General features: G+C 37.5%; 2 protein-coding genes across 5 annotated transcripts; both read left to right on the top strand.

The window, feature by feature from the left end:
* The first annotated feature begins 15,398 nt into the window (after positions 1-15,398).
* Positions 15,399-19,759, top strand: LOC143272830 (leukocyte immunoglobulin-like receptor subfamily B member 4A). 3 transcript variants are annotated; one of them, XM_076569018.1, is made up of 6 exons: positions 15,437-15,517; positions 15,658-15,693; positions 15,893-16,177; positions 16,315-16,617; positions 17,631-17,666; positions 18,101-19,744. In XM_076569018.1, the coding sequence occupies exons 1-6, from the start codon at positions 15,484-15,486 to the stop codon at positions 18,244-18,246; spliced, it is 840 nt and encodes a 279-aa protein (XP_076425133.1). In that variant the 5' UTR covers positions 15,437-15,483; the 3' UTR covers positions 18,247-19,744. The 3 variants fall into 3 exon arrangements, with proteins under 3 accessions (XP_076425138.1, XP_076425132.1, XP_076425133.1); XM_076569023.1 differs by lacking the exon at positions 15,893-16,177 and having other exon boundaries at positions 15,399-15,517; positions 18,101-19,759; XM_076569017.1 differs by having other exon boundaries at positions 15,431-15,693.
* Positions 19,760-49,755: 29,996 nt separating this feature from the next.
* On the top strand, positions 49,756-53,740 carry LOC143272833 (leukocyte immunoglobulin-like receptor subfamily B member 4A). 2 transcript variants are annotated; one of them, XM_076569076.1, is made up of 6 exons: positions 49,767-49,840; positions 49,982-50,017; positions 50,217-50,501; positions 50,630-50,932; positions 51,942-51,977; positions 52,411-53,740. In XM_076569076.1, exons 1-6 carry the CDS (start codon positions 49,807-49,809, stop codon positions 52,554-52,556), a joined length of 840 nt encoding a protein of 279 aa, XP_076425191.1. In that variant the 5' UTR covers positions 49,767-49,806; the 3' UTR covers positions 52,557-53,740. The 2 variants fall into 2 exon arrangements, with proteins under 2 accessions (XP_076425182.1, XP_076425191.1); XM_076569067.1 differs by having other exon boundaries at positions 49,756-50,017.
* Positions 53,741-72,089: the final 18,349 nt, after the last annotated feature.

Below are 72,089 nucleotides of genomic sequence, written 5' to 3' on the forward strand. Positions count from 1 at the left end.
GACATCCAGCTAGGCAACAAACCCTGGGGATTAACCCCTGCACATCGAATCAGTCCTAAGGGGACAAGAGGAGCACAAGTGGCACATGCCTGGGACAAATGTTTGCATTGGGAAACTGGTAATTCTGGGAAAAGTTTATGCAAATTCTGTGGAGACAGATGGAATTGCTGTGAAGAGCCCTGGCTTGCTCTAGGTGATCCATACTGCCTGTTCATATGATGGTGTCTGTGACCTCATTTCCTCAAGCCAATATTGTGGGTAATTTGGGGTGAGATCTAATATGTGATAGGTACCAATGCTCAGTACCGTGATTTAGGACATCTTGTAAGAGCAACATGGTGCTGGCAATGGGGGTCAGTGAGTCTTTAAATCAATAAAATGCCAGCACATGAACTGCCTGTACAGTGTACTGGCTATCAGAAAAAATAATAATTGCTTGGTCTGGCACTCCACTAGAACCTTGAGGAGGGCCAATAGCTCACCCAGTTGAACAGAACCAGGGTTAAGGATAACATGTGTGACATTTTGGGAGCCAGGATGCTGGAGAGAATGCCATATCTGTTTTTATTGGAATCTGAAAAGGCCAGGGTGTCCTGAGGGATGGGAATGGAGGAGGGGACTACATGGGGCTGTATTGAAAGTGTGGAGAAAAGGTGGGGGGGTAAGGTAGTGGGAACTGTGGTTGGTATGTAAAATGAAACAGAAAATTTTAAATAAAAAAGATAGTGAGAAGAGAAAAAATAAAGTGATGAATCAAATATTGAAAAAAATGCCAGAGTCGTTATTTTTCAACATGGGCCTTTACATTCACCACTGACAAAAATAACACATATCAAACAATAAAAATAATTGGAAAAGACAGATTCTAGAGTGAACTAAGTGGGATGAAAATAATACCCCCAAACTCTATGTGGAACCTTCACTATCTTCAGGGATGATTACTAGATAAACCTAAGGACTGCTTTTGAAAAATTCACTCATTTTTTCTTTCAATGCAGTGATAATGGTGAGAAATAAAGAGGTGCAATATTGTTGGCATGACTTTGAATGGTTCCATGTCTTTAAAATATAGCATTTCAGTGTTTGTTATCTTAAAACACTTACAAACAAAACAATGTGACACACTAACATAAGCCAGACATGAAGTCTCTATGTGTCCATGAATTTCAGTGACGTTAGAACAGCTATTCTAAACCTGTGTTTCCCATTGAATTTTATACTTCCAAAAATATCATTTTTTAAACATATTCTACACTTGGCATTTGATTGTCACTGTGTGGATTTCACTCACAGTCATTGTCATGATTCCAAAATAAGTTCACATGTGTGGATTGCAGGAGTGATGCATAAATGATGTTTTCTTTGTCATCTGCCACTTCACTGTTTGTTGATGTTTAATAAAAAGGCAATTGTTTTGTACATGGTCTTAATCTGCCTGGATAAAACCATTAATTACAAATACTAACTTTTCCTCCAAATTTGCAAACATGGTTTCATTAAAAAGAATTTGACAAATATTTGGGAATCTCATACAGTGAATATTGGTCATATTCATATGTACTTACCATCTTTTCCACAATTGACCCTCATTCTTCATTCCTCCTGTTGTGGTAGAGCTTTAACACTTCCATTGTGAAGCTTTTCCTCTCAGAACTGAAACACTTGCAGTGGGCCTACCATATGGGCTCTTCTGGATCATGTGGTTAATTAATGTAAACTGGAATCTTATAAAAAAAAGGGCACGTGGTTTTAAGACATCATACTTGGAAGTTACAAAGTTTGATTAAACTTACTGATTGATTGCTGTGTCATATTAAAACTTCCATTTCCTTATGGTTATTTTAGCATGATCTTGGATATATCATGTGGGTCTCTTGCTAATTAGATATTATTCACCGGTATGACAATACTGACATGATTCCTTATTTCTTAAATTATAAGTGACAAGACTCAATGAATGTGGAATGGAAAGTGTGTGTACATCAAGCTAATGAAGTCCAGGAACTGAGTAAGAAGAGGTAGATAGCAGCAGTGCCACTGAAAGCCACAGGCAACATGTGAATGCTTCCCCCATATATTTGTATCTCTAAAAGCAAGTTGTGATGCATGAATCAGTGCAGAGATTATATCAGAGAAAGAGCAAATGTGGAATGTGGTAGGTGAGATGAAGAAAGGAAGATGAGAGCCTCAGACACCTGTATGAGGCCTCTGCTGTAGGTAATGCGGACATCAACATCAGTAAAAGACCAAACAGTTGCATCAGAAGCTTCCATAAGATGTGGGAATTGCTAGAAATTGTTTCCAGTTTTCCAAGAGACTACGGGATTCTTAACAATTTTGAGCTGAAATTACCACATATCAATCTCTATTAATATGAGCATCTTGAGGGACAGTTCTACTTGTATGATTTTGACACTATCACAACTACCCAGAAAATCTGAGTTGAAGACACCTCTGACCAAGAGCAATATGCTTTGGAGAATTAAAAAATGTGATTCACTCTCAGATACACATTAATTCATGTCTGGGAGCTCATCTTGAAAGCTCAACTGTAACCCTTCATTTCATTAACTTCTAGGCATGAAGATGAAATTCATTCTATATTTGGCTTCTGAATTTGTTTCTGTTTCCTTCTCTCAGGCTGTGTTTCTGGAATTAGATGTTCTCTTAGTCCTTTTGTGGAGAAGGGAAAAGAAGACATGAGAATTGAGTCTCTATACTTGATGCCCAGAGTACAAAGGAGCTGGGCATATAGGAGATGGCAGTCAATAGACTCAACATAACTATCCAAGGGCTGCTTCATCCTGGGCATTGTGTTTGTTTTGGTGCCTTCATTATCTATCCTTATCCCTTTAAAATAGTTACACTTTTGATTTGTTTCATTTTATAATCTAACAAAAATTATAATATTATGGTATACAAAGGGATATATATATAAAACAATATATAACAAGTATCATTGAAGTGGTTCCTTCCTTAGCATGTTGTCTGTTTCTATCCACTCTTCAAACAAATTTCCAGAAGCAAGGTTCTAGGAATATTGATTGATTCTTTTATAAATTTTGTTTTTTTGATTCATTTGAGGCCTTGCCATTTTATGTCAATATAAGAAGTTCAGTTATAATCCATGTTTTATGTCTTCATTAGCTAATAATATATTTCTTATTAATTTAAAAATACTATTATTTTTTATTAGGGTTTGTTAACTTCATGCAATACTACATCACATACAAATGAATATAAAAATTCATAGTCGGCCATGAACAGAAAAAGTCATCATGTTGTTAATTACAAATTGATAAAATATAAAACTATTCTTTCCTAATATTACTCCTTTGAGTTATATATATTACTGCCAACTTTACAAATCTGGAATTGTGGTGGTATTGTGTTCCCCAAAATATTGTGTACTCTAATAAATTTATCTGGGGTCAGAGAACAGACAGCCACTAGATACAAAGGCTAGAAAATGGTGGCACTCACACCTTTAATCCTAACATTCCAGAGATAGAAATCCCTCTGGATCTCTGTGAGTTCAAGGCCACATTGGAAATAGCCAAGCATGGTGACACACACCTTTAATCCCAGAAAGCCAGCCTTTAATCCCAGGGAGTGGTGGTAGCAAAAAGATATATAAGGCGTGAGGACCAGAAACTAGAAGCTTTTGGCTGGTTAAGCATTTGGCTGGTTAAGCATTCAGGCTTTTAAGCAGCAGTTCAGCTGAGAGCCATTGGGATGAAGACACAGAAGCTTCCAGTCTGAGGAAACAGGACCAGCTGAGGATCCGGCAAGGTGAGATAGCTGTGGCTTGTTCTGTCTCTCTGATCTACCAGCATGGACCCCAATAACTCGCCTCAGGTTTGATTTTATTAATAAGAACTTTTAAGATTCCTGCTACATGGAATCATTCCCTGCCTTCAGTGTGCAGGAAAACAAGGTCAGTTGCCCAGAAAATGTAAAAGAAGATATGAAATAAATTATCACATCGATTTTGTTTTCAATTGACTCTGAATTTCAATCACTGACATAACATAACTCATACTTTTCCTTCTTTATTGAGACAAGGAACAGAAAATGGGACTGAAGGTAAAGCAACTCTGTGAAGACTGAGGATGTCAAGGTGACAGTGTGCACCTTTGAGAGTTTCATGATGAGGCCTGAAATAGATTCTGTGTTAAAGAGCACTGACTGATTTTCCAGAAGATCCTAATTCAGTTGTCAGCATCGTGTCAGCCTTTAACTCCAGCTCCAGGGGATTCAACATTTCTGACTTCTCAGAGCACCTGTACACGTAGCACACACAAACACACACACACATAGGTGTGGTCATACCAACATCTTTAACAATAAAAGCTAGCTAGTAGAAATTAAGCTTCCAGATGACCCCTGCTCAATTTCTAAATGTTCTGCAACCCAAATATATAGTCTTCGAGGAAACTTGGCTTACTGCCAAGTTCTGGAGAGAAACCAGGAGCACTGGCACAGCCTGAAATGGTTAGGGGTCAACTAGACCCCACTGTCTAACAACTTGGACAAAGATAACCAATCCCTGACACTGGGCATTTTCTTCCATACCCTGCTGTCTCTACTAGGGGAATTATTAACCCAATCTAAGGGAACTCCAACCGCATATATACTCAGTATATATCCATGTATATATTCAAGGAGGATCCTTTAGTAGTAATTTTCCATATGAACATTTTGAAATGTATTTAAGGTTAGTTATCCCTCTGTCTATTCTGTGCTCTATCCTCTCCTCACATCAGTTGAAGAATATTATTTTAAGATGTGCTACATTTGTTTATGCTGTGGAACACTTGTTTAATGATGCAAAGATGTGTTACATTCTTTTATGTGTTATTTGGGTAATTCTGTGAAGTTGTTCTACTTTGCCTGACTAAAACACCTGGTTGGACTAATAAAGAACTGAATGGCCTTGCCGGGCGGTGGTGGCGCATGCCTGTAATCCCAGCACTTGGGAGGCAGAGCCAGGCAGATCTCTGTGAGTTTGAGGCCAGCCTGGGTTACCGAGTTAGTTCCAGGAAAAGGCGCAAAGCTACACAGGGAAACCCTGTCTCAAAAAAACAAAAAAAAAAAAAAAGAACTGAATGAATGGCCAATAGCAAGTCCAGAGAAAAGATAGGCTGGGACTGGCAGGCAGAAAGAATACATAGAAAGAGAAAGCTGGGAGAAGGGAGAAAGGAGCAAGAAAAGAAAGTGCCAGCCACTCAGCCACATAGCCAGCCAGGAGTAAAAGTGAAAATAAGATTACAGAATTAAGAAAAGGAAAAAGTCTAGAGGAAAAAGATAGATGGAATTATTTAAGTTAAGAAAAGTTGTCTAGCAATAAGCCCAGATACAACTGAGTATTTATAAGTAATAGTAAGTCTCTGTGTGGATTTATTTGGGAGCTAGTGGTGGGGCCACCAAAGAGCAAAGAGCCAATAGAGTGAAAACAACCAAAAACACACATCCACCCTGCCATTAAAACCTTCCTGTACCTTGATTGCTCTTTAATCCATATGGAAGGTTGTAACATTTGCAATCCTCTTAAGTCCTATTTTAATGACAACTGATTAATTTCCTGACATCTGTGGGTATATCAATGAAACACACACACACACACACACACACACACACACACACACACACACACACACACACCTGAAGGTTCAAGGATAACTCCTGAAATGAGATAAAACACATGGTGCTTCTACATCTGGGTCAAGATTAGTTCACTCAGAATCCGTGTTTCCAGAATTATCCATTTATTTGTAAGACATATCTTGTTACTCATTCTTCCATGATGGAACTAAAGGTGAAAGGAGCTGGTGATTTGGGGTCAGCATTGAGAATGAAGTACAAAGAATGTATTACTTGCATAATTTCTCCCGTTTGTATGCTGAAGTCTAATCATGCTTTCTGAAATTGATTGCCCAACTTCATTGCTGGGAGACATACCATATTGAGTATACCCATGTTTACACAGAGTGTGTTGTGAGCATGGATTTTGAAATTTAAGATTCCTCGTGTTATTGAAAGCTCTGGCCACCTTGTTCCATATTAGCTTAAAACAAGTATTTACTATGCTTCATTTAATGTTAATTATATGGTAGGATGAACTACAAAATTGATCACTTCTGGACACTCCATGACCACTGTGTCCATTATGTCTTCCAGGTAATATAGAGGCTAATGGAGAATGGTGATTGGTGGTAGTCTAACTATGGTTTTCTGAGCCCAACTTGGAGATATTCCTCTCTTCCAAGAATAATTAAAGTTGCAGTGTTTGGGGAAATTTAACTGGTGTGACATGAACATACCATGTAATACATCCCATAAGGCACCACTGACAGAAAAAATAAACAATACCATCCAAGTGTGGTGTGGCAAACTGTAGATGTAACCAATCATCTTATTAAAATAAGAAACACAGAGCCAATGTAAAACAGAAAGCCGAGAGGTCAGAGCTCAGAGATAAAATCTTACCTCCTGCAGTGCTCCTAGCTTCCCCGAGAGAGAGCTACTTCCTGTTTGTCTGTGTTTAAATAGTCTTTCTGTTCTGCCTTCTCATTGGTTGTAAAATGACTGCCTCATCACTGCCTGTAAGTACCGCCCTCCAGGTTTTAAAGGCATATGTCTCCAATACTGGCTGTATCCCTGAACACACAGAAATCTACCTAGCTCTTCTAACCACCACGCTCTTGCTATGGCTCTAATAGCTCTGACCCCAGGGCAATTTTATTTATTAACATAAAATTAAAATCACATTTCAGTACAAATAAAATATCACCCTATTTCCCCTTTTCTATTTTAATAAAAAGAAAAAAAGCAAAAGGTTATAACTAACAAAAGAAAAACTATATACAAAAGTACAATAACTATATACAATATATACAAGTAAAAATACCTAAACGATGTCTAGTCCATTTGTATTTGACAAATCAGAGAAAATAATTCCCTTATCTATCCTATTTTAGTAAGTCCAAAATGTATCTAATTCACTTTCTATCCTAATTAATCTTCAACTATAACTAACTAATCTTCAACTCCCTCAGAGACCCAAGAAGGAAATAATATTAGCTAACAAAAATAAAAACAGGAAGTGCACAAAAGCAACTTCCAAAAATTTTGTGAGTTGACAGAAACAGCCAGCTGCCTGGACAGTCACCTGAGGATTCTCCGCAGTGTTGGGGCATCATCTTCAGCCTATAGGCTTATCGTATCTGACAGACTCATTTGTGAAGTAGGTTGTACACAAGGTCAACAGTTCAACCTCACATTAGGTGAGAGCAGTCCATGTATCAGAAACACCTGAATTCCACTAGTGTCCTGTCATGATTCAGGATTTTAAATTCTGGAAATTGTTGATGGTTTTTTAATTCAGCTGTCCATTCTTCTTGGCTGTGTATATATGGCTTCATCTCAGCATCCCCTTCTTCTCCACATCCCTCTATTAAGTGCCAGTCTACTATTGAGAGGCATGAGCTTTCAGTTGCTGTTCCATTGCACAACAGAAGCCATCGGCCCACTGCCTGTTCAGCTGCCTTCAAAGAAAAAGGCACTGTACCCTTTCCGGATTGTGATGGCCACTTCAGAGATGGTGCCATATTGACCTGGCCTCAGAAGATGCCTTTTGATAAAGCCATAACCACACTTGTTTTGGCAGGAATCAGTAGTCCTTTGTTTCGTGTTCTGTTTGTCCATTTTTTCCTGTTGATTCGAGGATACTTTGTTGTCCAGTGGCTAATTTTTGCCACAATGAAAATTAACTCCATATGCAGTTTCTTCACTGCCCATATTTTCTCTGAAGTAGATTGGTACTGCTGGGAGCCAACATGTCTCAAAAAAGAAAAATTTCTAAGTTATTAAAACATTTTAAATGCCATATTCGGTAGATCTCTGAAGGGTTTGAAGATTACCTGTCTAAAATATATCTGCTCAATTTTTAAAACATATCTAATATGACTACAATTTCTATTGTAATGTCTAACTACTTTCATTTCTTTATATCCTAATAGTTGGTAATAATGTAAAGTATTTAAAACTAGTAATTGTCTTTTTCTTTTCTTTCTTTCTTTCTTTCTTTCTTTCTTTCTTTCTTTCTTTCTTTCTTCCTTCCTTCCTTCCTTTCTTTCTTTCTTTCTTTCTTTCTTTCTTTCTTTCTTTCTTTCTTTCTTTTTTTTAAACAAGAACCTTAAATCTAATCTCCTTTGCTTAGCCTTTTTCCTAACCCTTGACAACAACTTGTAACCTACCCCCCTAAATAATGAAAATTATCCCAGACCCAAAACCCATAAAAAAGACCAAAAAAAAAAACCACCCGCCCCACACCACCTCTTTGGGAATGTGGGCATCGTATTCTTAAAATTGCTTCCTGCTGGGTATGGGCGAAATTATCTTTATCCTGAAAGAAAAATTGAGGTTAATTGTCAAATTCTAGGAAAGGTAACTATATCCTTCATTATTATCCAGTCTGTGTATAATGCCAAAGTTCAGGGTTTATCTCAAGTCCTTATTCAAGTAGTCTTTGAGACTGGATCATCTCAGCTAGTCATCTCAAAATTGCTCTGAGCACCTTGTAGTTCAAAGCTGATCTGTATATGATGTTTGTCAGCTTAGTGATATTATTATTGTCCACGTGGAATTGTTGTTGTTGTGGGGCCCCATCTTCTTTCTGGAGACTTCAGTTGATGTTAGGCCTGGCCGTGATTTCCTGCAGAAAACTGATAAGAGACTTGAACACAAAGACATATATATGCAGCTAATTGAAACCTTTTTTTCTAGAATTAGTTAGTACTCTATATGACCATTCATATCTTAACAAAGTTTAAAATGTATATATATATATATATATATATATATATATATATATATATATATATTAATCTTGTAAATTTTGATATAAAATTTATACTTTAAGAAAAGTTTAAAGAATCAGAATAGAATCAAAGAGTTGAGATTAGTAATAGAATAGTCCCTTAATTAATTTGACTTTTGTCCTGTCCCACAGCAGAAAATGTCTCTTTTATTCTGGCATGATACAGGGAGTTTGTATTTTCCTTTTAACAACATGCTTGAGTTTAAAGAAGGAGAGAGCCATTCTCTAACTCCAAAGTCAGCTTTAAATTTTAATTGAACTGGGACTATTAGAAGACCAATAATGTTAATAAATCTTTAGAGAAAAGCAGAAACAAACATTTAATAAGACATAAAATTTTTTTGATAACATATACCCATACGCCGTTTCACTCTGTTTCCTGGGATAGATGATTTCTCACTTTTCTTCAGTTGTCTCATTTGTCTTGTGTTCTTCAGATTCCTTAACCATCATTCTACTAAAAGACAAAAACAAAAACCTTTCCCCAAGACTAATTTTGGGGATGTTCCTTTTTGGCAAGTTATTATCTGAATAAATGAAAAAGCATGTGTTACTGGTATAATTTAGTTTAAATTGGATGTTCATGCTGGTTGATGAACTATCATCTCCTCTAATTAAGAGGTTTCTCTTGTTCAAATCGAACCTTTATCAATTTTGATGGTACCCACAGCTTATCTTCTCCTGTAGAAACAAAAGCAAAACCTCATCCCCAACATAATACATACCCTGGTTTCCATTCTGAGGTCAGCACATCCTTAAAGTATATAGGCTGATTTAATTCTGTAGTTTTTTCTATTATCCAGTGTCTCTCTGCAGCTGTTGTTCCTTTCTCATTGGCATTCAGAAAATTCAAAGTTAATAGAGCATTATGCAGTCTATTACTGGGGGTTTTTGTTACTCCTTTCTGTTTATGTAGCATAACCTTTATAGTTCTGTTTGATCTTTCTATAACTGCTTGACCTGTAGGATTATGTGGTATACCTGTAATATGCTTTATTTTGTAATAAGCAAAAAACTGTTTCATTTTAACAGAGACATATGATGGAGCATTGTCAGTTTTGATTTGTGCAGGTATACCCATGATGGCCATAACTTCTAACAAATGAGTGATTACAGAATCAGCTTTTTCAGAACTCAAAGCAGTTGCCATTGAAATCCTGAATAAGTATCGATAGTGTGCTGTACATATTTCAATTTTCCAAATTCTGCAAAGTGAAACAAGTCCATCAGCCAGGTAATGGCGTTTGATTATAGAAGGAACATGTAGGACATTTCTTTACTGTTTCTTTGGCTTGTTACTAGGTTATGGAAAAATCCTTTTTTAAACCTTTACTATTGACATGATGTTTTTTATGAAATTCTGAGGCCTCCAGTACATTTCCTATCAATAATTTATCAATCTCATCATTGCTTTGTGCTAAAGGGCCTGGCAGACCAGTATGAGATCGGATGTGAGTTATATATAAAGGATGACTCCTTTTCCTGATTGTATCTTGTAATTGAATAAATAGTGAAGTTAATTCTGAAGCATCAGGGATAAATTCTGCAGTCTCAATTTTCCTTTCCAAATCAAGTCAGAGATTTTTTCCCCATAAGTTTTTAATTTTTTATTTGGTTTATTTGGTAAAAATATCCCTTCCAATATAATATCTTCCCTCTGCATTAATATTCCAGTAGGAGAATGCCTAGAAGGTAAAATAACCAAAATACAATCCAGCTTTGGATCAATACGATCCACGTGCCCTTCATGTACTTTCTTTTCTACCAAGGCCAATTCTTTCTCAGCTTCAGGTAATAATTCTCTTGGACTATTTAAGTCCTTGTCACCTTCTAAGGTTTTGAACAAATTAGTCAGTTCATCATTTTTTACCCCAACAATAGTTCATAGATGAGAAATATCTCCAAATAATCTTTGAAAGTCATTCAGAGTCTGTAGTCTATCTCTCCTAATTTGCACCTTTTGGGGTCTAATTTTTTGTAGCTCTATTTTATATCCTAAATAATTAATAGAATCTCCTCTTTGTATTTTTCAGGAGCAATTTGTAATCCCCAGCAAGGCAATTTTTTTTTTACTTCTTCAAACATTCTTTCTAAAGTATCTGCATTTGAGTCAGCTAGTAAAATATCATCCATATAATGATAAATTATAGATTTAGGAAATTTTTTACGTATCACTTCCAATGGCTGTTGTACAAAATATTGGCACAGAGTTGGGCTATTTAACATTCCCAGTGGGAGGACCCTCTATTGAAATCTTTTAACCGGTTGAGAATTATTATAAGTAGGCACTGTGAAAACAAATCTTTCTTTGTCTTTTTCTTGTAAGGGTATTGAAAAGAAAGTCTTTTAAATCAATAACTATGAGAGGCCATCCTTTTGGTAACAGAGTAGGCAAAGGAATTCCAGATTGTAGGGAGCCCATTGGCTGAATTACTTTGTTAATTGCTCTGAGGTCTGTTACCATTCTCCATTTACCAGATTTCTTTTTAATAACAAATACAGGAGAATTCCAAGGGCTGGTTGATTCTTCAATATGCAGAGCATTTAACTGTTCTTCTACCAGCTCTTCTAAAGCCTGGAGTTTCTCTGTTGTTAAAGGCCATTGCTGGACCCATACAGGCTTGTCTGTTAACCATTTTAAAGGTAGAGCTGTTGATATTTTTGGAAGATTATCAGTTGTTGTGCCCTGTTCTTGTATAATATGGATGGCTGGTGACCACTCAAAATAATGCCTTCTAATATTTCTCTCAGTAACATGTGCTAGTTTATGATTTGTTTCTGAGATTGGAGGGATGTTAATCTGAGTATTCCATTGTTGCAACAAGTCTCGACCCCACAGGTTCATAGCTATGTTAGCCACATATGGTTTTAATTTTCCTCTCTGTCCTTCTGGACCTATACATTCCAGCCATCTTGCACTCTGTTTCACCTGAGATAATGTCCCAATTCCTAACAGTTGAATGTTTACCTCCTGAAGAGGCCAAGCTGGATGCCATAATTCTGGTGCAATTATGGTAACGTCCGCACCTGTGTCTACCAGACCCGACAACAAAACACCATTTATTTTTATCGTTAATTTTGGTCTCTGTTCATTAATAGAAGTTTGCTAAAAATTTTTCTTTATGTTTTCTCCTGAATTTTCTATTCTCTCTGTTTCATCATCCTGACCAGCATGATTTATTCCAATAGTCATTTGGTTATTTAATCGCTCAGAGCAGGGATTTCCTCTACAGCTGCAGGAAAGGTTTAAACTGGTTTTGCTATGGGGGCCTGCATGAGGCCCCTCCGGGAGTTTCCCAAAAACTGAGGCAAAGGATTACCCTGTCTGTCCTTTGTTGATCTACATTTGTTGGTCCAGTGTTTTCCCTTACCACACCTTCTGCATACTCCAGAAGGAAGGGGCATTCTGTTGCCATTGTTCATTGAAGAAACATTGCTTCTAAGAATGACCTGTTTACAGTCCCTTTAAAAATGTCCTTGCTTTCCACACCCAAAACATCTAACACTCCTCAAACCTTTTGAAATTACTTCTCCTACCCATGTATCATCATGCTCATCAACCTCAACATTAATTGTTTCTCTAATCCAATCTTCCAAAGGTGCAGTTCTTGCCTTTAACGGCCTGATTATTCTTTTGCATGCTGCATTCGCATTCTCAAATGCCAAAGCTTCAATTATTGCCTTACTAGCTTCTGATTCTGAGACCATTCTGTGTACTGCTGAAGCCAGTCTTTCTAAAAAATCTGTGAAAGATTCTTTTGGGCCTTGCATAACCTTTGTGAATGACTCAGGTTTTTTTCCTGGTTCCTCAACTCTGTCCCATGCATTCAAGGCTGCCATTCGACATAAAATTAGGGTTTGAACATCATATAAACATTGTGTTTGTACTGAAGCATATTGGCCTTCTCCAATAAGCTGATCCTGACAAACTTGTATTCCTTTATCCCTCCATTGTTTTTCTACGTTTCTAGCTTCCTCCTTAAACCACGTTAGAAACTGAAGTCTCTGGCTGTGTTCCAGAACACCTTGTGCAAGGTCCCGCCAGTCCTGTGGTACAATCCTATTATATGTTGACCAAGAGTTTAACATTTGCTTTACATTTGGGGAATGCATGCCATAAGATACTATTGCCTCCTTAAACCTTTTAAAATCCATCAGTTCAATTGGAGCCCAAATATTTTGTGTAGCCATTTGATCAGGCATCTGCTGTACGGTTACAGGATAAATTAAGGGTGACTGTGTGAAAACAGGCTTTCTTTCTGTAACCTTATGATCCAGTTTTGAACCAACTTCACTGTTAATTTCTTCTGTCTGAATTTTTACAGGTTTCACAAGTTTTTCTAAAGCTATCATCCTGGCACTTAAATCGACTATCTTTTTAAATAGTAAAATGAGGATAAGCATGGTAATAAACTGCATAATTCGATCAACATTAATCTTCTCATATAGTTGTTCCATTGTCAGACTGCCTAAAATTTCAAACAAAACCCAATTTTCTTCCAATGTACACAAGAAACCCATTTTTTTTAAATGTGGAAAAAATTTGTCTTTTAAATAGTTTCCTTTATGACTTACCAAATCTGCGTAGAATAGTAGAAATCCAAGCGAATTTCAAAACAGCCACCTAGTGTCCTAGGTGTGAATCCAGAGAGAGAGAGAGAGAGAGAGAGAGAGAGAGAGAGAGAGAGAGACAGAGACAGAGACAGAGACAGAGACAGAGAGACAGAGAGAAAGCAAAAGCGAAAGTGAAAGTGAAAGCGTAGCCGGCTAAAGCTTAAATCCAGCCACTTGTTCCCTCTTGGGCCGAGTCAAGGCTTGGCTTTACAGGCAGGGGCCCTGTTTGGCAGGGCAGGCCTGAGTTGTTTGTAGCACTGGCTTTAAGCAAGCAGCTCACAGTCTGGCATGAGGCCAAGCAGACCTGGGCCGGGGCTAGGGAGCTGGCTGCTCCGGCTAGGGAGCCGGCCCCAAGCAGTTTTTAATGGATTCTTGTCACGTTGGGTGCCAGATGTTAGATGTAACCAATCGTCTTATTAAAATAAGAAACACAGAGCCAATGTAAAAGAGAAAGCCGAGAGGTCAGAGCTCAGAGATAAAATCTTACCTCCTGCAGTGCTCCTAGCTTCCCCGAGAGAGAGCTACTTCCTGTTTGTCTGTGTTTAAATAGTCTTTCTGTTCTGCCTTCTCATTGGTTGTAAACCCAACCACATGACTGCCTCATCACTGCCTGTAAGTACTGCCCTCCAGGTCTTAAAGGCATATGTCTCCAATACTGGCTGTATCCCTGAACACACAGAAATCTACCTAGCTCTTCTAACCACCACGCTCTTGCTATGGCTCTAATAGCTCTGACCCCAGGGCAACTTTATTTATTAACATAAAATTAAAATCACATTTCAGTACAAATAAAATATCACCATAGCACACCAATGAATATAATTGTGATTAATAAATCAAATCAAGTGTAAGAGGCTGCTTACATGCACTCAGGGAATTTTATGTAACTATACCATCAAACAAAAACTGCACCTCTTTCTCTCTTATCTCTCTTTTTTAGCCATGAATAATACCACTATGGGGTAAAGTATTGTGAAATCCTTCCAGCATTCATAATTAAATTTTTATATGCCCAGTCCTGTGAATAACATAGGTGGACATCAAAGCTACTGTATCTTAAATAGGGAAACCCCATCATTGTTTCATGTCATCCTCAGAGGACAATTTACCACATCACACAGGCATCCCCAGCTTTTGGTGATATTATGATGTCCCTGGGATAAAAGAAGCCAGTCAATAAAGTTCAAGTAGGAAATGGAAAAAGTCCTCTTCCAAGCTGAATAATAGAACCAAGGGTATCTACATTCTTATGCTCAGAACCTGAACTTATTACTGCTGGTACTAGACAGTACTTAAGTTAAGTATCTTGGAGGAGGACTTAAGCATGATGGTCTCAACAAAATAGTAACATCTTGATGATGCAAACAAGTACGCAAAAGGATCAGTTGCACAGAAAAAAGTAAGAAGAGGGAACAGAATTGGAAAATGCTGGTCTTGGCTGCAGTGTATCAGGATATTGTGACTAAAGATGTGGAAGACCATTGGAGCTTAGAGAGCAAAAAGAGCATAGTTTGACCTGAGCCCTGACATAAGAAATATTTGACTTGAGTCTCTGGACCCACCTTGAGATTATGGCCTCCCATTTTAATATCATAAATGAATCTTTTCTTGGAACAGTGTGATGATTTAGACCAACATCACTTTTGCATATTTTGGGATCTGCAGTTGTTTCTCTTTGTGATATGACATGCTGCAACATCAAAATGCTCATTCTCTGGCTTGAAAAAATGCAGGACAGATGGAAAGCTGTGAGGAATAGTGAAAGCCCCATTTTTTCTAAAGACTTTTCAGGCATTTAAGCACTTTACAAAACTCCTGCACTGGGGAACAAAGAGAAGTTCCCCTTCTGGTGAACTGGTAATAGTACTGATGTGGCAAACCCATGACAGGAAGGACCTGCCCTAGAGTGAAAAACCCTGTCTGATGTTTCTACAGAACATGTTCAGGCTGCCCCAGGAGCACAAGCAAGAAAAATACAAAGACCCACCATGGTCCCCATGCTCAGAATGCTGCTGTGCCTTGGTAAGATATGAAGAGGGAAATGGACACTCAAGTCTGTAAGGGACCCTACTCCAAGCCAGGTCTTATTGAATCTGGAAACTCCATGATATTGACCCTGTCTCTCAGACTGAAAAAATCTCTCAGAGTGAATTTTCTTTCAGAACTGAGTGTGGGACAGAAGACTGCAGTCCTGGCAGGTGAGTGTTTCCATCCATCCCAAGATTTTATCCTTCACTCTGGATACCAGACATTATTTTTCCTCTCCTCTTGGTCATCTCTTCACAATGTGGGATCTGTAAAGTTTATAGATAATGTTGTGATGCCCATTAGTGCCCTACTAAGACTTGGTGTCTGAGGGAGAATTGTACCAGGACTCAACCTTTGATTTCCTTGCAGGAACCCTCACAAAACCCAAAATCTGGGCTGAGCCACACTCTGTGATTGCCTCAAATGCACCTGTTACTATTTGGTGTCAGGGGTCCTGGGAGGCCAAGGAGTACCATTTGCTTAGAGAGGGAAGCACAGATCCTTGGGACAGACAATACCCTCTGGAAAGCTTGGACAAGGCTAAGTTCTACATCCAACACATGACAGTGGACTTTACAGGGATATATAAGTGTTACTATAAGAGCCCTGCTGGCTGGTCAGAGCACAGTGACACCCTGGAACTGGTGCTAACAGGTGAGTGAAGAGTCAGGGTTCCCAGCACAGGCTCTCCAGTCAGAAGGAGTTCAGCTCTCCAGGGTACTTTTCTCAGAGCCCAACCCTGCAGTACAATGTGGGTAGCTTAAATTCGTTTCACTTCCCTTGTATCCTAGGAGCCTATGATAAACCAAGCCTGTATGTCTGGCCCAGTCCTGCTGTGACCTCAGGAGAGACCATAACCATGCAGTGTAATTCATCACTGGGATTTGGTGGATTCATTCTGATCCAAGAAGGAAAGCACCACCTCCAATGGACCCTGGACTCACAGCAAAGTGCCAATAGGGAGTTTCAGGCTCATTTTGTTCTGGACCCTGTGACCACCATCCAGAATGGTACATTCAGATGTTATGGATATTTTAGGAACCAACCCCAGGTGTGGTCAAAATCAAGTGACTCCCTTCACCTCTTGGTCTCAGGTAAGAACCCCTGACACTACCTTTCTTAATGCAGAGTGTCACCCAGGGATCTGCTCTGAGAAGAGTTCTAGTTCTAGTCTAGAAGTAGAGTAAGGAAATTCTACAGTCCAAAAGACTTTCACACCTCATAGAGCAGCAGTCTTAAGCTCCCCATGATGCAACTGGTCCCCTCCATGACTCATTGGAATTTAGCAGAAGCAGGAGGGCTTGAGAACAGACAGTATATGAAGTGGTCAGACATTGTCTCTGTACTGCTTTGGTTTCTATTTTTGTGATACAACCCCATGATCTAAAGCAACATGTGGAAGAAAGGTTTTATTTCTTCTTATATTTTACAGTCCATCATGAAGAGATTTAGACATAGGCACTTAAGGCAGGAACTGAAGAAGAGGCCATAGTGGAGCATGGCTTACAGGTTTACTCTCCAGTGGTTTGCTCAGACTATTTTCTTATATCATCAAAGTCCAGCTACCCAGAGTTAGAACCACCCACATTGGGCTTAGATAGCCCACATCAACTATCAGGCAATCAATAAAATTCCTCCACAGACTTGTCTATAGGCCCATATGATGGAGGCATCTGTCCAATTTAAGTTGCCTCTTCCCAGATGACTTTAGCTTGTAGAGTTGGCAAAACCCAATGAGAACAGTCTCCAATGGCATCCTCAGTCCTTCATTCTCCTCTTGCTTATATTTCCTGAGATAAAGAGCACAGTCTCATGATAACAGCTGGTAAACAAAGGTCTGTGGTAAATATGGTGCACAGACTCAATCAGGAAGTTTTATTTCCTCAGAATCTCAATACTTTCCTGTATTCAATAATATGATTTGTTGAGGCTGGATGTACCTGAGCTGTGATCTTGACAGACAAACAAGAATCCAGAGGCACAAAATGTGGTCTGAAACAAAGTGATATCCAGTTGAAGTACTTAAAGTCCAGACTGAGGTAGAAACCAACAGGCTATAGTCAAGTGCTTGAAGTTCAAATCTCATCTCTCCATCTATTTCTGGCAGATTCCAAGGACCAGTCTCTCATCCACACTGAGAATGGTAAGTAGAGCTCTCATGGGAGGTAGGTACAGCAATGTGTGAGATCATAATGGGTTTGTAAAGCGTCCTGTGAAGTTGGGAAATTGGGGAAAGCTGACTTAATCCCCACCTAAAAGCAGCAGGAAATGTTTTTGCTGGATCTGCAAGGTGAGATGCCATGAGAATGACATGCATTTATAGTAAAATAAAAATTATTCAGCTCTCTTAAGCACTTTATATACTCTACACAAATTGTTTGATTCACTGGGGAAGCTAAGACCATTAGAACATGAAAAACATGACCATATGAGAATCAGGTGAGATGGAGAATTCTAGATGAAGAGAAAGACATAAAAGGTTTAGTTCTGTCAAGGAGAAGATGCAAGACTGGGTGCGCAATCATTTATTATCAGAAGACTTTGATTGGATCTGACAACTTTGACTTCTTTATGCAGAACCCACAGCCTCACAGCACGGAAGTCACACAGTTGAAAATCTCATCCGAATGATCATGGCTGCCTTGGTTCTAGTGACTCTAGTGATTCTGCTGTTAGTAGCTTGGCACAGGAAGAAAATGGAACAAGATACAACCAGAAGATAAACAAAAAAAGTTCACTAGGTTCCACACTTGAGCAGACCAAGGAAAATAAATCTGATTGTCTCATAGAAGAAAGGAAGAATTGTTAAGAAAACTGATGTACATTAAGAAACTTTACTCTTTGAGGGTCCAGGAAGCAAATGTGTTCTGGGTGTAGGGAATCCTGGGGATTTCATTCAAGAGCACTTTCTTGCTGAATTGTACACTTTTCTCCACATCTCATTGTGGAGAATTGCTTACTAGTTCCTCCATTCTTCTTATTTCCATGTACCATGGGCCCTCGCTTCCCTCACTTTCAAATAACATTTTCCTTTACATTGCCAGAGTCAATGTTGTTCGCATTCAGTTTTTTCCACCGCTGAGAATAAGAACACAGTTCAAACAACAAAAATAATTGGAAAAGCCAGATACCAAGATTGAATTGAGTGGGATGAAAATGATGCTCCAAACTCTGTCTGCCTCTCTCTCTCTCTCTCTCTCTCTCTCTCTCTCTCTCTCTCTCTCTCTCTCTCTCTCTCTGGAAAGTATTTTCATTGTTCACTACTAGAATGATCTGAGAATTCTTTAGGAAAACTTCATATTTGCCTTGAAAGAAATGATGATAGTGGGAGGAAATAAAGTGGAGGGATATTGTTGCCATGACTTGGAAATGGAGCATGTTACCACCCTTGTTATTTTCAAACACTGGTAAATAACAAACGTGGCACACTGACATTAGCCAGACCTCAAGGCTCTATATCTCCACAAAATTCAGGAAGTTAGAACACCTATCCAGATCAAATGAGTCAAATTACCTTTTACACTTCCACTCAAAATATTTTATTTAGCATGGAATTTGCTAAACTGCATTATGTATTACATTCACAATCACTGTCAAAATTCCAAGATAAGGTCACATGTGGGCAGTTCAAGAGTGACATTGAGTTGGTGTTTTCCTTGTAATTTTAAATCTCACTGTTGATTGATGTTTAATACAAAAGGAAATGTTTTGTATATGCCCTTAATCTACTAGGATGCAATCATTAATTATGAATATTAACCTTTCTTCTACATTTCAGTAGATGGTTTCTCATAAAAGATAATGTTATATTCTTTCTTTGACAATCTCATACAATGTATTTTGACCATATTCATATATCCTCTCACTCTGCATCGTCTATCCATTCAGACAGAACTTGTGAAAAAATAATGTTTGTCTGAAATGAAACTTTTATTCCTTTTTTAGCTTTTGTTTACTGTATTTTTGAAAACCTGTCTCTTTTTTTTACAAATATGCACACACTGTATTTACTTTACTTGTCTGACTGTGTTAGCTAAAATTTTAAGTGCTATGCTGTACATGATAGACAAAAGTTACAGGTTGCATTTTTTTCTCATCATCAGGGGACATTTTTTTTTAAAATTTGTCCATTAAATATGTTACCTGAAACTTATGTAAAATATGATCTCATTAAAAGTGTTTTGTGAGAATTTAGAGGAACGGCTATGTCATAATAAAAAATACTGCTTCTGTCATGGTCTCTGCATTTGTTCTTTTCTATAACACTGTTGTGATGTATGACATTGTTTTTTAATGTCAAACAGATGTTACAAAACCTTTCCACATATTCATGGGCCTTAATTCTGTTTACATATCACAGGCTCATATTGTATCACACATTGTGTGGGTATCATTGAGTTCTAATGAAAGATAACATCAAAATTCACCATGAGAAAATGTTTCATACTGCACAGGTGGACAAAACTCCACAGACACAGTTTCAGTAGGGAAATTATAAAACCAACTCTATGGATGTTATCTGTTGCTGGTGAGATATGATAAATATATGTTGTTGAGGAGGTTTGAATGTTTTTCACCATTTCATACATCGATATGATGCATTTGCTCATTGTTCCCCATTCTCCTATTTTGCACTCCACTCCTGCACCATTCAAAATCTTTTTCTCAAGAAGCCTCCCCTGACATGGTTTTGTTATGGTGTGTGGTCCATTGAGTTTAGTCAAAGCTACCTGACTGAGCACAGGAAGAAGGTTATTCGGTGGAGCATGGACAACTCATCAGTGGTACTGCATTGAAGAAAAGGACTGACTCTCTCACAATGGCCACTAGTAGCCAATGGTCTCTCTGGAGAAGTGCATTTTACATTAATTATATTTATTTATTTTCTTTGAGATGTAGACGTTTTTTTCATTCTTGTAAAAGGTTTTAAGGTGCTCAGCTGAAGTTTCTTATCTTAAGCAGACAGTGCACTGGAGGGAATTAGACTAGTTTTGTACAGAGTATGAGAAACAGCACTTTATTACATTTAGAGGTAAATTTTTGGATGTTTTGCAATTTTTTCTTGTGACTTTTTTGTAAGATCAAAACAATCTTTTGTTTTGTTTGCTTGGAATTTCACTTTATTTTAATGTGATTTTCCCCTCTTTTTTGGATTGATGTTTTCTTTTAATTTTTAATTTTTTTCATCTTACATTCTATTTCCAGTTTCTTCCCTATCCCCTTCTTCCACCCCCACATCCTCCCCTATACCACACCCCTTCCACTCCTCAGAGTGGGTAAGGCCTCCCATGGGCAGTCAACAAATTCTGGCATACCAAGTTGAGGCAGGGCCTAGCCCCACACACCTGCATCAAGGCTGAGCAAGGTATCACTCCATAGAGGATGGGCTCCAAAAAGTCAGTTCATGTACCTGGTAAAAGTCCTGGTTCCTCTGCCAGGAGCCCCACAAACAGAACAAGACTCACAATTGTCACCTAAATGCCCTTCAACCAAACAATGGATAAAGAAAATGTGGTACATTTACCCAATGGAGTATTATTTCTCAGTAAAAAATAAGGACACCATGAAATTTGCAGGCAAATGGGTAGAACTAGAAAAAAATCATCCTGAGTGAGCTTATCCAGACCCAGAAAGACAAGCATGCTATGTACTCACTTTTATGTGGATATTAGATGCAAAGCAAAGGATAACCAACATAAAATCCACAACCCTACAGAAGCCAGATAAAAAGGAGGACTATATGAGGGACACATATGGAGGGTCCCAGGAATGGGAAATAGTTAATATCTCCTGGGTAAACTGGGGTGGGAGGATGTAGAAGGGAGGGGAAGCAGGTGGAGAACATGAGGGATCAAATGGTCAAGTTAGGGAGGGACAGAGAGGGATAGCAATGAAAGAGATGTCTTGATAGAGAGGGCCATTATGGCCAAGGGAGAAACCTGGTGATAGGAAAATCCCCAGGATTTCACAGGGATTGCCCTGTAGACAAAATTCTAAATAGTCTTATTAAATAAGAAACACAGAGCCAAATAGAGTATTAAAAGCCCTAGAGATCAGAGCACTAATGAATAGCCTTTAGCTTACCACTCACTGCTATCCTTCCCCTGAGAGAGAACTTCTAATGTTTAGCTTGTCTTTTTATTGCCTTTCTTTTCTGCCTTCTCATTGAATCTAAACCCAACCACATGACTTCCTCGTCAATGCCTGTCTATACAGACCTCCAGGTCTCTATGGTTGGTACTGAGATTAAAGGCATGCGTCACAAAGCTGGCTGTGTCCTTGAACACAGAGACTCTGCCTGGGGTGTGATTGGATTAAGAACATGTACCACCACCCCCGGACTTCTGCTAAATGGCTTGCTTTTAGCTCTGATCTCTAGGCAACTTATTTATTAATATACAAATAAAATTACATTTTAGTACAAATAAAATATCACCATATTTCCCCAGCTAAGACTCCTAGGAACAGTGAAGGGGGTACTTGAACTGGCCTTCTTCTGTAATCAGATTATTGACTAACCTAATTGTTATCATAGAACCTATATCCAGTAACTGATGGCTTTCTCTTTTAAATTTTAAAATAAAGTATAAACATGTCATTTCTCCCTCCTTCTCCTCCTGACTGCACTTTCATTACCTCCAACCCCACTCTTCACCCCCAAATCCACAGCTCTCTTCATTATTCATTGTTGTTACACATACACATAAATTCACAAATTAATGGCTAAGACCCTCTGAGTCATTCATTTTTATTTCTTTATAACTTTCCATGCATGACCAAGTGGTGTTTTCACGTTTTGATATTTCATCTGATGCATGACAACCATTGCCATTTTTGCTTTGTGTGGAATATCCACTAATGTAAACTGTATTAGTTATTAAGCTCTCACATTGTCAAAGCTTGCTCATAGGCAAAAGAGAAAATAAAAGTGTTCATTCTAAGAGAATGAAGATATTTATCTAGTTTTGCTGTATGGGCAATATTGGATTCAGTTGTGTCCTAGATTCCTTTCCCCCATCTATCTCCTGACTACACTTCCAATATTCTGCATCCTCACTATTCAGTCACAAATCCACAGCCTTTTCTTAAACAATAATTGTTATTACATATACATATAAACCAACATGTTATATAAATACAACCTTCAGTGTCCATTCATTGGTCTCTCTGTGTATAGTTTCTAGAGATGACCACATGTTATTTTGCACATTTGATGTTTTGTTTAAATGCAGTACTTTCTTTGAGGTTTTTACTTTGAGTGGAATATCCTTCAATGTAAATTGTTTTAGTTGCTATGCGTGATATTTCCAAGGCTTATTTATAATCCAAAGAGAAAATACAACTGTTCATTCTAAGAGTATTGCATAAATCCTGATTGATCTTAATAAAAGCCAGGAGTCAGATATCAGGGTGAAAGCTGAAAGATCAGAAAAGCAGAGCAAGCCTCAGCCAACAACTCTTACCTCACTAACTCCTCAGTTGAAAAGAGCGCCTGTCTCCACAAATCCTCAGACTGAATGCTCCTGAGTCCTCAACCACAAGGGCCTGATTTCCTATCTCCTCCCATTTTATATGCCTTTCTTTACTCAGCCATATCACTTTCTGTCTCAGCCTCCCTAGTGCTGGGATTAATGGCATGTGTGCTTCCCAAATACTGGTAGCAAAGGCATGAGATCTCAAGTGCTAGGATTAAAGGTATGTGCCACCACTTCCTACCCCTGTTTCTCTTTTGACTGGATTAATCTCAAAGTCCACTGTGGCCTTGAACTCACAGAAATCCAGGTGGATCTCTGCCTTTGCTGCCCAAGTGCTAGAAGTAAAGATGTGTGCCACCACTGTGTGACTTCTATGGTTAATTTTGTGGTCATAGAAATTAATTATTTAATTAATTTAATAATTAATTATATTAATTCTGTCCTCTGATCTTCAGGGAAGCTTCACTTCCAAGATTACAAACTATTTCACCACATAAGAGAGAAAAGACATTTGTCTGGTTTGACAATCAGGACAGTCCTGAGTTCTACAGTGTATCAGTCAGGGTTTTCTACATTATCAGAATGTACAGAATGGATCTCTCTCTTTTTCTCTCTTTCTATATCCATATATATATATATATATATATATATATATATATATATATATATATAGAGAGAGAGAGAGAGAGAGAGATAGATATATAGGTATAGATAGATATATGATAGATAGATAGATAGATAGATAGATAGATAGATAGATAGATAGGACATAGAGTTATAAAGATATATGGATATGTAGGTAGATAGATATCTCTCTTTATCTATATCAATGTACAGATATAGCTATATAGAGAAATAATTTAATAGAATGGCTTACAGTGGTCAAGCTAATACAATGATTGTTGTTTATGAATGAAAATTTGTGGTTTGGCTTACAACCAATGAGAAGGCAGAACAGAAAGTCAATAAAAAGACAGACCTTTAATCCCAGCACTCTGGAGGTAGAGCCAGGAGGATCTCTGTGAGTTTGAGGCCAGCCTGGGCTACCAAGTAAGTTCCAGGAAAAGGCACAAAGCTACAAAGAGAAACGCTGTCTCTAACAACCAAAAAAATTAAAAATTAAAAAGACAAATACACAAGAAGTAGGTCTTTTTCAGAATGGAAAAACAATAGGGGTAGCGAAAGGTAAGAAAGGTGTTTAGTATCCGGTCTTAGCTACTGCTCTGATCTCTTTGGCTTTTAACTCTGAAAAAAACAACATTCCAAGAGTCCAGTTGTTATTCCATTCACAATGCTAGATGTCTCATCTTGTCTTCAGTATATGCCGGAATCCCAATGAATTAGACTCTAATGCCAGTGAAGGAGTGAACTTGCAGAGGAGAGCAAAGTAAGTGGGCGAAGAGAGATCAAACTTCCTTTTCTCATGTCCTTTACATAAACTTCCAGGAGAAGGTGTAGTCCAAATTAGAAGTAAATATTCCTACCTCAAAGGTCTTGATTAAAGGTTTATCTTTCCTTCTCAAAGATCCTGAGTACTAGAAGTTGGTCTTCCCTCTTTAAATTGTTCAATTAAGAAATAGTCCCTCACAAGTGATCACAGTCATTTGAGGTTTTGTTAATTTCAGAGTAGCTAAGTTGATAACCAAGGATATCATTGAGATTTGGTATTCTAATAACTGATCTATAGGTTCAACTGTTTGGGCTGGTAGCACAATCAAACATTCTCTCAACAATGTTTCAGGGTGAGGAGATGCCTTTTTGATCTATCCTCTATCTTTGATCCATTTCTCAGTTAAGGGCCCTTTTAATATCTGAAGATAAAAGTGTGAGCATTATAGCTTGGATGGAAAGGCATCCTGGAAGTCAGGAGCCAAAGAATACCACAAAGTCACCCATCACAAGACCTCATACAAGAGTTTTTTATTGGAGAAAACCAAGAGAGTGGCTTCCTCTGCTTGGCCAAGAAACAGCAGAGAACTGAGTAGAAGACAGAGTTTATATAGAGTGTCTTGGGGAGGGAGGTGGAACTTACTAGGTGAAGCTTTACAAGGTGCACATTGGTGGGATTTCAAGTCTAGAGCTCAGGCTTTGTACTCTCTGGGGCAAGGGTTAGATCCAGCCATCAGGAGAGTTAGAGTGTGTTGTGATGTGGCAGTTGGAGGTCCTCAGGGGAGGGGCCTGGCCACTTATGTGCCTCAAAAGGTCTTTTAGTATGTAATTGTCTTGGCCTACTAGATGCCAGCAGAAAGAGACAGATTGATAAGACAGATAAGAGAATGATAGAGAAACATGAATGCCATGGTCAATCCTGAACAGAAAGAAAAGCTGCTCAAAGTTGAACCCAGTCCTTTTCTAATTCTAACCAATCCTAATAAAGCCAAGAACTCATGCAAAGAATTGCTCTCTCTCTCTCCTCTCTCTCTCTCTCTCTCTCTCTCTCATAAAGTCACCTTGGAACAAGTATCCATGTGTAATACAGATAGATAAAACAGTAATAAAATAGACATATTACAAAAGCAGTGCCTCTGTTCACTCCAACTTTGAGTGTAATACCCCAACACCTCCCCATCCTTCTTCCTACTGCCATACCACAAATTCACATGGTGTTTCTTGGTGTACTCATGTGGCTACTGCACAAAGTCTTCTCAATCACATTGTTAATTTTCACAGCATCTTTTAATATCCAGTGAAATTGTTTTCAGGAATCATGTAAAAATAAGATGTCAAGACTGGATATTACATAGTTGTATTAAACTATCTGAGTTTTTGCTGTGTCATATTACACTCTCCATTTCATTATAAATTATTTGATCTTGGTCTTGGATATATCCTGTGAGCCTCTTGTTAATTAGATATAAGACAGAATAGTGAAAGGCTTCCCATAAAGACTAGAAGCTTTATCACCTGCTAACTAAACATGGGTCAAAGAAGCCTGTCCAGAGGAATGCATACATAGTATGAACTCAACCCACCAATTGTCACACAAAAATTTCTGCTTGTCTTACTCTTATTTAAATTCTGATAATAGCAGAGCAAACAAGCTAGAGGAATACCATTAATCCTAGCACTTGGAAAGCAGAGGGAGGTCTGAGATCAATAGGAGCTTGGTCTACTGAGTGAGTTCCAAGAAAGCTAGGGCTACAAAGAGAAATCTTGTCTCAAGAAAAGAAAGTTTATGTTCTGTCTGCCTTAGTCTTATTAACTTCTGAAGGTAGCTGAGCTAACAAGTTAGAGTTAAAACATGAGCAGCTTACCTGTGAAGACAATCTTGTCCGAGAAGAGGGAAGGAAGAGAGGTAGGAGCAAAGGCCAGAAGTGGAGATGGTTAGAACTAATATAGGAGGAAATGTATGAGAATTTTTTGAAGGCCAAGAAAATAAGAAAGCATTATTGTAGTGATTACTTCTCTGTGTGTCATCTGTTTCTGTCTACTGTGCAAAGAATTTTGCAGAAGCCATGTTCTAAAATGACATGGTTATTTGTAGTGAAATGTATTTTGTTTATTTTTTTTTGAGGCATTACCATCTGTCTGCCAATATAACAGGTTCAATTTAACCGTGCTTTAGGTTTTCATTGTTTACTACTGTGTTTCTTTGTTTCTCAAAGCAGGGTTTTTCTGTGTAACCCTGGCTATCCTGGAAGTAACTCTGTAGATGAGGCTGGCCTTGAGCTCAGAGAGACCTGTCAGCCTCTGCCTCCCGAGTGCTGAGATTAAAGGTGTGTGTCACCATGGCCTTGCTCATATTGTATTTCTTATTATTTACATTCTACTATGTTATTTGTTAGGGTCCTTATTGGCTTCATTAACTTCATGTAATCTTTATAATATATATATATATATATATATATATATATATATATATATATATATATATATATATGTGTGTGTGTGTGTGTGTGTGTGTACGTATATATGTGTAAAAAAGGTCATAGTTGGCCGTTGACAACAAGTCACCATATGTTAATTACCATTTTATGAAAATATAAAATCTTCCTAATATTTTTATTCTTAATTAAATATGTAAATATGAAATATATTGAGATAGGTAGATAGATAGATCGATAGATGATAGATAAACAGACAGACGATTCTACATTCTGAGAATCATTTTCTGCATTCTGTATGCAGGAAAATGAAGCCTGTAGCCCAGACAATGTAAAATAAGACTTGAAATAAATTATCACTTCTATTTTTTTCATCTAAGTCTGTTTTTCAAACACTGACATCTTGAAAATCATTCTTTCCCTTTTCAATTGAATTGGAACAGAAAATGGGTCTGAAGGTAAAGCTGTTATGTGAAAGAAAGGCAAGTCAAGATGAAAATCAGTGCGTTAGAGAGTTGGGTGCTGAGGCTGGAAAAAGTTTCTTGTTAAAGAGCACCAAGTAATCTTATAGAATATCCCAGTTTTGATATCAGCATCCATTCAGCTTTTAATCCTAGGTCTCTCTCTCTCTCTCTCTCTCTCTCTCTCTCTCTCTCTCTCTCTCTCTCTCTCTCCCTCTCCCTCTCCCTCTCCCTCTCCCTCTCCCTCTCCCTCTCCCTCTCCCTCTCCCTCTCCTCTCCCTCTCCCTCTCCCTCTCCCTCTCTCCTTCTCCCTCTCCCTCCCCCTCTCCCTCTCCCCCCTTCTCTCTCTTACACACATACAAACACACAGACACACATGAGAGAAAGAGAGGGAAGAGTGCCTGCTATATATAAAATAATATATAATATTCTTAATATTTTTCTTAATAATATTAATAATTCTAAATAAACAAATATGTATAAACACAGGATATGTGTTCTTAAGGAAGTATCATGAATTAGGAATTAGTAAGTTATTGAAAATAACCTATTTCTGATAGAGTTCAGTTATCCAAGTCCACTGCTTTTAAACACAGAAAACTTTTTGGTCAGGAAGAAGATAGTCATAAGAAAAATTCTCAGCCAGTCTTTGGACTTAAATCACATGAATATAAATCCAATGATAAAGCAAAAATGAAGTTTGAAGGGAGATTGGCTGGGTAAGGTTCAGGAGGTATTGCAGGAAAAGCTGTGGTAGAGATGATCAGTATGAATTTTGTATATGTATAAAACTCTCAAAGAATAAATAGAAAATCTCATTATAAAACTAATGACCAAAAGTTATATATGTGCAATTATGTGCTACCCAAATACTTCTGATAGACACTCACACTGTAGTGAAATAAGCTGTTAGATGAGCTTTTTATTTGTTCTTCATCTTAATATGTCTGTTCTCTTGAGTTTAAATATACATGAAGGATAGTCTTTCATAGTATGCCAATAAACTTCCCTTTGGGATTAAATAAATAGGTATTAAAGTACACATGAAAAGTAACAATAAATATATACTTAGGAAATCACTGAAGAGAAGGGTTGAGCACAGAGAAATGCATTAATAATGAATTGAACCACCACTGAGATTTTGACATTCAACATGACATTGAACTAGAATACATAGAGCAAAGCAACACTATCCCCAGGCTAGATTCACACTCTACAGATCTAAACAGAATTATCCATAGAAGAATCCCAAATGACAGAAAGACATTTAAGGGTTTGCTCAACATCCATAGTTCCCAGGGAAATGCAAATCAAAAGGACTCTGAGATACCATCTTAAACCTGTCAGAATAGTTAAATCAAAAACACTGATGGCAGCTTATGTTGGAGAAGATATGGAGCAAGGGGAACACTCCTCCACTATTGGTCAGAGTGCAAACTTGTATAGCCACAGGACCCACAGATGACTAGGGCAGGTGACACCTTTTCTCCCCTATAATGGCTCTACCACATTTTAATATAATGAAAGTTAGCCAGTAGAGATAAAGTTTCCTGATGAGTTCTGCTCAATTTCTCTGTGCTCTATAATTCAAGTATGTGGAGTCTTCAAAGACAGGGCCTTACTGCCATGTGCCAGCAAGAAATAGAGAGCAATGACATTGCCTCAAATGATTAGGGGTCAATGCAGTCAAGGGGGAAAACAATTGGTTGTAAAACAGAGGTGATAGATGACCCCAAATATTATGTAAGCACTGGCATACCTGCTGCTCATGGCAATACATGTCAGAAATTTCCAGGTAATTGGATGGTAGTTAAAAAATATGGAAGTAATACAGTCTCTTAAAAACAAATGCATGTTTCTCTCTTATTTGTGAACTCTAGCTCTAAGGATTGAGATTTGAGAGTCTATCTTTACTGCCTAACAGTTCTGACAATGGTACCATATTCCTGACAATGGATATTTTGTTTGTTATCTTGTGGTATATACTATTGGAATTGTGACCCCATTAACTCTGTTAATCATTAATTGTAACTCCAATTAAATAACACACACACACACACACACACACACACACACACACACACACGTACGCGCGCACACACACATGAGTGTGTATGGAGGGATGGAGGATCCTACAGTGATAACGTTTAATGTGATCAGTTTGAATTTTCCTTAGTTCTAGTAATCCCACTATCTATTCCATACTCTACACAGCTTCCCATCTACCCCACCACTAAGCTTTCCTGTACCTTGATTCTTCTTTATTCCATTATGGTAGATTGTTGTATCCACCATCCCCTTCAGTTCTGCTCCTGTGGTCACTGACTAATTTCTTAATATCTATGGGTATTCCAAAGGAAATACACTCATCTGATATTTCAAGCCTAATGCCTCAAATGAGGGAAAACATCTAGCATTTACATTCTTTGGATAAGGTTAGTTTTCTCAGAATGAATATGAATGTTTCCAGCTCTATCCATTTATCTATGAGGTATGTCTTACATGATTCAATTCAATGTGAGAGAAGCTGGTGATATTTTCTCACATTGAGAAACATGTGCAAAGAATGTACATCTTTCTTAATTATTCCTATTTGTCTGTAGAAGTCCAAAAATACATCTTGAAATGCAGTCACTTCAGTGCTGGAGGGCATTCCTTTTTGAGTATAAAGAGACACAGAGTGTGTTGATATCACAGTATATATTTGAGATATGAGATTCATCAAGTTCCAGGTAATCTGCCCTTTATTGACTTAGAAATAAATTTGTCTCCTATCTTTTTTGTTTTTGTGTGTGTGTTTGCTTGCTTTGATGTTCATTATATTATCACTTCTGGGGACTCCATGACCCCTCTTTCCCTTATGGTCTACAAGTAATGTAGAAATTAATATACAACGTTGATTGACAGTAGTCTAGCTAGGGATCCCTGAGACAACCATGTAGATATTTTGCTACTCCACGAACAATCAAAACCACAGTACTATGGGAACTTTCCCCAGGGTGACAGGAACAATCTAATACTCTTCATAAGACATCACCAAAGGAAATAATTAAGCAATGCCTTCCTAGTATGAGGGGATAAAACAATGAATGTAATTGTGATTGCTAAACCAAATCAGAGGTGGGAAACTATTTATATATTAAACAATTTTTACATAGTTAACACCACCAAACAAAACCCCTTCCTCTTTCAGCTCTTATCTCAAGTTCAGCAAAAACAGTATCTGTGAGAGGACAAGTATTGTGAAACCCTCACATCTTCCATAATAAAATAATTATATGTTCAATACAATGAAGATCATATGTGGAAAACTTAACTAATGTAACTGAAAAATAGAGACACTTTCTTTATTTCAGGTCATCCTCAGAGGATAGTTTAACACATAACACAGGCATCCCAAGCACTTGGTGGTGATATTATTATGTCCCTGGGATAATAGAAAGAAATCACCAAAGAAAAAATGGAATAATGGAAAAATCTTCCTCTTAGCAGAAAATCGGAACGAAGGATGTGTGCCTTCTTACTCCCAGGACTTGCCTTTATTAACTCCTTTTCCCAATAAGATTTAAGTCAAGGATCTTGAAGAGCTGAAGCAAAGTGGTCTCAACATATTGATAACATCTTGACAATGTGAAAAAGTGGACAACAGGGTTGACCTCATAGAAACAAGTGAGTTTGGAGAACAGAATTGGAAAATGCTGGTCCTTGGCTACTATGGAGCACAATGTTGTGGCAAAGGGGGTGGAAGAAGATTGGATCTAAGGGAGGAAAGAGGGCCAAGTCTGCTCTGAGTCCGGCCTGAAGGAAAACTTGACTCCACGCTATGGAGCCACCTTGAGATTTTGGCCTCCAGTCGTTAGATCATAAATGTATCTTTTCATAAGACACTGTGCTGGTTTTCATCATCAGTTTTACACATCTGGGATCTGCAATTGTGTCTCTTTGTGAAATAAAATGCTGTGGCATGTGGATGTTCATTCTCTTGCTTGGAAAACACCAAGGACATGTAGAAAACTGTAGTAAAAGAGCAAAACTCATTTTATCTAAAGATTAATCAGAGACAGGAGTACTTAACCAAGTACCTGCGATGGAGAAACAAGAGAAGTTCCCATTCCTTTGATAGTATTGATATGACAAACCTCTAACCAGAAGAATCTCCTGACAACAGCCTATCTGATACATTGTCAGACCACTACAGGAGAACAAATAAGAACAATAGCTCCAAGCTAGTCCGCACAGTGACACACTTCTTCCAACAAGGTCACACCTCTTAATAGTGCCACTCCCTATGAGATAAATTAGGCCAAATACATTCAAACTACCAAAATTTATAAGCCAAAGAGAAAATAAAACTGTTCATTCTAAGATAATAAAGACATCTGTCTGGTTAGAAAGTCAGGACAGTCCTGAGTTCTACTTTGTGTTTGTCAGTGTCTTCCACAGTAACAGAGTTCTCAGAATGGATCTCTCTCTCTCTCTCTCTCTCTCTCTCTCTCTCTCTCTCTCTCTCTCCATCTATCTATCTATCTATAGATAGATAGATAGATAGATAGATAGATAGATAGATAGATAGATATAGATAGATAGATAGATAGATAGATAGATAGATAGATATAGATATAGATATAGATATAGATGGATAGATATAGACTGGTAGAAATATAGATAGGTTGATAGATAGATAGATATAGATAAATAGATAGATGATAGCTATAGACAATGATAATTTTCTCTATCATTTGAAATGTCTTATCAGTCTTCCCCTTTGCTTTGCTGACTTCTTGTACTCCAAGACATTGACATATTTTAAGCCCCTTGAGGCACCTGAGTGGCCAGGCCGCTACCTTGAGGACCTTCATCTGCCTGGTTCCCACCTAGAGAACATTCTAACTGTCCTGATAGCTGGACCCAGCCCCTGTTCTGGAGTTGAGATCCCACCAATTCCCACCATAGAAATATTCACCTGAAAGGTTTTGCTCCTCTACACAAGAAACTCCATATAAACTCTGTATTCTGCTCAGTTCTTTGCTGTGTCTTGCCTAAGCAGAGGCAAACATTCTCCTAGTTTCCTCCCTTCTAATAAATTTTTTATGCAAGGTTTGTTGTGCAGTGTGATTTTTGTAGTATTCCTTGGTTCCTGACTGTGAGGATATCATTCCATCCTAGCTGTAATGATTACACATAACTTCAGGAATAGTTATTAACCCCTACAGAGAATGGTAACTGATAGATCTCCAGGGGAATGTGTACAGCATGGAATCAGTATGGGTTCATGAAGCCTCCTCTGCTTTTGGAAAAAATGTATATATATATATATATATAATTATTCAACGCACAAGGAGCTCAGAGGAATTGCTCACTTATTTTAAGGTCTTTAAATAGTATGTTCAAATTATTTGACTCAATGGGGAAGCTCAAAACATTAGAACATGAAAAAGCATGACCAAATAAGAATCAGGGGAGAAGGAAAATTTTAGATAAAGAGATAGACAAAAAGGGCCTAGTTCTGTCCAAGAGATGGGGGAGGATGGGTGCACATCCAGTAATTGCAGGAAGATTTTGGTGTGACCTGACTTCTTTGACCATTTATGCAGAACCCACAGCCTCACAACACCAAGGTCACACAGTTCAAAATCTCATCTGAATGCCTGTGGCTGCCTTAGTTCTAATGAATCTAGTGATTCTGATGTTTGAGGCTTGAAACAGCAAGAAAATAGAAAAAAAGATGCAATCAGAAGATAAATATGAAAGGTTCCACACTTGAGCAGACAATGAGAAATAAATCTGTTAGTCACGAACAATAAAGAAAGAAATGAAAGAAAACTAATTGTACATTAAGGAATTGTACTCGGAGAAGGTCCAGGGAGCAAATGAGTTCTGAGTGTAAGGAATGCTGGGGACTGCTGTCAAGAGCACTTGGACAGCTCAGCACTGCTTCTCTCCTCACAACTCAATGTGCATATATGATCAGTTCTTCCTTCTCTCTTCTTACCACCATGTGTCTTGTGTGCCATGGGCCCTCAGTTTCCCTCACTCTCAAACAACATTTTCCCTTATGTTCCCAGAGTCAATGTTGTCCATCATGGGCCTTGACATTTACCAATGAGAAAGAGAACACAGATCAACAAAATAATTCGTAAAGCCTCACTACAGAATGAAGTAATTGCCAGAAAAATGGTGTTCCCAAACCCTCTGGAACCATCAGTATCTTTGGTGTTAATTACTGAGTGAGCTGAGGACGCTTTTGAAAACTTCATATTTGCTTTCAATGCAATGACAATAGTGGGAAACAAAGAGGTGAGATATGTATCCGTGGCTTTTAAATATAGCATTTTACAATGCTTGATGTTTTAAAACACTAGCAAATGAATAATTCTGACACATTGTCGTTAGCCTGAACTGAAATCTCTATACCTCCATGAGCTTTGTTGACATTAGGTCAGCTCTTCTGGAACTGTGATTCACATTGCATTTTGCACCTCCTCTCAACAAATGTCATTTAATTAAACACAGTGTACACTTAGGATTTGATAATTGCTGTGCATATTCCACTAATGGACATGCTCCTAATTCTAAGATAAGGTCACATGTGTAGAGTTCTAGAGTGATACAGAGCTGATGGTTTCTTTGTAACTTGAAACCTCACTGTTGATTGATGTTCAACACAATAGCAATTGTTTTGTACATGGTCTTAATTTACCTGAGTGAAATCATTAAGTATCAATAACTTTTCCTCTATATTTGAAAATATAATTTCATTAAAAAGATATTCTTTCTTTTATAATCTCATCCAATGTGTTTTGAACATATTCTTACATTTTCTTCATCTTCTCCACAATTGACCCTCATGCTCTGAATCAATTCACAACCTCTGAGGAGATAGTCAATTTTTCTGAAATAATATTTTCATTCTTTTCTTAACTTTTGCTTATTGTATTCATTGATGATGTATCTCTTATTAATTGCTAAGCTTAGATATTTGCATAACTTTCTCATAGGCCAAAATGAAAATAAAACTGTTCATTGTAAGAGAATAAAGGTATTTTCTGTTTTGACAGTCAGGACAACCTTAGGATCTATCATGTATTAGTCAGGATTTTTGTGAATAACAAGACTCGTGTCTCTCTATAAAGAGCAGCAATTTAGTAGAATAGCTTACCATGGTCCAGCAAATCCAACTATGCTGGCTTAAGAGTGAAAGTTTCAAGAATCCAGAAGTGGTGAATTCCATAAGGCTTGATGTCCCAGCTTGTCTTCACTATATATCACATTGTTGATAATAATCCAAACCCAGTGAAGGAATGGACTTGATGAAGAGAGCACGAGGATGCAAGAAAAGAAAGAGCATGCATCCTTCTCCCATGTCTTTACATAAGCTACCATTAGAATGTGAATTACAGATAAAAGTTGGATATTCTTACCTCAAAAGATCTTGAGTAAAGATTATTTTCCCATCTAAAAGATGCAGAGTATAAGTTGCTCTTCCTTTTTAAAATTATCTAATTAAGAAAAAACCTCCCACACGTGTGCTCATTCATTTACATTTATTTCCAGAAGTAGTTAAGTTGGCAACCTATTTAAGTCATTGAGGTTGTATGTTCTGGTAACTGGACTGTAGGTCAAGCTGTCTGGTTTGGCTCTATAATCAAGCATTCCTTCAACAATATTGAAAGATGAGGTGATGTCTGTTTGATCTCTCCATTAACCCTGGATCCATTTCTCTATAAAAGGCCCTAATCCTATATCAAGCTGTAAATTAGTGGTATTGGGATTCTAGGTGTGAAGCAAAGGGAGACAGATTTGTAAGAGAGTACAAATGATGGAGAAAACAGAATGCCATGGTTAATCTAGAACAAAAAGAAAAACTGGTCAGAGTTGAACCAATCCTTTTCTAACTCTAACAACATCTGACAAAGTCATGACCTCCTCCAAAGAGTTGAACTCTCATACAGGGAAGTCACCTTGGAACTGTGCCAAGAAACAGTATCCATGAGGTAGTCAAAACAAAAGAGTAGAGTCTATCACAGGTGTAGTGCCTCCGTCCACTCTTGTGCAGTTCCTCAAAATACAAACAATCCTTCACCCAAATTTATCTGTTGTCAGTTGGAATACTCAGGGGTATAGAGTAAAAGGGCCAGGGAAAGGACACTGTCATCCTGACATGACTTAGAGACCACATTCAAAGAAAGAACACACTGACCTTTGCTTGACCTCAAAAACATCGTCAATGGAATGAACACACTGACTTTGATTTGACCCCAACCAGGGCCATGGAAAGAACATCCTGACCCTGACTGACCTCAATCCCAAGACCAAAGCAAAGAAAAAAACCACTAGTCCCTGAGCATGAATTCCTACCAGTCACTGAACATCAATATCAGGCCACTGAATCCTTCCAATCTCAGGACACCTTGGAACTCTTTGCCTCCAAAATTACCTTATATAAAACTTACCTTTTCTCGGTTCCTTGATACTTCTAAATGAAAAGAAGGAAGTTATCCTCCTAGAATTTCCCTTCCCAATAAATCTCTGTGAGAGTCTTGGTTTTTGTTTGTTTGTTTGTTTGTTTTTTGTCTGATTTTGTGGCATTCCCTGGCTCCCAATGCCAGGATTCTTTTCCCAGTAGAGCTGTAACACTTGGACTGGAGAAACCTTCCTCATGTTGGAGTAGAGCTGTAACACTTCAATCAGTGAAGCCTTTCATCTTAGAAGTGAAACACTTGCAGTGGGCCTACCATACGGCCTCTTCTGTATCATGTGGTTAATTCCCAGAAAATAATGTAATGCCCAGTGCATTTGTCATATTGCATGTGGTTTTAAGACATCATGTTTGGAAGTTACACAATTTGATTAAACTTATTGAGTGAATGCTGTGTCATATTAAAATTTCCATTTCCTTATAAGTTCTTTTAGCTTGCTCTTGGAATGGTCCTTTGGGTGTCTCTTTTAAATAGATGTAAGACACAATTGAAGAAGACTTCCAGGAGAAGACTTGAAGTTTTGACAATTGCTAACTAAAAAATAGTCAGAGGATACGGGGTAGAAAAGTGAACAGTGGGCCCTCAACCCAACAATGGCCACAAGAAGTCCAAACCTTTCCCACTTATGGCTGGTTGAATTTACAAATATCATGTAGATCAAAATGTATCTGATTTCTCATTGTGGAAGTTCTCTCTTTTCCAAGAAATTACAATGTTCTTGATTCTTCCCCATATAAGCTACACCAAGTTGAACACAAATAAATTGTATTTTGTATCCTAACTCTGCTATAAGGCATAATATTCCCAAGTTATATTTATGTAACAGAAATTAAGAGATGTTTACTTACTTTCAAAATGCATTATAACCATTCCAACTTGGATGTTCTAAGTATAGAATCGTGAATCCAACATTGTATTTTAGAGAATGCTTAACTCCATATTGAGACCACACTACTGTTAATTTCAAGGAAGAGAAATATATTTAATTTAAGGGCTTAAATTAAGTTGAGGTAATTTTGTAAGTGTATATAATGTAACTTGATCATATCCAGTCTAAAATTCATCCTACCACATCCAAAACATCTCTAATTTAACAATCTATTCTCGCTGGTATATTAATATGAATTCCAATGACATCTGGAACACTTCTGTCCCCAAACTAAACTGGAGCTTCAGTCCCTGAAATCAAGAACAGCATTAAGTATCTCATGGAAATTTGCTAGTAGTTTTCACTTAGGAAAATAACTAGGTTGTATTTCTTGTAAAATCTTTACATTTAATTCTATAGTAAAGAACATGGGTATCAAGTTCTCTGCTCAGGATATGCAAGGACTCTCATCTCTACCTCATGAGGTCATTTACTTAGATAAAGTCAATAAGCTACCCATGCCAAGACCAATAATCTCACCTCTGTAACTACTCATCAACTCACAAGCACATGACTGATATGCTTCCTTATTTCTTAAATGAGGAATGATAAGACTTAATGAATGTGAAATGAAAGAATAAATGCACCAAGCCAATAAAGTCCAAAAACTGGTAAGAAGTAGTAGAGAGTAGCTAATACAATGGAAAGTCATAGGCCTTGTGTAAAAGATCACCCATATCATGTGTATCCCTGAAAGCAAGTTGTGAGGCATAAACATGATCAGAGAGTCTATTTGTTAAAGAAAAAAATGCAATGGGGTATATGAAATGGAAAAAGAAATACAAGAGTCCCAGGTACTTCTCTGAGGCCTCTGCTGTAGGTAATGTGTATAGGCAACACCAACATCACTAAAAGAGCAAAAGGTAGCATCAGCAGTATCTATAAGATGAGTTAGCTCCCTGGAAGGTGTACATAATTTCCACTTTTCCTAGAGACTATTGGGTTCTATGCAATTTTGAGGTAAAATTACCAAATATCAATCTCTACTAATGTGAGCATCTTGAGGGACAATTCTATCTGTATGATATTGAGAGTGTCACAACAATCCAGAAGTCTTGAGGTGTAAACACCTCTGACCAAGAGCAATGTGCTTTGGAAGGTTAAAAGAGTTATTCACTCTCAAATCCATGTTAATTCATGTTTGGGAGCTCAGCTTGAATCTCATCTGTGACTCTTCTCTTTATTGACTTCTATGCTTGAAAATGAAATGCATTCTATATTTGCTCCTAACCTTGTTTCTATTTTTTCTTCTGGTTTGTGTTTCACTTCTGGAATTAGTCCTTTTATGGGGAAGGAAAAAGAGGATATGAGAATTTAGTTTCTATACTTGATACCTGGAGTACACACAAAGGAGCTGGGCATGTGGGAGATGGCAGACAACAGACTCAGCACAAAAGCTGTCTGAGGGTTGCTTCATTTTGGACCTTGAATATGTTTACTGTGGCTTGTTTATTTAATCTGATTCCTTTAAATTATTTATACTTTGATTTGTTTTATTTCACATTGTAACAATATTATAATCTTTTATGTGATACAAACTGATTATATCACAGATATACAGTGTGTAATAAATAAAGATAATGAATATATATCTCAACACACATATGTATCATATCATTGTGGTGTGGACACTTAAAAGCTACTCTGGTGTTACTGTGCATTGCATGTGGCATGTTTAGCAATAGGTCTCAGAAGTATATTCTTTCCAATGAGTCATACTTACAGTCTGTGGGCCACTTCTCCATATTCTGTCATCCAATGTGAGCCCACAGCACTGATATCTGTCCTTTTCTTCCTGTTCCTAAGTTTTTGTTGTCTTTACACTCTACCCAAAAGTTTCCTTTTCCATTAGTCTTACTTAACTTCTGAAGGTAACTGAACAAACAAGTTAGAGTAATCCATTACTACCTTACCCATGAAGACAATTCTGTTTGTAGATAAAAGTCAGAGAGCTCAGAGGAAAGGCTAGAAGTGGAGACAGTTGTATATGATATAGGAAGAAATGTATAAAAACTTTCAAGAAGGCCAAGGAAATAGGCGTGTAGCATTGAAGTGGTTCTTTCGCTAGTATGTTATCTGTTTCCATAAACACTTAAGCAAAATTCCAGAAGACAGATTATAGCAAAGTTGATTTGTTCTTATATAAATTTTGTTTGATTTATTTGAGGCTTTACTATCTGTATGTCAATATAAAGGTTCGGTGTTTCACATCTTCATTGGAACCTATTATATTTCTTATTATTTTACATACACAATTATTGTTTCTTAGTGTTTGTTAGTTTCATACAATATTACATCATATACATATGAATATAAAAAGTTCATAGTTGGTCATGAATATGAAAATCATCATGTGTCAATTACAAATTTACAAAAATATAAAACTTTTATATGCTAATATTTCTTATTAATTTCATACCTTACTGTCAATTTTACAATCCGGGAATAATTCTCTGCCTTCTGTGTTCAGGAAAATGAGTTCTGTTTCCCAGAATATGCAAAATGAGCGGTAAAATAAATTCTCACATCTACTTTGTTTTCAGTTAACTCTGAATTACATCACTGACATCACATAAATAACACTTCACCTTCTCTTTTTATTCATGAAACAGAAAATGAGGCTGATGGTGAAGCAACTCAGTAAGGACAGGGTATGTTAAGGTGACAGCGTGGACCTTAAAGAGTTCCAAGTTGAGGCTCAAAATAGCCTGTGTGTTAAAGAGCACTGAGTGATCTTACAGAAGATCCAGGTCAGTTATTAGCATCTAGTCAGCTTTTAACTCTAGTTCAAAGGGATTCAACATATCTGACTTATGAAAGCATCTGCACCCATAGCACACACAAAGACACACACACACACACACACACACACACACACACACACTCAAGCACACACATACACATGGAAAGAGAAATAAAGAGACAGAGAGGGTTGATAGAGAGTCTCTGTGTGTTAAAAATAAAATAAATCTTAAAATAGATGTGTAAACTGAGGCATGTGTTCTTAAGGATGTATCATGACCTAGGAATGGAACATAGAAGGTAATTAAAGAAAACCTCTCCAACATAGGCTGTCTTCAATGTTTTTTTATCTTACCCATTCTGACGGGTGTAAGATGGTACCTCAGAGTCATTTGGATTTACATTTCCTGATGATTAAGGATGTTGAGCAATTCCTTAAATGTCTTTAAGCCATTTGAGATTCTTCTGTTGAGAATTCTCTGTTTAGCACTATAGCCCATTTTTTAATTGGACTCTTGGGTATTTTGATTTTGATTTCTGATTTCTTGAGTTGTTTATATATTCTGGATATCAGTCCCCTGTCAGATGTGGGGTTGTTGAAAATCTTTTCCCATTTTGTATGCTGTCGTTTTGTCTTGTTGATCATGTCCTTTGCCCTACAAAAGCTTCTCAGTTTCAAGAGGTCCCATTTATTAATTGTTCTCCTCAGTGTCTGGGCTACTGGTGTTATATTTAGGAATTGATCTACAGTGCCCATGCATTCAAGAATACTTCCTATTTTCTCTTCTATCAGGTTCAGAGTAAGTGGATTATGTTGAGGTCATTGATCCATTTTGACTTAAGTTTTGTACATGGTGACAGATATGGATCTATTTGCAGTCATCTGAATGTTGACATTCAGTTATGCTAGCACCATTTGTTGAAGATGCTTTCTTTTTTCCATTGTACAGTTTTGGATTCACTGTCGAAAATCATATGTTCATAGGTGTGTGGATTAATGTCAGAGTCTTCAGTTCAGTTCCATTGGTCCACATGTCAGTTTTTTATGCCAGTACCAAGCTGTTTTTATTACTGTAGCTTTATAGTAGAGCTTGAAGTCAGGGATAATGATGCCTCCAGAGGTTGTTTTATTGTACAGGATTCTTTTGGCTATCCTGGGTTTTTTGTTTTTCCACATGAAGTTGAGTATTGCTCTGTCCAGGTCTGTGAAGAAATATGTTGGGATTTTGAAGGGAATTGCATTGAATCTGTAAATTGCTTATGGTAAGATTGCCATTTTTACTATGGTTAATTCTACCTATCCATGAACATGGGAAAACTTTCCATTTTCTGACATCTTCACTTTCTTTCTTCAGGGACTTAAAGTTCTTGACATATAGATCCTTCACTTGCTTAGTTAGAGTTACCCCAAGATATTTTATATCATTTGTGGCTTTGTAAAGGGTGATGCCTCTCTGATTTCTTTCTCAGCCCATTTGTCATTTGTATATAGGAGGGCTACTGATTTTTTAAAGTTAATCTTGTATCCAGCTACATTACTGAAGAGACCTTATGTTGGAGAGTGTGTGGAACAAGGGGAACACTCTTACACTGTTGGTGGGAATGCAAACTTGTACAGCCACTTTGGAAATCAATATGGTGCTTTCTTACCAAATTGGGAATCAACCTTCCTCAAGGCCCAGCTATATCATTCTTGGGCATATACCCAAGGAATGCTCAATGTTCCTAGCAGCATTATTTGTAATAGCGAAAACCTGGAAACAACCTAGATACCCTTTAACTGAAGAATGGATAAAGAAAATGTGGTGCATATACACAATGGAGTACTATTCAGCAGAGAAAAACAATGACATCATGAGGTTTGTGGGCAAAAAATGGAACTCGAAAATATCATCCTGAGTTAGGTAATCCAGACTCAGAAAGACAAACATGGTGTGTACTCACTCATAAGTGGATACTAGATGTAAAGCATAGGAAACCAGACTGCACTCACGACTCCAGGGAGGCTATCTATAAAGAGGACCCTAAGAAAGCACAGGAATCTCCCAGTGACAGAGAAATGGATGAGATCTACATGAGCAAACTGGGGGTGGAGGAGTAATGAAGGGCAATGGTCAGGGGAAAGAGAGCTTAGGAGAATGGGAGGTCTCAGCTGGATCAATATCAGAACCTATTTTGAATAGAATTACTTAGTTATTAAATGAGGAGTGATGAGACCCAATGAATGTTAAATGAAAGAAGAAGTGCACCAAGCCAATAAAGTCTGAAAACTGAGTAAGAAGAGGTAGGGTAGCCAATACCATTGAAAGCCATTGGCCTTGTGTAAAAGATCACCCATATCATGTGTATCCCTGAAAGCAAGTTGTGAGTCATAAATCCATACAAAGACTCTATTTGATAAAAAAAGAAAGATTAAATGGGATATATGAAATGGAAAAGGATAGATGAGTGTCACAGGTACATCTCTAAGGCTTCTTCTGTAGGTAATGTGGACAGGCTACACCAACATCACTAAAAGAGAAAAATGTAGCATCAGCAGTTTCCATAAGAAGGGTTGGATCTCAGGAATGTGTACATACTTTCCACTTTTCCCAGAAACTATGGGTTCTTTATAGTTTTTAGCAGAAACTACCATATATCAATCTCTACTAATATGAGCATCTTGAGGGACAATTCTCTCAGCATGATATTGAGACTATCACAACAATCAAGAAAACCAGAGGTAAAGGCACCTCTGACCAAGAGCAATATGCTTTGGAGGGTTAAAAAAGTGATTCACTCTCAAATTCATGTTAATTCATGTCTGGGAGTGCAGCTTGAATCTCTTCTGTGACACTTCATTGACTTCTAGGACTGAAGATGATTTTTTTTCTATATTTAGTCCTAATCTTGTTTCTATTTCCTTCTCCGAGGCTGTGTTTCATTTCTGGAATTAGTCCTTTTATGGAGAAGGAAAAAGAGGATATGAGAATTTAGTTTCTATCCTCAATGCCTGGAGTACACACAAAGGACCTCATCAGGAACTTGGGCGTGTCTTTTGTGGCTTCATTATCTATTCTCATCCCTTTAAATTATTTATACTTTTCATTTGTTTCATTTTGTATTGTAACAAAATCATAATATTTTACAATTTTATTATTATTAAGAAATTTTCTATTCATTTTACATACCAACCAGATACCCCTGTCCTCCCTACTCCCAACCCCCAGCCTTCACCCCAACCCACCCCCTATTCTCACCTCCTCCAAGTCAAGGTCTCCCATGGGGAGTCAGCAGAGCCTGGTACTTTTCAGTTGATGCAGGTCCAAGACCCTTCCCCCTTCAACAAGTTTGCACAAGGTGTCCCAAGATAGGCACTAGTCTCCAAATTGCCTGCTCATGTACCAGGAACACATCCTGAACCCACTGCCTGGGGGCCCACATACCAGCTCAAGCTAAACAACTGTCTCACCTATCCAGAGGCCTAGTCCAGTCCCATTGTGGTAATCTTTTATGTAATACAAACTGATTATATCACAGATATACAGTGTGTAATAAATAAAGATAATGAATATATATCTCAACACACATATGTATCATATCATTGTGGTGTGGACACTTAAAAGCTACTCTGGTGTTACTCTGCATTACATGTGGCATGTTTAGCAATAGGTCTCAGAAGTATATTCTTTCCAATGAGTCATACTTACAGTCTGTGGGCCACTTCTCCATATTCTGTCATCCAATGTGAGCCCACACCACTGTTACCTGGCTGTTTTCTTCTTGTTCCTAAGTGTTTGTTGTCTTTAGGCTACATCCAAAAGTTTCCTTTTCCATTAGTCTTACTTAACTTCTGAAGGTAACTGAACAAACAAGTTAGAGTAATCCATTACTACCTTACCCATGAAGACAATTCTGTTTGTAGATAAAAGTCAGAGAGCTCAGTGGAAAGGCTAGAAGTGGAGACAGTCGTATATGATATAGGAAGAAATGTATAAAAACTCTCTTGAAGGCCAAGGAAATAGGCAAGTATCCTTGAAGTTGTTCCTTCCCTACTTTATCTGTTTCCATCAATTCTTCAAAGAAATTTCCAGAAGCCAGGTTTTAGTAATATGGATTTGTTCTTACATAAATTTTGTTTGATTTATTTAGGCTTACCATCTGTATGTCAATATAACAGCTTCAGTTTTAAACCATGTTTTACATATTCATTTGCTCCTATTGTATTTCTTATTATTTAACATAAACAATTATTTTTTAGTGTTTATTAGCTTCATGCAATATTACATCAAATAGATATAAATATAAAAAGTTCCTAGTTGGCCATTAACATGAAAATCATCATGTGTCAATTACAAATTTGCAAAAATATAAAACCTTTCTCTGCTAATATTTATCCTATTAATTACATATCTTACTGTCAATTTTACAATTCTAGAAACATTCACTGCCTTCTGTGTTCAGGAAAATGAGCTAAATTGCCCAGAATATGTATAATGAATTATCACATTTATTTTGTTTTCAGTTAACTCTAACTAACAATCACTGATATAACATAAATCATACTTTACCTTCTCTTTTTATACATGGAACAGAAAATGGTGCTGACAGTAAAGCAACTATGTGAGGACAGAGGATGTTAATGTGACAATGTGGATCTTGGAGAGTTCCAACTTGAGGCTCAAAATTTCAACTCTGCTAGAGCACTGAGTGATCTTACAAAAGATCCAAGTTCAGTTATTAGCATCCAGTCAGCCTTTAACTCCAGTTCAAGGGGATCCAACATTTCTGAATTGTAAGAGCATCTGTACCCATAGCACAAACAAACAAAGACACAAACATGCTGTGGATATTGCTCTATATAAATAAAACACTGATGGCCAGTGACCAGGCCGGAAGTAGGTGGCCAGGCAGGAAGTAGTTGGAACAAGGAGAGAGGAGAATTCGGGGAAGCAAAAGGCTGAGGAGAGAGACACTACAGCCACTGCCAGGACAAGCAACATGTAAAGACGCCAGTAAGCCACCAGCCATGTGGCTAGGTATAGATTTATAGAAATGGGTTAATTTAAGATATAAGAACGGTTAGCCAGAAGCCTGTCACGGCCATACAGTTTATAAGTAATTTAAATGTCTGAGTGATTATTTTATATGTGGATTGTAGGACTGCGGGGCTTAATGGAACCTGGAGAGAAGCTCTCCAGCAACACACACACACACACACACACACACACACACACATGCACATGGATCGAGAGAGAGAGAGAGAGAGCGAGAGAGAGAGAGAGAGAGAGAGAGAGAGAGAGAGAGAGAGAGAGAGAGAGAAATGGAGACACAGAGAGATGATAGAAAGATAGTGTTTGCATGTTAAAAATAAAATAAATCTTGAAAGAAATATATAAACTGAGGAATGTATTCTTAAGGATGTAACATGACCTAGGAATAGAACATAGAAAGTAATTAAAAATAACCCATTTCAAATAGAATTTGATCATTCAATCCAAATGCTTTTAGACCCAAAATGGTTGGCCAGGAAGATGGTAGTTATAAGAAAAGTGCTCAACCTGACTTTGAACTTAAATCAAAAAAATAGAAATTTTAATGATTAAACAGAAGTGAAGTTGGAAGGGAAAATGTCTGGAAAAGGTTCACTAGATATTATGGAAGAAAGTTGTGTTGGAGATGATCAATATGGATTTTTTGTATGTATGAAACTTTCAAAGAATAAACAAAAATAATATTTTAACGGAATGATAAAAAAACTTATATGTATGTAATTCTGGGCCTCCAAAATACTTTTGAGACAACCAAACTGCAGTGAAATATGCTATGAAGAACCTTCTTCAACACAGACAAAACAATTCCCTTTGGGATTAAGCAAATGGGTATTAAAGTACATATAAAATATACTATATATATACACATTATAAAACATACAATAAATATATCTTTAAGGAACCATCAAACAGAAAGGGTTACACAATTAGGACTGCATTAATAAGGAATTAAATCTGGGCAAAAATAAATGACTGATTACCAAGGGCCAGTGCCAGGTTAAAAACTGAGAAGTCAGAAGCATTCCAAGTTAATGAAATAGTCAAGGAATCAGTCATCAATAATTGCATAGAAGGACAACACTGCTAAATGTGTGCTGCATTCAATAAGGTCTTACCTTCAAGTCCTATCACAAAACCAAGGAAAATGTCAATAACCTGCCTGGTTTGGGAAGTATTGTGGAGAACTTTTTTTGTTTTTTTAATTCTGCCTTGTCATCTTGCATCTTCTGTGTCTGGCTGGTGACTCCTGACTCAGCGTTCCTCTTTCCAGAATCCTCCTCATTTGTTTCCCCACCTATAATTCCTGCCTAGCTACTGGCCAATCAGCATTTTATTTATCAACCAATCAGAGCAACACATATTCACAGCTTACAGAATGACATCCCACAGCACTTCCTCTTTTCTGTCTAATCAAAAAGGAAGGTTGTAATGTTCACATAGTAAAATTACATATAGCAAAACAGTTATCAAGCAACAATTACAGTTACAATATTGAGTCTATTTGTATTTGGCAAAATTAAAGAAAATATTCTATCATCTCTCCTATATTTGTGAGTCTAAAGTTTCATATCTATTTATCTTTTATTATAACCAAGGAAAATTATAACATTCTAGTTTTCAAATACATCAAAGACCTCAGAAGGATATATTACCTTAGTAAACAGGAAGAATATTGGAATTTGGAAGCAACATCCAAAATTCTGGTATGACAGAGACAGTTGCTCGCCTGGACAGTCACTCAAATTTCCTCTGAAGCATTGGGGCATCCATCTTCAGCCATTAGGCCTAGAGTTTTTCAGTTGCCTCCCCCTGTGTCCTTTAGAATATTTGGCAAGAACCTGAAGAAGCAGCTCATCTTGCAGATTTCAGTGGTCACCTTCCTATGGGTCCTGTATGTCTACTTTATACAACATACTGTCAAGCATTCAATGCAAGGACACTTTTTTACCCAGTGGCTAACATTTGCCACAAAGAAAGCCAACCCATAACAAGCTTCTTCAATGTCTCTGAAATAGAATGGTGCTGCCAGAAGCAGGCATGTCTCAATGTCCAGAGTCAAAGTTCTTAAAACATTTTAAATGTCATATTCTGTAGTTCTTTGAAGTGTTTGAAGATCTCCTACCTAATTGAAATACACCTTTATATACCTAAAAAAACTTAACTAACATGAGTATAAGTTTGATTATCATGGATGATTAAATATTAATCTGTATTTCTTAATATACATTACAATTTCAAATGAGCTGTGGAAACATTAACATTAAGCAAGAGTAGAGATATACATAGAATATAACAAAAGTAACTTTAAATTTGTATCAATAAATTAAAATCCCTAGCAATGTAAAACATTTTAAACAAGTTGTTACTCTTTATCCTATCATATCTACAATATCCCCTTTCCTTTTTTAGTAAGAGATTGCATTTATAATCAACCCCATTAAATAAAAATAAACATTTATAAAAAATATTTTGGGAATTTGGACATCGCTTCTCACACTACTTCCTGCTGGTTGTGGGCACTAGTAATCTTATGGGGATCCTGAGAAAACTAAGAATTATGGTCAAGTCCTGATTGGAGTAGTCTGTGATGCTGCATTATCTGAGTCAGTTGCCTTGAAGCTGATTTTGCATGTTGGATCACCTGGAGACCTCACATGGCCTCTTCCTTGATCAAACTATATTAGCTTGGAAGCAATCCATCAGTTCTTATCTACTATGGAAACAGGGGCACAACATCTTTTCCAAAACAACATATACTTAGGCACAAATTTTGATAGTTTATATATATATATATATATTTAATTTAGTAGCCTTTACAACCAAATGTCTTTCTGCAGTTAAAAATCCCAAAGACAACATAATCCAGAAACTCTGTGTAATATCCATCTTTATCTGGCTTAATTTTATATTACCTTTACTATCTCTTTAAAGACATTACTTTTTAAAACTATTTCTTTATATAACTCTCTATATTCATTTTCTTCTCCCTTCAAAGCTTACATACATTTTTACACAGACTGTAAACCATTTAAAGTCTCATTCCATCTGAATCTGCCTTATTGTGAATCTATTGATAATTATATGATATGATGAACTACAAATGTTATCTCTTCTGGACACTCAAGAACTACTTATGTCTTCCAGGTATTATAGAGGTTAATGGAGAATAGTGATTGGTGGTAGTTTAACTAGGGTTTTCTCAGCCCATCTTGGAGACACTCCTCTAGTCCAAGAGGAGTGGAGTGCAGTGTTAAAGGTGCAATATTATGGGAACTTTAACTGGAGTAACATGAACAAACCATGTTATACATTACATAAAGCACCACTGACAGAAAAAAATACAATGCCACCCAAGTATGATGTGGTGAACCAGTGACTTTAATTTTGATTACTAAACCAAAGCATTGATAAGTGGCTCCCTAATGAAGTCAGGGAAATTTTATATAGCTATACCACCAGACAAAATCTGTACCTCTTTCTATTTCATCTTTCTTCTTCAGCAAGGAATAATACCAGCATGGGCCAAAGTATTGCAAAACTCTTCCATCATCCCTAATAAATTTTATGACTAGTCCTGTGAAAAACATAGGAGGACATTGCAGCCACTGTAATTGAAATAGGGAAACCCTATCTGTATTTCATGTCATCCTCAGGGGATAGATTACCACAACTTGCAGGCATTCCCAGCACTTGTAGATATTATGCCCCTGGGATAAAAGCAGCCAGTCACCAAGTTTAATTGGGATGTGGAAAATTCCTTTTCCAAACAGAATAATAAAGCCAAAGGTGTCTACATTTTTATGCCTAGAACCTGAACTTATTACCTCTGGTACCAGATAGTACTTTAGTTAAGGATCTTGGAGGAGTGTAGCACAAATCTTAGAAGGTCTTATTAATAAAAAAAACCCAGAGCCAGGTATTGTGATGAATGCTGAAAGATCAGAGAAACAGAAGAAGCCACAGCCAACCTCACCTCACTAATTCCTCAGTTGGTCTTGTTTTCTCATACTGAAAAGCCTCTGAGTACTCATCTGAATGGATCTCAGCTGAACTGCTGCTAAAAGCCTAAAAGATTAACAAGCCTCTCTCTAGTTTCTGGTCCTCATGCCTTACATACCTTTCTAATTCCTGCCATCACTTCCTGAGATTAAAGGCATGTGTCACCATGACTGGCTGTTTCCAGTGTGACTGAACTCTCAGAAATCTGGATGGATCTCCAGATTGTTAGGATTAAAGGTGTGTATGCCATCATTTTCTGGCCTCTATGTCTGTCTAGTGGCTGCTCTGTTCTCTGAACCCAGATAAGTTTATTAGGGTGCACAATATATTTGAAGGAACACAATATCACCACATTTCCCCTTTTTTGTCTAAATATTAAAGGAAGTTTATAACTAATAAAACAATGTTTATACAATATATACAGTCAAGAACTACATTAACAATGTCTAGTCTATTAACATTTGACAGATTCAGACAAAAACTCCATTATATAAATTAACAATGTCCAGTCCATTAACATTTGACAATTTCAGACAAAAAATGTCATTACTTATTTAATTTAAAACAAGTAGTTCTTTTTTGTAATCAATTCAATAATCTACCTTTTTATCTTATCAGAGGAGGACTTAAGCCTGATGGTCTCAACATAAGAGTAACTTTTTGAGAATTCAAACAAGCAGGCAAAGGCCATTCTCACAGAAACCAGTAAGAGGGAACAGCATTGGAAAATGTTGGTACTTGGGTGCTGTGAATCAAGACATTGTGACTAAAGTTGCGGAAGACCATTGGAGCTTAGGAAGGAAAGAGAGCAGAGTCTGATCTGAGCCCTTAAGAAATATTTGACTTGAGTCTAAGGATCTACCTTGAGATTATGGCCTCTCATTGTAACAGCATAAATGAATCTTTTCTTAGACCATACTGCTGATTTTGATTAATACTATGTTTGCATATTTGGGGTCTGCAATTGTTTCTCCTTCTGAAATGACATGCTGTGACAAGTGAATGCTTATTTTTTTTGGCTTGGAAAACACACAGGACAGGCAGAAAGCTGTGATGAATAGAGGAAAAAACATTTTTTTTTCTTAAAGACTTTTCCTCAGTGCAAGTACTTTTCCTCAGTGTAGGACTTTTGCCAAGTACTTTTTGCCGAGTACTTGGCAAATGTCCTGCATTGAGGAACAAAGAGAAGTTCCTCTTGTGGTGAGCTGGTAATAGTACTGATGTGGCAAACCCATGACAGGAAAGACCTGCCTCCAGGCTGAAAACAGCCTGTCTGATGTTTCTACAGAATATGGGCAGGCTTCCCCAGGAGCACAAGCAAGAAAAATACAACGACTCACCATGGTCCCCATGCTCAGAATGCTGTTGTGTCTTGGTAAGATATGAAGAGGGAGAGTGGACACACAAGTCTGTAAGAAACCCTACTACAACACAGGTCTCATTGAATTTGGAAACTCCATGATATTGACCCTGTCTCTCAGACTGAAAAAATCTCTCAGAGTGAATTTTCTTTCAGGACTGAGTGTGGGACAGAAGACTGCAGTCCTGGCAGGTGAGTGTTTCCATCCATCCCAAGATTTTATCCTTCACTCTGGATATCAGACATTATTTTTGCTCTCCTCTTGGTCATCTCTTCACAATGTGGGATCTGTAAAGTTTATGGATAATGTTGTGATGCCCATTAGTGCCCTACTAAGACTTGGTGTCTGAGGGAGAATTGTACCAGGACTCAACCTTTGATTTCCTTGCAGGAACCCTCACAAAACCCAAAATCTGGGCTGAGCCACACTCTGTGATTGCCTCAAATGCACCTGTTACTATTTGGTGTCAGGGGTCCTGGGAGGCCAAGAAGTACCTTTTGCTTAAAGAGGGAAGCACGGATCCTTGGGACAGACAATACCCTCTGGAAAGCTTGGACAAGGCTAAGTTCTACATCCAACACATGACAGCTTCCTTTGCAGGGATATATAAGTGTTACTATAAGAGCCCTGCTGGCTGGTCAGAGCACAGTGACACCCTGGAACTGGTGCTAACAGGTGAGTGAAGAGTCAGGGTTCCCAGCACATGCTCTCCACTCAGAAGGAGTTCAGCTCTCCAGGGTACTTTTCTCAGAGCCCAACCCTGCAGTACACTTAAATTCGTTTCACTTCCCCTTGTATCCTAGGAGCCTATGATAAACCAAGCCTGTCTGTCTGGCCCAGTCCTGTTGTAACCTCAGGTGAGACCATAACCATGCAGTGTAATTCATCACTGGGATTTGGCGGATTCATTCTGATCCAGGAAGGAAAACACCACCTCCAACGGACCCTGGACTCACAGCAAAGTGCCAATTGGAATTTTCAGGCTCATTTTGTTCTGGACCCTGTGACCACCATCCACAATGGTACATACAGATGTTATGGATATTTTAGGAACCAACCCCAGGTGTGGTCAAAATCAAGTGACTCCCTTTACCTCTTGGTCTCAGGTAAGAACCCCTGACACTACCTTTCTTAATACAGAGTGTCACCCAGGGATCTGCTCTGAGAAGCGTTCTAACTTCAAAGTAAAATAATGAAACTCAAAAGTCCCAAAGACTTTCACACCTCATAGAGCACCAGCCTTAAGCATCCCCTGATGCAATTACTCCCCTCGGTGACTCATTGGAATTTAGCAGAAGCAGGCGGGCTTGAGAACAGACAGTATATGAAGTGGTCAGACATTGTCTCTGTACTGCTTTGGTTTCTATTTTTGTGATACAACCCCATGATCTAAAGCAACATGTGGAAGAAAGGTTTTATTTCTTCTTATATTTTACAGTCCATCATGAAGACATTTAGATGTAGGCACTTAAGGCAGGAACTGAAGCAGAGGCCATAGTGGAGCATGGCTTACAGGTTTACTCTCCAGTGGTTTGCTCAGACTATTTTCTTATATCATCAAGGTCCAACTACCTAGAGTTAGAACCACCCACAGTGGGCTTAGATAGCCCACATTAACTATCAGGCAATCAATAAAATTCCTCCACAGACTTGTCTACAGGACCATATGATAGAGGCATATGTCCAATTTAAGTTTTCTCTTCCCAGATGACTCTAGCTTGTATTAAGTTGGCAACACCCAATGAGAACAGTCTCCAATGACATCCTCAGTCCTTCATTCTCCTCTTGCTTATATTTCCTGAGATAAAGGGCACAGTCTCATGATAACAGCTGGTCAACAAAGGCCTGTGGTAAAAATGGTGCACAGACTCAATCAGGAAGTTTTATTTCCTCAGAATCTCAATACTTTCCTGTATTCAATAATATGATTTGTTGAGGCTGGATGTACCTGAGCTGTGATCTTGACAGACAAACAAGAATCCAGAGGCACAAAATGTGGTCTGAAACAAAGTGATATCCAGTTGAAGTACTTAATGTCCAGACTGAGGTAGAAACCAACAGGCTATAGTCAAGTGCTTGAAGTTCAAATCTCATCTCTCCATCTATCTCTGGCAGATTCCAAGGACCAGTCTCTCATCCACACTGAGAATGGTAAGTAGAGCTCTCATGGGAGGTAGGTACAGCATGTGCGAGATCATAATGGGTTAGTAAAGCTTCCTGTGAAGTTGGGAAATTGGGGAAAGCTGACTTAATCCCCATCTACAAGGAGCAGGAAATGTTTTTGCTGGATCTGCAAGATGAGATGCCATGAGAATGATATGCATTTATAGTAAAATAAAAATTATTCAGCTCTCTTAAGCACTTTATATACTCTACACAAATTATTTGATTCACTGGGGAAGCTAAGACCATTAGAACATGAAAAATATAACCATATGAGAATCAGGTGAGATGGAGAATTCTAGATGAAGAGAAAGACACAAAAGGTCTAGTTCTGGCAAGGAGAAGATACGAGACTGGGTGTGCAATCATTTATTATCAGAAGACTTTGATTGGATCTGACAACTTTGACTTCTTTATGCAGAACCCACAGCCTCACAGCATGAAAGTCACACAGTTGAAAATCTCATCCGAATGATCATGGCTGCCTTGGTTCTAGTGACTCTATTGTTTCTGCTGTTAGTAGCTTGGCACAGGAAGAAAATGGAACAAGATACAACCAGAAGATAAACAAAAAAAGTGCACTAGGTTCCACACTTGAGCAGACCAAGGAAAATAAATCTGCTTGTCTCATAGAAGAAAGGAAGAATTGTTAAGAAAACTGATGTACATTAAGAAACTTTACTCTTTGAGGGTCCAGGAAGCAAATGTGTTCTGGGTGTATGGAATCCTGGGGACTTCATTCAAGAGCACTTTCAGGATGAATTGTACACTTTTCTCCACATCTCATTGTGGATAATTGCTTACTAGTTCCTCCATTCTTCTTATTTCCATGTGCCATGGGCCCTTGCTTTCCCTCACTTTCAAATAACATTTTCCTTTACATTGCCAGAGTCAATGTTGTTCGCAGTTTTTTCCTTTACTGCTGAGAATTAGAACTCAGTCCAAACAACAAAAATAATTGGAAAAGCCAGATACCAAGATTGAATTGAGTGAGGTGAAAATGATGCTCCAAACTCTGTCTGTCTGTCTATCTGTCTGTCTGTCTGTCTGTCTGTCTGTCTCTGTCTCTGTCTCTCTCTCTCTCTGAAAAGTATTTTCATTGTTCACTACTAGAATGGTCTGAGGATTCTTTAGGAAAACTTCATATTTGCCTTGAAAGAAATGATGATGGTGGGAAATAAAGAGGAGGGATATCGTTGCCATGACATTGAAGTATAGCATGTTACCACCCCTGTTATTTTCAAACACATGTAAATAACAAGCATGGCACACTGACATTAGCCAGACCTCAAGGCTCTATATCTCCACAAAATTCAGGAAGTTAGAATACCTATCCAGATCTTGAATGTCTCACAATGTATTTTGACCAAATTCATACATCCTCCCAGCTCTGCATCGTCTATCCATTCAGACAAAACTTGTGAAAAAATAATGTTTGTCTGAAATTAAACTTTTATTCCTTTGTTAGCTTTTGGTTACTGTATTTTTGACAACCTGTCTCTTTTTTCCAAATATGCACACATTGTATTTACTTTACTTGTCTGACTGTGTTAGCTAAAATTTTAAGTGCTGTGCTGTACATAATAGACAAAAGGGACAGGTTGCATTTTTTCTCATCATCAGGGGACATTTATTTTTTAATTTTACATTAAATATGTTACCTGAAACTTATGTAAACTATGATCTCATTAAAAGTGTTTTGTTAGAATTTAGAGGAATGGCTATGTCATAATAAAAAATACTGCTTCTGTCATGGTCTCTGCATTTGTTCTTTTCTATAACACTGTTGTGATGTATGACATTGTTTTTTTCAATGTCAAACAGATGTTACAAAACCTTTCCACATATTCATTGGGGTTTAATTCTGTTTACATATCACAGGCTAATGTTGTATTACACATTGGGTGGGTATCATTGAGTTCTAATGGAAGATAATATCAAAATTCACCATGAGAAAATGTTTCATACTGCACAGGTAAAAGGTGGACAAAACTCCACAGACACGGCTTCAGTAGGGAAATTATAGAACCACCTCTATGCATGCTATTTGTTGCTGGTGAGATATGGTAAATATATATTGTTGAGGAGGTTTGAATGTTTTTTTCACCATTTCATACATCGATATGATGCATTTGCTCATTGTTCCACATTCTCCTATTTTGAACTCCACTCCGGCACCATTCAAAATCTTTTTTTCTCAAAAAGCCTCCTCTGACATGGTTTTATTTTGGTGTGTGGTCCATTGAGTTTAGTCAAAGCTACCTGACTGAGCACAGGAAGAAGGTTATTTGGTGGAGCATGGACAACTCATCAGTGGTATTGCTTTGAAGAAAAGGACTGACACTCTCACAATGACCACTAATAGCCAATGGTCTCTCTGGAGAAGTGCATTTTACATTAATTATATCAATTTATTTTCTTTGAGATATAGACATTTTTTTTTCATTCTTGTAAAAGGTTTTAAGGTGCTCAGCTGAAGCTTCTTATCTTAAACAGACAGTGCACTGGAGGGAATTAGACTAGTTTTGTACAGAGTATGAGAAACAGCACTTTTTTACATTTAAAGGTAAATTTTTGGAGGTTTTGCAATTTTTTCTTGTCACTTTTTTGTAAGATCAAAACAATCTTTTGTTTTGTTTGCTTTGTAATTTCACTTTATTCTAATGTGAATTTCCCCTCTCTTTTGGATTGATATTTTCTTTTAATTTTTAATTTTTTCATCTTACATTCTTTCCCAGTTCCTTCCCTATCCCCTTCTTCCACCCCCCACATCCTCCCCTATACCACACCCCTTCCACTCCTCAGAGTGGGTAAGGCCTCCCATGGGCAGTCAACAAATTCTGGCATACCAAGTTGAGGCAGTGCCTAGCCCCACACACCTGATTCAAGGCTGAGCAAGGTATCACTCCATAGAGGATGGGCTCCAAAAAGTCAGTCTATGTACCTGGTAAAAGTCCTGGTCCCTCTGCCAGGAGCCCCACAAACAGAACAAGACTCACAATTGTCATCTAAACGCCCTTCAACCAAAGAATGGATAAAGAAAATGTGGTACATTTACACAATGGAGTATTACTCCACAGTAAAAAAATTGCAGGCAAATGGATGGAACTAGAAAAAATCATCCTGAGTGAGCTGATCCAGACCCAGAAAGACAAGCATGTTATGTACTCACTCCTATGTGGATATTATATTCAAAGCAAAGGATAAACAACATAAAATCCACAACCCTACAGAAGCTAGATAAAAAGGAGGACTATATGAGGGACACATATGGAGGGTCCCAGGAATGGGAAATAGTTAATATCTCCTGGGTAAACTGGGGTGTGAGGATGTAGAAGGGAGGGGAAGCAGGTGGAGCACATGAGGTTTCAAATGGCCAAGTTAGGGAGGGACAGAGAGGGATAGCAATGAAAGAGATATCTTGATAGAGAGGGCCTTTATGGCCAAGGGAGAAACCTGGTGATAGGAAAATCCCCAGGATTTCACAAGGATTGCCCTGTAGATAAAATTCTAAATAGTCTTATTAAATAAGAAAAACAGAGCCAAATACAGTGTTAAAAGCCCTAGAGATCAGAGAACTAATGAATAGCCTTTAGCTTACCACTCACTGCTATCCTTCCCCTGAGAGAGAACTTCTAATATTTAACTTCTCTTTTTAATTGCCTTTCTTTTCTGCCTTCTCATTGACTCTAAACCCAACCACATGACTTCCTCATCACTGACTGTCTATACAGACCTCCAGGTCTCTATGGTTGGTAATGAGGTTAAAGGCATGTGTCACCATGCTGGCTGTGTCCTTGAACACAAAGACTCTGCCTGGGGTGTGATTGGATTAAGGGCATGTGCCACCACCACCGGAATTCTGCTAAATGGCTTGCTTTTAGCTCTGATCTCCAGGCAACTTATTTATAAATATACAAATAAAATTACATTTTAGTACAAGTAAAATATCACCATATTTCCCCAGCTAAGACTCCTAGGAACAGTGAAGGGGGTACTTGAACTGGCCTTCTTCTGTAATCAGATTATTGACTAACCTAATTGTTATCATAGAACCTATATCCAGTAACTGATGGCTTTCTCTTTTAAATTTTTAAAATAAAGTATAAATATGTCATCTCTCCCTCCTTCTCCTCCTGAGTGCACTTTCATTACCTCCAACCCAACTGTTCACCCCCAAATCCACAGCCTTCTCTTCATTATTTATTGTTGTTACACATACACATGAATTCACAAATTAATGACTAAGACCCTCTGAGTCATTCATTTTTATTTCTTTATAACTTTCCATGGATGACCAAGTGGTGTTTTCACCTTTTGATATTTCATTTGATGCATGACAACCATTGCCATTTTTGTTTTCTGTGGAATATCCACTAATGTAAACTGTATTAGTTATTAAGCTCTCACATTGTCAAAGCTTGCTCATAGGCCAAAGAGAAAATTAAAGTGTTCATTCTAAGAGAATGAAGACATTTATCTAGTTTTGCTGTATGGGCAATATTGGATCCAGTTGTGTCCTAGATTCCTTTCCCCCATCTATCTCCTGACTACACTTTCTATATTCTGCATCCTCACTATTCAGTCACAAAACCACAGCCTAGTCTTAAACAATAATTGTTATTACATATACATATAAACCAACATGTTATATAAATACAACCTTCAGTGTCCAATCATTGTTCTCTCTGTGTATAGTTTCTAGAGATGACCACATGGTATTTTGCACATTTGATGTTTTGTTTGATGCAGTACTTTGAGGTTTTTACTTTGAGTGGAATATCCTTCAATGTAAATTGTTTTAGTTGCTATGCGTGATATTTGCAAGGCTTACTTATAATCCAAAGAGAAAATACAACTGTTCATTCTAAGAGTATTGCATAAATCCTAATTGATCTTAATAAAAGCCAGGAGCCAGATATCAGGGTGAAAGCTGATAGATCAGAGAAGCAGAGCAAGCCTCAGCCAACAACTCTTACCTCACTAACTCCTCAGTTGAAAAGAGTGCCTGTCTCCACAAATCCTCAGACTGAATGCTCCTGAGTCCTCAACCAAAAGGGCCTGAGTTCCTGTCTCCTCCCATTTTATATGCCTTTCTTTACCCAGCCATATCACTTTCTGTCTCAGCCTCGCTAGCACTAGGATTAATGGCATGTGTGCTTCCCAAATACTGGTAGCAAAGGCATGAGATCTCAAGTGCTAGGATTAAAGGTATGTGCCACCACTTCCTACCCCTGTTTCTCTTTTGACTGGATTAATCTTGAAGCCCACTGTGGCCTTGAACTCACAGAAATCCAGGTGGATCTCTGCCTCTGCTGCCCAAGTGCTACAATTAAAGATGTGTGCCACCACTGCCTGATTTCTATGGCTAATTTTGTGGCCATAGAAATTAATTATTTAATTAATTTAATAACTAATTAAATTAATTCTGTCCTCTGATCTTCAGGGAAGCTTTGCTTCCTAGATTACAAACTATTTCACCACATAAGTGAGAAAAGATATTTGTCTGGTGTGACAATCAGGACCGTCCTGAGTTCTACAGCATATTAGTCAGGGTTTTCTACATTATCAGAATGTACAGAATGGATCTCTCTCTTTTTCTCTCTTTCTATATCTCTAGATATAAACAGATAGATAGATAGATAGATGATAGATAGATGATGTATAGATAAGACCTAAGGATGTAAAGATATATGGATATATAGGTAGATAGATATCTCTCTATATCTATATCTATGTACAGATATAGTTATATAGAGAAATTTTTTAATAGAATGGCTTACAGTGGTCAACCTAATACAATGATTGTTGTTTATGAATGAAAGTTTGTGGTTTGGTTTACAACCAATGAGAAGGCAGAACAGAAATTCAAAAAAACACAGACCTTTAATCCCAGCACTCGGGAGGCAGAGCCAGGAGGATCTCTTTGAGTTCGAGGCCAGCCTGGGCTACCAAGTGAGTTCCTGGAAAAGGCACAAAGCTACAAAAAGAAACCCTGTCTCTAACAACCAAAAAAATTAAAAATTAAAAAATTAAAAAGACAGATACACAGGAAGCAGGCCTTTTTCAGAGGAGAAGGACATCAGTGGTAGCTAAGGGTAAGAAAGGATTTTAGTATCAGCTCTTAGCTACTGCTCTGAACTCTTGGGCTTTTAACTCTGAAAAAAAAGAAAGTAACAAGAGTCCAGTTGTTATTCCATTCACAATGCAGGATATCTCAGCTTGTCTTCAGTATATGCCAGAATCCCAATGAATTAGACTCTAATGCCAGTGAAGGAGTGAACTTGCAAAGGAGAGCAAAGTAAGTGGGCGAGGAGAGGTCAAGCTTCCTTTTCTCATGTCCTTTACATAAACTTCCAGGAGAAGGTGTAGTCCAAATTATTTCTACCTAAAAGATCTTGACTAAAGGTTTATCTTTCCATCATGACTAATTGAAGTTGGTCTTCCCTCTTTAAATTGTTCAATTAAGAAATAGTCCCTCACAGGTGATCACAGTCATTTGAGGTTTTGTTAATTTCAGAGCAGCTAAGTTGATAACCAAGGATATCATTGAGATTCGGTGTTCTAATAACTGATCTGTAGGTTCAACTGTTTGAGTTGGTACCACAATCAAACATTCTTTCCACAATGTTTCAGGGTGACGAGATGCCTTTTTGATCTATGCTCTATCCTTGATCCATTTCTCAGTTATGGGCCCTAATAATATCTGAAGATAAAAGTGTGAACATTACAGCTTGGATGGAAAGGCATTCTGGAAGTCAGGAGCCAAAGAATACCACAAAGTCACCCATCACAAAAGACCTCATACAAGAGTTTTTATTGGAGAAAACCAAGAGAGTGGCTTCCTCTGCTTGGCCAAGAAACAGCAGAGAACTGAGCAGAAGACAGAGTTTATATAGAGTGTCTTGGGGAGGGAGGTGGAACTTACTAGGTGAAGCTTTACAAGGTGCACATTGGTAGGATTTCAAGTCCAGAGCTTGGGCTTTGTACTCTCTGGGGCAAGGGTTAGGTCCAGCCATCAGGAGAGTTAGAGTGTGTTGTGATGTGGCAGTTGGAGGTCCTCAGGGGAGGAGCCTAGCCACTTATGTGCCTCAAAATGTCTTTCAGTATGCAATTGTTTTGGCCTCTTAGATGCCAGCAGAAAGAGACAGATTGATGAGACAGATAAGAGAATGATGGAGAAACATGAATGCCATGGTCAATCCTGAACAGAAAGAAAAACTGGTCAAAGTTGAACCAGTCCTTTTCTAATTCTAACCAATCCTAATAAAGCCAAGACCTCATCCAAAGAATTGATCTCTCTCTCTCTCTCTCTCTCTCTCTCTCTCTCTCTCTCTCTCTCTCTCTCTCTCATAAAGTCACCTCAGAACAAATATCCATGGGCAACACAGATAGATAAAACAGTAATAAAATAGACATATTATAAAAGTAGTGCCTCTGTCCACTCCAACTTTGAGTGTAATACCCCAACGCCTACGCATCCTTCTTCCTACTGCCATACCACAAATTCATATGGTACTTTTTAGTGTACTCATGTGGCTACTCCACATAGTCTTCTCAATCACATTGTTAATTTTCAAAGCATCTTTTAATGTCCAGTGAAATTGTTTTCAGGAATCATGTAAAAATAAGATGTCAAGACTGGATATTACATGGTTGTATTAAACTATCTGAGTTTTTGCTGTGTCATATTATACTCTCCATTTCTTTATAAATTATTTGATCTTGGTCTTGGATATATCCTGTGATCCTCTTGTTAATTAGATATAAGACAGAATAGTAAAAGGCTTCCCATAAAGACTGGAAGCTTTATCACCTGCTAAATAAGCATGGGTCGAAGGAGCCTGTGCAGAAGAATCAACTCAACTCACCAATTGTCAAACAAAAATTTCTGCCTGCATTACACTTATTTAAATTCTGATGATAGCAGAGCAAACAAACTAGAGTAATACCATTAATCCTAGCACTTGGAAAGCAGAGGCAGGTCTGAGTTCAAGAGCAGCTTGGTCTACAGAGTGAGTTCCAAGAAAGCTAGGACTACAAAGAGAAATCTTGTCTCAAGAAAAGAAAATTTTTGTTCTGTCTGCCTTAGTCTTATTAACTTCTGAAGGTAGCTGAGCTAACAAGTTAGAGTGAAAACATGAGCAGCTTACCTGTGAAGATAATCTTGTCTGAGAAGAGGGAAGGAAGAGAGGTAGGAGCAAAGGCCAGAAGTGGAGATGGTTAGAACTAATATAGGAGGAAATGTATGAGCATTTTCATGAAGGCCAAGGAAATAGGCAAGCATTATTGTAGTGATTCCTTCTCTGTATGTCATCTGTTTCTGTCTACTGTGCAAAGAATTTTGCAGAAGCCATGTTCTAAAACGACATGGTTATTTGTAGTGAAATGTGTTTTGTTTATTTTTTTGAGGCATTGCCATCTGTAGTCAATATAACAGGTTCAATTTAACCGTGCTTTAGGTTTTCATTGTTTACTACTGTGTTTCTTTGTTTCTCAAAGCAGGGTTTTTCTGTGTAGCCCTGGCTGTCCTGGAAGTAACTCTGTAGATGAGGCTGGCCTTGAGCTCAGAGACCTGTCAGCCTCTGCCTCCCAAGTGCTGAGATTAAAGGTGTGGGTCACCATGGCCTGGCTCCTAGCTCCTATTGTATTTATTACTATTTATACTCTACTATGTTATTTGTTAGGGTCTTTTTTGGCTTCATGTAATCATTATATATATATATATATGTATATATATATATATATATGTGTGTGTGTGTGTGTGTGTGTGTGTATAAAAAGATCATAGTTGGCCATTGACAAAAAGTCACCATATGTTAATTACAATTTAATGAAAATATAAAATCTTTCTAATATTTATACTCTTAATTACATATGTCTATATGAAATATATGTCGATAGGGGTAGATAGATAGACAGACAGACAGACAGACAGATAGATAGATGATTTACATTCTGAGAATCATTTTCTGCATTCTGTATTCAGGAAAATGAAGCCTGTAGCCAAAACAATGTAAAATAAGACTTGAAATAAATTATCAATTCTATTTTTTTCATCCAAGTCTGTTTTGCAAACACTGACATCTTGTAAATTACTCTTTCCATTTTCAATTGAGTTGGAATAGAAAATGAGTCTGAAGGTAAAGCTGTTATATGAAAGAAAGGCAAGTCAAGGTGAAAATCAGTGCTTTAGAGAGTTGGGAGATGAGGCTGGAATTAGTTTCTTCTTGAAGGGCACCAATTAATCTTATAGAATATCCCAGTTTTGTTATCAGCATCCATTCAGCTTTTAATCCTCTCTCTCTCTCTCTCTCTCTCTCTCTCTCTCTCTCTCTCTCTCACACACACACACACACACACACGCACACACACACACATATACAAATACACACATGAGAGAAAGAGAAGGGAGAGTGCCTGCTAAATAGAAAATAATCCTCAAAAAATAAATATGTGTAAACACAGGATATGTGTTCTAAGTATGTATCATGAATTAAGAATTAGTAAGTTATTGAAAATAACCTATTTCTCATAGAGTTCAGATATCCAATTCCACCGATTTTAAACACAGAAAACTTTTTGATAAGGAAGAAGATAGTTATAAGAATAATTCTCAGCCAGATTTTGGACATAAATCACATGAATAGAAATCCAATGATAAAACAAATTGAAGTTTGAAGGGATATTGGCTGGGTAAGATTCAGGAGGTATTACAGGAAAAGCTGTAGTAGAGATGACCAGTATGAATTTTGTATACGTATGAAACTCTCAAAAAATAAATAGAAAATCTCATTATAAAGGAAATGACCAAAAGTTATAGATATGCAATTACGTGCTACCCAAATACTTCTGATAGATAATCCCACTGTAGTGAAATAAGCTGTTAGATGAGATTTTTATTTTTTCTTCATCTAAATATGTCTGTTCTCTTGAGTTTAATTATACATGAAGGATAGACTTCCATAGTGTGTCAATAAACTTCCCTTTGGATTAAATAAATAGGTATTAAAGTACATATGAAAAGTAACAATAAATATATACTTAGGAAATCACTGAGAGAAGGTTGGGCACAGAGAAATGCATTAATAATGAATTGAACCACCACTGAGGTTTTGACATTCAACATGACATTGAACTAGAGTACATGGAAGAAAGCAACACAATTCCCAGGCTAGATGCACACTCTACAGATCTAAACAGATATTTATCCATAGAAGAATCCCAAATGACAGAAAGACATTTAAGGAATTGCTCAACAAGCGTAGTCACCAGGGAAATGCAAATCAAAAGGACTCTGAGATACCATCTTAAACCTGTCAGAATAGCTAAATCAAAAACACTGATGGCAACTTATGTTGGAGAGGATATGGAGCAAGGGGAACACTCCTCCACTGTCGGCTAAAGTGCAAACTTGTACAGCCACAGGACCCACAGATGACTAGGGCAGATGACACCTTTTCTCCCCTATAATGGCTCTACCACATTTTAATATAATGAAAGTTAGCCAGCAGAGATGAAGCTTCCTGATGAGTTCTGCTCAATTTCTCTGTGTTCTATAATTCAAGTATGTGGAGTCTTCAAAGACAGGGCCTTACTGCCAAGTGCTAGCAAGAAATAGAGAGCAATGGCATTGCCTCAAATGATTAGGGGTCAATGCAGTCAAGGGGGAAAACAATTGGTTGTAAAACAGGTGATAGATGACCCCAAATATTATGTGAGCACTGGCATACCTGCTCCTCATGGCGATATGTGTCAGAAATTTACAGGTAATTGGATGGAAGTTAAAAAATATGGAAGTAATACAGTCTCTTAAAAACAAATGCTTGTTTCTCTCTTATTTGTGAACTCTAGCTCTAAGGATTGAGATTTGAGTGTCTATCTTCACTGCCTAACATTTCTGATAATGGTAACATATTCCAGACAATGGGTATTTTGTTTGTTATCTTGTGGTATATACTATTGGAATTGTGACTCCATTAACTCCCTTAACCATTAATTGTAACTCCAATTAAATCACACACACACACACACACACACACACACACACACACACACACACTCACACACGTGTAATTGAGGGTTGGAGTTCCTACAGTAATAACGTTTCATGTGATCAGTTTGAATTCTCCTTAGGGCTAGTAATCCCATTATCTATTCCATACTCTACACAGCCTCCCATCTACCCCACCACTAATCTTTCCTGTACCTTGATTCTTCTTTATTCCATTATGGTACATTGTTGTATCCACCATCCCCTTCAGTTCTGCTCCCGTGGTCACTGATTAATTTCTTGACATCTATGGGTATTCCAAAGGAAATACACTTGTGTGATATTTCAAGCCTAATGCCTCAAAGGAGGGAAAACATCTAACATTTACATTCTTTGGATAAGGTTAGTTTTCTAAGAATGAATATGAATGTTTCCAGCTCAATCCATTTATCTAAGAGGTATGTCTTGTTCTGTTATCTTCCATTATTCAATTCAATGTGAGAGAAGCTGGTGATATTTTCTCACATTGAGAAACATGTGCAAAGAATGTATATCTTTCTTAATTACTCCTATTTGTCTGTAGAAGTTCAAAAATACATCCTAAAATGCAGTCACTTCAGTGCTGGAGCGCATTCCTTTTTTGAGTATAAAGAGACACAGAGTGTGTTGATATCACAGTATATATTTTACATATGAGATTCATCAAGTTCCAGGTGACTTGTCCTTTATTGACTTAGAAATAAATATGTTGCCTATCTTTTTTTTTTTTTGTGTGTGTGTGTGTGTGTGTGTGTGTGTGTGTGTGTGTTTGTTTGTTTGCTTGCTTGCTTTAATGTTCAAAATATTATCACTCTGGGGACTGCATGACCCCTCTTTCCCTTATGCTCTACAAGTAATGTAGAAACTAAAATACAATGGTGATTGACAGTAGTCTAGCTAGGGATCCCTGAGACAATCATGTAAATATTCTGCTACTTCAAGAACAATCAAAACCATGGTACTATGGGAACTTTAACCAGTGTGACAGGAACAATCTAATACTCTTCATAAGACAGCACCAATGGAAATTATTAAGCAATGCCATCCTAGTATAAGGGGACAAATCAATGAATGTAATTGTGATTACTAAACCAAATCAGAGGTGGGAAACTATTTATATATTAGGCAATTTTTACATAGTTACCACCACCAAACAAAGCCCCTTCCTCTTTCAGCTCTTATCTCAAGTTCAGCAAAAATAATATCTGTGAGAGGACAAGTATTGTGAAACCCTCACATCTTCCATAATAAAAAAATTATATGTTCAATACAATGAAGATCATATGTGCAAAACTTAACTAATGTAACTGAAAAAGGGAGACACTATCTTTATTTCAGGTCATTCTCAGAGGAAGGTTTAACAAATAACAGAGGCATCCTGAGCACTTGGTCATGATATTAATAAATCCCTGGGATAATAGAAAGAAATCACCAAAGAAAAAATGGAGGAATGGAAAAATCTTCCTCTTAGCAGAAAAACAGAACAAAGGATGTCTTCATTCTTACTCCCAGGACTTGCCTTTATTAACTCCTTTTCCAGATAAGATTTAAGTCAAGGATCTGGAAGAGCTTAAGCAAAGTGGTCTCAACATATTGATAACATCTTGATGATGTGAAAAAGTGGACAACCAGGTTGACCTCATAGAAACAAGTGAGGAAGGAGAACAGAATTGGAAAATGCTGGTGCTTGGTTACTATGGAGCACAATGTTGTGGCAAAGGGGTTGGAAGAACATTGGAGCTCAGGGAGGAAAGAGGGACAAGTCTGCTCTGAGTCTTGCCTGAAGGAAAACGTGACTCCACACTATGGAGCCACCTTGAGACTGTGGCCTAAAGTTGTTAGATCATAAATGTGTCTTTTCTTAAGACACTGTGCTGGTTTTCATCATCAGTTTTGCATATCTGGGGACTACAATTGTGTCTCTGTGAAATAAAATGCTGTGACATGTGGATGTTCATTCTCTTGCTTGGAAAACACCAAGGACATGTGGAAAACAGTAGGAAAAGAGCAAAACCCATTTTATCTAAAGACTCTTCAGAAACAGGAGTACTAAACCAAGTTCCTGAGATGGAGAAACAAGAGAAGTTCCCCTTCCTGTGATAGTAGTGATATGACAAACCTCTAATCAGAGGAACCTCCTGACAACAGCCTGATACATTGTCAGACCACTCCAGGAGAACAAAAAAGAACAATAGCTCCAAGCTAGTCCCCACAGTGACACCCTTCTTCCAACAAGGTCACACCTCTTAATAGTGCCACTCCCTATGAGATAAATTAGGCCAAATACATTCAAACTACCAAAATTTATAAGCCAAAAATAGAAAATAAAACTGTTCATTCTAAGATAATAAAGACATCTGTCTGTTTAGAAAGTCACGACAGTCCTGAATTCTACTGTGTGTTTGTCAGTGTCTTCCACAGTAACAGAGTTCTCAGAATGAATCTCTCTCTCTCTCTCTCTCTCTCTCTCTCTCTCCATATATATATATGGATGGATAGATAAAGACTGAATAAAGATTCATAGATGGATGGATAGACAGATATAGATATGGATATAGATAAATAGATAGATGATAGCTTAGACAATGATAATTTTCTCTATCATTCCCATCATTTGAACTGTCTTATCAATCTTCCTCTTGCTGACTCCTGGTACTCCAAGGCACTGACATATTTTAAGCCCCTTGAGGCACCTGAGTGGCCAGGCCGCTACCCTGAGGCCCTCCATCTGCCTGTTCCCACCTAGAGAACATTCTAACTGTCCTGATAGCCAGACCCAGCCGCTGTTCTGGAGTTGCGATCCCACCAATTCCCACCCTAGAAACATTCACCTGAAAGGTTTTTCTCCCCTACACAAGAAACTCCATATAAACTTTGTCTTCTGCTCAGTTCTTTGCTGTGTCTTGCCTAAGCAGAGGCAAAAACCCTACTAGTTTCCTCCCTTCTAAAAAATTTTTTATGCAAGGTTTGTTGTGCAGTGTGACTTTGTGGTATTCCTTAGTTCCTGACTGCGAGGATATCATTCCACCGTAAATGTAATGATTACACGTACAGCTTCAGGAATAGCTGTTCACCCCTACAGAGAATGGTAAGTAATAGCTCTCCAGGGAAATGTGTACAGCATGGAATCATTACAGGTTCATGAAGCCTCCTCTGCATTTGGAGAAAAATGTGTATTTATAGAAAAACATTATTCAACACACAAGGAGTTCAGAAGAATGGCTCACTTATTTTAAGCCATTTATATAGTATGTTCAAATTATTGGACTCAATGGGGAAGCTCAGATCATTAGAATATGAAAACAGTATGACCAAATAAGAAACAGGGGAGAAGGAAAATTTTACATAAAGAAATAGACACAAAGGGCCTAGTTCTGTCCAAGAGATGGGCGAGGATGGGTGCACATCCAGTAAATGCAAGAAGATTTTTGTGTGACCAGACTTCTTTGATCATTTATGCAGAACCCACAGCCTCACAACACCAAGGTCACACAGTTCAAAATTTCATCTGAATGTGGCTGTCTTAATTCTAATGAATCTAGTGATTCTGCTGTTTGAGGCTTGAAACAGCAAGAAAGTGGAAAAACGATGCAATCAGAAGATAAATATGAAAGGTTCCACACCTGAGCAGACCATGAGAAATAAATCTGATAGTCCCATACAATAAAGAAAGAAATGAAAGAAAACTAATTGTACATTAAGGAACTGTACTCGGAGAAGGTACAGGGAGCAAATGAGTTCTGAGTGTAGGGAATTCTGGGGACTGCTGTCAAGAGCACTTGGGCAGCTCAGCTCTGCTCCTCTCCCCACATCTCACTGTGCATATTTGATCAGTTCTTCCTTCTCTCTTCTTAACACCATGTGTCTTGTGTGCCATGGGCCCTTGGTTTCCCTCACTCCCAAACAACATTGTCCCTTACATTCCCAGAGTCAATGTTGTCCATCATGAGCCTTGACATTTACCAATGAGAATGAGAACACAGATCACCAAAATAATTGGTAAAGCCTCACTACAGAATGAAGTAATTGCCAGAAAAATGGTGTTCCCAGACTCTCTGGTACCATCAGTATCTTTGGTGTTTATTACTGAATGAGCTGAGGACTCTTTTGAAAACTTCATATTTGCCTTCAATGCAATGACAATTGTGGGAAACAAAAAGGTGAGATATGTATCCGTGGTTTTTAAATGTAGCATTTTATAATGTTTGATGTTTTAAATCACTAGCAAATGAATAATCCTGACACATTGTCGTTAGCCCGAACTGAAACCTCTATACCTCCATGAGCTTTGGTGACATTAGGTCAGCTCTTCTGGAACTGTGATTCACATTGCATTTTGCACCTCCTCTCAACAAATGTCATTTAATTAAACACAGTGTACACTTAGGATTTGATAATTGCTGTGCATGTTCCACTAATGGACATGCTCATAATTCTAAGATAAGGTCACATGTGTGGAGTTCTAGAGTGATGCAGAGGTGATGGTTTCTTTGTAACTTGAAATCTCACTGTTAATTGATGTTCAACACAATAGCAATTGTTTTGTACATGGTCTTAATTTACCTGAGTGAAATCATTAAGTATCAATAACTTTTCCTCTATATTTGAAAATATAATTTCATTAAAAAGATATTCTTTCTTTTATAATCTCATACAATGTATTTTGAACATATTCTTACATTTTCTTCATCTTCTCCACAATTGACTCTCATGCACTGAACCCATTCACAACCTCTGAGGAGATAATCAATTTTTCTGAAATAATATTTTCATTCTTTTCTTAGCTTTTGTTTATTGTATTCATTGACGATGTATCTCTTATTTCAAAAATATGCACACTATATTTACTTTTCTTGTAGGATTGTGTTATTTAAAATTTCAAGTTCTGTGCTGAACATGATGGAGAGAAGAGGAACAGTGCCTCCTTCCTTTTCTTCAAGGGAAATTTCTGACACTCTCTATTACATACAATGTTATCTCCAAATTAATTAAATATTATTTATTAAAAAATATATTCTACATTGCAGAGTTTATTTAACAATTAATGAGGGATGGCCATGCAATGATGAGAAATATTGCTTTTGACATGCTCTCTGCATTTATTATTTTCTAAAATATTGTTGTGATATGACATTGTTTTTTTAATGTTGAACAGATTTTAAAATCTACTCTATAAATTCATTGTATACAATTCTTTTAAACAAGACTGGATACTCTTATATAACCTGTTGAGTATATACATTGAATTCTAATAGTATATATTGTCAAAATGCACTATTGGACAATGTTTTCATTCTGGACATGTCACAGAGTCGACAAACCACCAAAGACACAGTTTCATTTGAGAACTTATGGAACAAAGTCCACATATGTGGTCTGTTGATGGTGAGATATTACTCTGAATTGCATAAATACATATTGTTGAGGATTTCAAAATTTTTGTTTAACTCTTTCCTACAATGATATGAAGCATTTGGTGATTGTTACTTATAGTTCTTTTGACAGCTCAATCCTCCCGCATGGAAATCTTCTCCTCAAGATGTTCCTCTTCTATATTGTGAGTAGTATAGTGAGTTCTGTAAGAATTACCCAGCTGAGCACAAGTAGAAGGTTATTGAGTGGAGCCATGATACTTCCTATGTGGCTATAACACAGAAGAAAAGGACAGGTTTTCCCACAATGACCATTAATTGTCAATAGTCCCTGGAGAGGTTCATTCTCCCTCAAGTTTTTATTTCTTTTACTTTGAGATATAGACACACATTTCATTTTCATAAAATGTGTTTAAGGTATTTAGCAGAAGCAACTTAATTAGGCAGACAGTGTATTTGGGGGAAGGAAGAATAGGTTTAGTTAGGAAATCAGAAAATGTACTTTTTAATTTAAAGCTAAAAATTTGTGTTTTTCCAAATTTTATGTATTGACACCAATTCTTTGAAAAAGAACAGTGGATTTTTTGTTTGCTCTGTACATACACTTTATTCATAAGAGGCTTTCTCTTTAAAGTTTTTCAATTAAAGTATAAGTTTGTTATCTTTCTACTCCATATCCCTCTGACAACACTTCCAATATCCTTCATTCCCATTGTTCACTCCCAAATTCAGAGTCTTCATTCCCTATTCATTGTTGATATATATATATATATATATATATATATATATATATATATATATATATATATATATATATATATATATAGTGTGTGTGTGTTATATTTATACATTAACTATAGTAATAAAACTTTCTGAGTCTGTACGTTGTTGTCTGTGTGTATAAATACCTAGGAGTGACAATCAGTTTTCTGGACATTTGTTTTATTTGGTATAATACATTCACTGTTTTTTTGTTTTGTTTTGTTTTTTGGGTTTTTTTTTTTTGCTTTGAGTGGAATATCCATTAATGTAAACCATATTAATTGTTAAGCTTTGATATTTGCAAAACTTACACATAGGGCAAACAGAAAATAAATCTGTTCATTCTAAAAGAACAAAGACATTTGTCTTGTGTGGCTGTCAAGACAGTGCTGTGATTAATTGTGTATTAGTCGTGATTCCTTAGATTCATTTCTCCCCTGCATCTGTTCCTTACTATACTTCTAATAATATACATGCCTGCTACTCAGTCCCAAATCCAGGGCAACCTATTCAACAATGACTGTTGTTACATATACTAACACATTCATAAATATAACCGCTCAGTATATTCATTGTTGAATAAGATTTTATGGCTTACCACATGGCATTTTTCACTTTTAATGTATTCCTTGATGCATTATTTTCATTGTCATTTTTGCTGTGGGTCGAATAACCCTTAACGTACACTCTATTAATTGCTAAGCTTAGATATTTGCATAACATTCTCATAGGCCAAAGTGAAAATAAAACTGTTCATTCTAAGAGAATAAAGGTATTTTCTGTTTTGACAGTCAGGACAACCTTAGGATCTGTCATGTATTAGTCAGGATTTTTGTGAATAACAAGACTCGTGTCTCTCTATAAAGAGCAGCAATTTAGTAGAATAGCTTACCATGGTCCAGCAAATCCAACTATGCTGACTAAAGAATGAAAGTTACAAGAATCCAGTAGTGGTGAATTCCATGAGGCTTGATGTCCCAGCTTGTCTTCACTACATATCACATTCTTGATAATCATCCAAATCCAGTGAAGGAATGGACTTGCTGTGGAGAGCAACAGGATGCAAGAAAAGAGAGAGCAGGCATCCTTCTTCCATGTCTTTACATAAGCTACCATTAGAATGTGAATTACAGATAAAAGTTGGATATTCTTACCTCAAAAGATCTTGAGTAAAGATTATTTTCCCATCTAAAAGATGCAGAGTATAAGTTGCTCTTCCTTTTTAAAATTATCTAATTAAGAAAAAGCCTCTCAAAGGTGTGCTCATTCATTTACGTTTATTTCCAGAAGTAGTTAAGTTGGCAACCTAGTTAAGTCATTGAGGTTGTATGATCTGGTAACTGGACTGTAGGTCAAGCTGTCTGGTTTGGCTCTATAATCAAGTATTCCTTCAACAATATTGAAAGATGAGGTGATGTCTGTTTGATCTCTCCATTATCCCTGGATCCATTTCTCTATAAAAGGCCCTAATCCTATATCAAGCTGTAAATTAGTGGTATTGGGGTTCTAGGTGTGAAGCAAAGGGAGACAGATTTGTAAGAGAGTACAAATGATGGAGAAAACAGAATGCCATGGTTAATCTAGAACAAAAAGAAAAACTGGTCAGAGTTGAACCAATCCTTTTCTAACTCTAACATCATCTGATAAAGTCATGACCTCCTCCAAAGAGTAGAACTCTCATACAGGGAAGTCACCTTGGAACTGTGCCAAGAAAGAGTATCCATGTGGTAATCAAAACAAAAGAGTAGAGTCTATCACAGATGTAGTGCCTCTGTCCACTCCTGTGTAGTTCCTCAAAATACAAACAATCCTTCACCCAAATTTATCTGTTGTCAGTTGGAATACTCAGGGGTATAGAGTAAAAGGGCCAGGGAAAGAACATCCTGACCCTGACTGACCTCAATCCCAAGACCAAAGCAAAGAAATACACCACTAGTCCCTGAGCATGAATTCCTACCAGTCACTGAGCATCAATACCAGGCCACAGAATCCTTCCAATCTCAGGACACCTTGGAAATCTTTGCCTCCAAAATTACCTTATATAAAACTTACCTTTTCTCAGGTCCTTGCTACTTCTAAATGAAAAGAAGGAAGTTATCCCCCTAGAATTTCCCTTCCTAATAAATCTCTTGTGAGAGTCTTGGTTTTTGTTTTTTTTGTTTGGTTTTTTGTCTGATTTTGTGGCATTCCCTGGCTCCCAATGCCAGGATTCTTTTCCCAGTAGAGCTGTAACACTTGGACTGGAGAAACCTTCCTCATGTTGGAGTAGAGCTGTAACACTTCAATCAGTGAAGCCTTTCATCTTAGAAGTGAAACACTTGCAGTGGGCCTACCATACGGGCTCTTCTGTATTATGTGGTTAATTCTCAGAAAATAATGTAATGCCCAGTGCATTTGCCATATTGCATGTGGTTTTAAGACATCATGTTTGGAAGTTACAACATTTGATTAAACATATTGAGTTAGTGCTGTGTCATATTAAAATTTCCATTTCCTTATAAGTTACTTTAGCTTGATCTTGGAATGGTCCTTTGGGTGTCTCTTTTAAATAAATGTAAGACACAATTGAAGAAAACTTCCAGGAGAAGACTTGAAGTTTTGACAACTGCTAACTAAAAAATAGTCAGAGGATACTGGGTAGAAAAGTGAACAGTGTGCCCTCCACACAACAATGGTCACAAGAAGTCCAAACCTTTCCCACTTATGGCTGGTTGAATTTACAAATATCATGGAGATCAAAATGTATCTGATTTCTCATTGTGGATGTTCTCTCTTTTCCAATAAATTACAATGTTCTTGATTCTTCCCCATACAAGCTACACCAAGTAGAACACAAATAAATTTTATTTTGTAACCCAGCTATGCTATAAGGAATATTATTCCCAAGTTACATTTATGTAACAGAAATTAAGAGATGTTTACTTACTTTCAAAA

The sequence above is a fragment of the Peromyscus maniculatus genome, chromosome 1 (genome assembly GCF_049852395.1).
Source record: "Peromyscus maniculatus bairdii isolate BWxNUB_F1_BW_parent chromosome 1, HU_Pman_BW_mat_3.1, whole genome shotgun sequence".
NCBI lineage: Eukaryota > Metazoa > Chordata > Mammalia > Rodentia > Cricetidae > Peromyscus > Peromyscus maniculatus.

What these genes read in the sequence shown, in the direction of transcription:
- LOC143272830 (XM_076569017.1), top strand. Translation starts at nt 15,525, where the DNA reads ATGAAGAGGGAAATGGACACTCAAGTCTGTAAGGGACCCTACTCCAAG. An exon ending in GAAGACTGCAGTCCTGGCAG is followed by an intron (nt 15,694 to 15,892) that starts GTGAGTGTTTCC and finishes ATTTCCTTGCAG; the next exon opens with GAACCCTCACAAAACCCAAA. An exon ending in CCTTCACCTCTTGGTCTCAG is followed by an intron (nt 16,618 to 17,630) that starts GTAAGAACCCCT and finishes TATTTCTGGCAG; the next exon opens with ATTCCAAGGACCAGTCTCTC.
- LOC143272833 (XM_076569067.1), top strand. Translation starts at nt 49,924, where the DNA reads ATGATATTGACCCTGTCTCTCAGACTGAAAAAATCTCTCAGAGTGAAT. An exon ending in CCTGGAACTGGTGCTAACAG is followed by an intron (nt 50,502 to 50,629) that starts GTGAGTGAAGAG and finishes CTTGTATCCTAG; the next exon opens with GAGCCTATGATAAACCAAGC. An exon ending in CCTTTACCTCTTGGTCTCAG is followed by an intron (nt 50,933 to 51,941) that starts GTAAGAACCCCT and finishes TATCTCTGGCAG; the next exon opens with ATTCCAAGGACCAGTCTCTC.